This window comes from Idiotropiscis lumnitzeri, chromosome 5 (assembly GCF_059441095.1).
Source record: "Idiotropiscis lumnitzeri isolate Australia: NSW breed Sydney's pygmy pipehorse chromosome 5, RoL_Ilum_1.0, whole genome shotgun sequence".
Lineage (NCBI taxonomy): Eukaryota > Metazoa > Chordata > Actinopteri > Syngnathiformes > Syngnathidae > Idiotropiscis > Idiotropiscis lumnitzeri.
The window spans coordinates 15,842,937-15,915,025 of record NC_142395.1 but is presented as its reverse complement, the minus strand read 5'-3'; the positions used below and the strand labels follow the sequence as shown (position 1 = coordinate 15,915,025).

Sequence of the window (72,089 nt, the reverse complement as noted above, 5' to 3'; positions counted from 1 at the left end):
CCTTTTTTTTTTAATTTCAACCTGTCAAACTGCAAATTAAAACTGCAACCTGAGGGCACGTCTTGCATTGTCTAGTCAGAGTTTCACTCTCTGTCTAGCTCAGACTAAGCAAGGACAGTGCAGGGATAAAACACATTAACTTAAATTATTTTAATCAAAATAACTTTTGTTGCGAAGTTTGTCCACTGGAGGGCGCACTGACGACCACTTAAATGACCACTTCCCACTTAAGTGACATTCTGAAACTGGCTCTTACTCATGATTTGACAGCTGAAGGCGAAACGATGGCAAGATTCATGCCGTCACCTTTGCAATGTGAAGAAGACAGTTCCGTGATAACCATTACCTCCTTTAGAAATAGTTAAAGAGGCTGACTCTTGCAAATACCACTCAAAACGTTCAAAAGAAGTTCTGAACCGTTTGAATATTTTTTTCCATTCACTGCCACACCTTGCACAATGTGTATTTTGATGTACACACTAAAAAGGCGGAGGGACAGTTGCACCTGTAATCAGAAAGTTCCCACTTTTTAGTTTGTATGACGTGATCCGTCAGTTGAAGTTGTCAGGATTTCCATATGGATTTGGAAATTTACTTGAATTTCAAATGATTTCAAGATAATAAGTTGTTTCAGAAAAGGTCATTAGACTATAGAGATCCACTATGATCTGTCAATTGCACGTGTAAAAGAAAACATTGATTCAAAAAAATTATTGAAATTGTACTCACTTTTTGGGAACATTTCAGATTTGTCATATGATTTCGAATCAGATTTGCAAGAGATAACACTCAACAAATGTAAATAATTTCCAAATATACTCCCAAAAAAGGGGGAAAATGGAAATGTCATAATTTAGGGATAAGACCATCTTAGTTCAGCCTGTTTAATTCACAATTGGGTGAACTTGGCCCCTGAACTAAAATAAGTTTACCATCCCTGAGCCCTCAAACGGTAACACATGATACATAAAAGCGGCGATACCGCCTCAAATTTACTGAGCGTCCAATCAGATTGCTACAAAATGTAAAAGCAATGAGGTCATCGTCAACGTTCATGTGTGGTGTCATGACTAAAATAATCCTATCAGCATTTGTCTGATGTGGCTCACGCAAGTCACGAGAAGCTGCTTATTGATGTGAGACGGAAGGACTCACCACAATGCAACAAACTAAAAAAACTAACCAAAAAAGACTAAAAAAAATGCCACAGAAGTCTGTCTTGTCTGTATGTCTATCATCTGTAGATCTACAAAAAAAGAGTGCATAAGCCATGTGTGAAAATATTCATGAAATCTGCCATTTTGGTTTCAAGTCTTCAAACTTAGTAACACCCCTTTGGGAAAATGTTTAAAATTCTGCCTCAAAAGCCAGTTTCACTTTGCAACATGAAATTTGGTAAGAATTTCTACCATGAGTAGAACCACAAAAAAATTCTCAAGACGTTGAAAATACAAAGGAAGTCTACAATTTTTCATTTCAAGTCCTGCTGAAATTCACAACATATTCTGCATTTGTGTATATATAAATTTCCCCTGAAGTCAGTTTGCCTTATCAAAATGAAATTTGGGAGTTCACTTGCATTCGTTCCAGCTCTCGGCCATGTTCCAGCTCATCTGCTTGTTGTGAGTATCCTGATGCTTCCCCTGTTCCTTACACCGGCTAACTGGCTACCAGTAGCGGACCCGCCTCACTTCCTGCTGAGGAAACATGTGATCACTTTAATCTGTTTAAGAAGCTTCTACAAGTCATTCCTCAACTATGCCTCTGCTATGTGAACCTACTGTCCAGCTGTGTGGCCTCGACTGCTACATACGCACTCATGCATGCATACACACAGTTGTGTGCCAATTTTGAGTGTCGCAAAAACTCTCAAACAATGTTCACAAGGTTAAATCCATGCAAGTGAGCACTTCTCTTTTGCCGAAAAATCCATCTAGTTCACAGTTGTGGCATATCTGAGACGGCAAGATTATTGCGCATATATGATTTAGGCTACCCACATTAAAAAAAAAAATTACCCTCAAATGTGTGCAATTAATTTGGTGCACAGGAAAATGGTGGTATTTAAAAAATATATATATTCATAAAAAAACACGATTTATTTCTTGATTTTTTTTATCAAATGAAACCTTTTTCCTTTAAGTCTGAAAATAAATTCTCTCAAATTATATATTTTATTTTTTTCTGATATTTGTCAAAAATGTGCTTTTTATTTCTTGAAAATTACTTTTTTCCCCTCAAAAAACTCTCGCCAAAATTATAATACAATGATATTTTTCTCTCTCAAATTATTCCTTTTGAAAATTACATTTAAAAAGGTCCCTGAAAACACTTGTTTTTTTCCTCCAATTTTTTTTCTTAAAGATTTACTAATTTCTTTCCACTTCATATTGCTTTTTTCCAACATAATAAAAGCCTCTTTTTTTCCCTCGTGAATCCAGGTCTGGTTTCCTCTGAAATCACAAACTACTGTTTGCTTTTGGCTATGTTCCTGGCAACATCCAACCAGAAAGTGAATCCGGTGTAGCCGCACACTTGTGACAGCATCTTAATCCTGATTTGTTGGATTTGTTTTTTAAAGAGCCCAGCTCGTTCCTCGCTGCCTTCTCGTGTTGCATGAGTACGATGAGTGAGAGCCGAGTGGCACATTGCATGACTCCAAAGCCGCCAGATCCTCGCCTGCTCTACACGCACACGCGAACGCACGCTCACGCACACGCACACGTCGGAGTGGTGGTCGTGCGTTGTTCTTTGTTCTGCTAGTTTAAGAGCCTTGTGTGTCTTTTGCAGTGGGTGCCGCCTTCGCGTGACTTGAGCAGGCAGATTTAGGATTGTCCGCAAGTCCGAGACCCTCCCCTCCCTCTGGACCAGGCCTCCGCTTCTCACGCAAGCAGCGCCGCACGCACGCACACACACGCACACGCACGTTCATTCGCGTACTCTCGCTCAGCCCGCATGCAGTGACCCGTGACCCGCTGACCTTTGGCCATAATTAGCACGTTATGTTTTGATGGACTTGACTGTTTTTTTTTGTTTGTTTTTTTACAAGCATTGTCAGTCAATGTAATCCAATTCAGCTATTTGGCTCTTTTGATGCATGGCATATAATTGTATTTATTTATTTATTTGCATTCACATGATTTTGCCTATTTACTTGATTTTTTTTTAACAGCTGTCATCACCGATTTTGTCTCATTATGCTTCCTGTATTATTGCAAGTATAAAAATGATAAAAAGCTTTTTTCATTATATTATTATTTTATTAAGTATTTGTATTTGTTTTTTTCACTCCATACTAATTTCCTCTTCAGATCAAGACAATATCATAAAGATGAATTTACTTTGTGACTATCTTACTTGTATTTACTTGTCTATTAATTAATGTACTAATTTATTAAATTAAATTATTTATTTTACATATGCATTTAATTCTGCGCATAATAATAATGCACATAATTTATTTATTAATCTATTTTTACCCATTGGTTCATTTATTTTTTATGTATTTATTTACTTATTTATTCAATTCAATTATTTATTTTCATTTTATTTGATTTTTAATGTTTTATATATTATATAATTTGTTTATGTATCTTTACCCATTTATTTATTTAATTAAATTATATTTTACATATGCATTGAATTTTTTATGTTTTGTATTTTATATAATAATATAATATAATATAATTAATGTATTTAATTATTCATTCACGTAGTATTTATTTATTGTTGCATGGTCCAGTTCAAGCCTTATTAAAAAAAAAAAAGGATTTGCACATAAGCCAATAAGAACAAGCTATGTATTTAGCTATTAATATTAATACAATGGCACGAAAAAGAAGCAAAGCAGATTAAAATATAAGAATTCACAGTTTTTGCTTTGTTTTTTTTGTTTTCTTTTTGTGCTTTATTTATTTGTTTCGCAACACTTGTTGTTGCACAATCTTGGCATGGAGAGCTTTTTTTTTTTTTCTTTTTTTTTGCACAAAAATGGCCACATGTGCAACTAATCCTTTCAAACATGACCATTAATCATTAACTGTTTCATCTAACTTTTTTTTACATTGAACATCACCAATTGAGCGGAGTCACCTAAACTTAGCAAGGAATGGCGGGAGGGGGGGGGGGAATCGCAACACTATAAGAATGAAGGCACCGTTTTATGAGAGTGAAATCCAAATATCACGGGGGGAAAGGTAAGAGAGTAAAGTTGTAATGTTAGCAAGTATTCACGTTAATATTTAGAAATATATTTTTTTTAATCGAAACATTCCAACTTTATTCTTCTAACCGAGGATGTCATTAGTTCTTTACATCTAGGTTAGGTGTTACTTTATCAATGCCACAACTTAATTCTACTTACATTGTGACTGTGATCGTACACCATGAAAACTGAACTTTTTTTTTCGCCGCAACATTGTATCTTTAATGCAATAAAAATCACCTTACAAAAAGATATTTCTGATAAATGCTCAACTACAGGAAACTTTATGTTAAATAAAATGTTATATTTACAAACAATACATTTCTGATGACCTAATAGCACGTGAAGCACATTTACTTACTTCAAATATTTGTTTCCTTGCTGCATAAAAACCTTTGTGAAAAACTAACGTATTAAACTGGTGTACCCTTGCACTTGGATAGCCCTAACCGACCCCCACCTCATCCTCCCCCCCTCCCCTCCAGGCATCGCTACCTCAAAGGGGAGGTGAAGGTTTGATCGCTCCGCTCGCACGCAACTGGTCAATGTTTAACTCCGGCTAACAGGTACTAGCACGCAATGGCATTCGACCTGAGTGCTTTATCAGGAATTAGCGCTGCCTGGGTGGTAGATGTCACTGATGCCCTTTCCCACCCGGACAACCACCCCCTTGCCCCCCCAATGCTCGCTATTACACGCCACGTGCATGATTGCTTTCAGTCAGTGACCCCCAACCCAGCTGTACTGAAAACAGTACAACTAAAATCACGTATTAAACATGTGAACACAAAAACAGCAGAGGCTTGACATTCGTCAAATGAGCAAGTGAGGAATGAACACGACTTTAACAAGCCGGCATCACATAAAGAGTCATTAGCGATATCATTGTAGCTTTAGCGGCAGGGACATTAGACTGGCAGTTAAGTTTCTTACCACGTTTTTCTCTTCATCTTTTAATCTTATAACATGATGACTGGAGACTTTGCAACTTTTTTTCCTGCAGCGTTATGACGTTAATCTTGTAACAACGCGTCTCTCCCCCCATTACAATACGACTTCATGCTCATAATATTATGGGCTCTATATTTTCAACGGCGCCCAAGCACTAAAATTGGCGCGTCCTGATTGGCTGAATTTATTCGACGAAACTTTGTGCCACGTGTAAGTATTGGCAAAGGTTGTGCAACTCAATTTTGGTCAAAGTGATCGAGGGGCTGTCGGACGGATTGTGAGCTCTCCAGAAATGTGTTATGGACGTATTTCATTTATAAATATGACAACAGAGCGCAAATCACTGAACGCATTATTGAATTCTTATCATATTATTTGTAGATTTTTAAACTTTATATCATCCTTTCGCTGTCAGTTTCTTATAGACACATTTTGCACCTGCTCGGACTCCCACAAATCAGTTTCTCCTTCTGATTTTGAAGAAAGGAAAGGATTTGATTCTACTTGGGGTGAATCGTCAGCGTTCACGCTCACAACGTCGCAAAAAGCCCGAAAAATCCTCAGCGAAAATACCAAAACAAGGTCTAACGCGCCCCTGCGCAGATTTATACTGCGCCTCGCACCAGACTTGAGAAAATAGAGTACCCATAACTTTATTGTGGTAAGATTACGGCTTTAGTCTCACAACATTACACAACCTTTTGATCAAAACCAGATTTATTTTTTATTCTCACACACAATTTTATTGTCTTAACATTACAACCCGAAGCTCACAACATTTGATTTGAATTTTTCTGTTATTGCAACTTTAATCTTGTAATGTAAAAAAGTATGACTTCTTTTGTGTTATTATGGTAAAGTTTGGTCAATTTACTGTTGCTCTAACCCAACTGACGGAACTTATGACTCAATTCCAGTAACATCGCAATTGTTTTCTGAAAACATTACAAGTTTCTGGTCACAACATTACAACTTTATTTTTGTGACATGACACATTTTTTTTTTTAGTCAGGCTATCTCTTTATTCTTGCAACTTTATGATTTTTTTTTTTCAGGTTGTTATCATAGACTGTTTATAGTCATGGAAATCAGACCAGTAACGACCGCATTATGACTTTATCAAGAAAATAAGAACAGACCATAATAAAGCACTGAATGTCTGTGGCTTTGTTGCACGCCGCTTTGCGCACGCATTAGAGAGCTTTCCGAACATGCAATCACACACGCCCGCACGCACTCACACGCGCACACACACACCTCTTCAGCGCAGTTAGACTCATTCATGGCAGACAGAAGGAGGGGTGATTACATCACGGGCTGCAACCAATAGAGACGAGGAGCACGCTATAAAGCAGAAGCCCGTTCTCTCTTTTGGGGACACAAGGAGTGTAAACTCGGGGCCGAGTGCGACTTTGACATCTTTTCATACGTCTTGGATTGCATTGCTCATCTGTTTGCTTGAAGGTAAGCTCACTTTGTGCACACCAGGCTGCACAAGTGTCCAACACCTGCTATAATTGAGATTGGTACATTTGCAGATGTTTTACTGTCACTCAACTCTTAAAATTATTTGTTTATTTTCAATGCGGCGCACCCAGGGTAAAATAACGTGCAGTCCTCATTCGTTCTCCACAGAAGGCAACGGACATGTTGCGCATCCTGCTTGCCCTAACAGTCCTGAACTTCTTCTATTTCCAGGTGCTTTGATTTAGCAGTCAGAAAATAATAAGGACGTTGCCATGGTGCTCATGATACTGCCATTGGTGGGGGCCGTGTCCGTGTCGGAAGGCCTTGTAGCCGTGACCACGCTGTGTTTGGTCTACCTGTTGCTCAAGTCCTTCCGCAGCAACATTCCTGAGGGACTGCGGCGGCTCCCGGGGCCCAGGCCTCTGCCGATCATCGGCAACGTGCTACAAGTGGGCAACAGGCCTTACCTGAGCCTCACCGGCATGAGCAAGCGCTACGGCCCCGTGTTTAAGATCCAGATCGGTATGCGTCCCATTGTGGTGCTGAGCGGCAACGAAACGGTGCGACAGGCGCTCATCAAACAAGGAGAGGACTTCTCGGGCAGGCCTGACCTGTATACCTTCCGCTTCATCAATGACGGGGAGAGTCTGGCCTTCAGCACGGACCAAGCAGGTGTGTGGCGGGCGCGCCGGAAGCTGGCCTACAGCGCCCTGCGCTCCTTCGCCACCCTGAATAGCAAGTCATCACAGTACTCGTGCATGCTGGAGGAGCACATCTGCAAGGAGGGCGAGTATCTGGTCGAGCAGCTCAATAAAGTCATGAAGTCCGACGGCAGCTTTGACCCCTTTCGCCACATCGTCGTCTCCGTGGCCAACGTCATCTGTGGAATGTGCTTCGGCCGTCGCTACGACCATGACGACCAAGAGCTTCTGGGGCTGGTGAACCTCAGTGACGAGTTCAGCCAAGTGGTGGGAAGCGGCAACCCCGCCGACTTCATCCCGGCTCTCCAATACCTGCCGAGCGCCACCATGAAGGCGTTTGTGAGCCTCAACGCCCGCTTCACCGACTTTGTGAAGAAGATTGTGGTTGACCACTATGCCACCTTCAACAAGGTACTGCCCACCCATCTTAAAGCACATTTTCTTCCATTTTGTCATGCAATCGTTTTTCAGACTTCTCCTATATCACATTATGCATTTTTTTTCATGGGTTTTTACAGTAAACATTCCAAGTACATACGGTAATGCCCTCGCATGAGGAAAAGGAGAGCGACAGTCGTCGAGTTACTTTTCAGCTGTTTTCTTAATTCCGTGGGAAAAGATAAACACAATAGGTTCACTCACTCAGAAGTTGCAGTTGGCCACATCCTACCCAGTCGCTAGCTTTGGTGACATCACATGTCACCTGACTGGGCCCCACACTAAAAAGCCCTTCGATTCATTTGATGCTTTTTCTGTGTGTTCAAATACATTTACACTGTGTTTTAATATGTTTCAATGTGTTGAAAGCACAATTGGTTGGGTAAATATGTGTACAAGAACTGGTCTGATGATTCTGGACTACATCGCTAGCAGGCTCACTGTGTTGATCAACGTTGTCCAATTGATCCGCTTTCAGGACAACATTCGGGACATCACAGACTCCCTCATCGACCACTGCGAGGATAGGAAGCTTGACGAGAACTCCAATGTCCAGGTGTCAGACGGCAAGGTCGTAGGGATCGTCAACGACCTCTTTGGCGCCGGTTGGTTGGAGTTCTTCTTTTCTTTCTACTTTGCCCTTAAGCAAAATCAGTTGGGCATTCCACTTGGTGAGCTTGCTAGGATATTTGAGATATTTGAAATCTCTGGTGGCTAAATTGTTGAGGCTACTGGAGATCTTGGGTGTCAAAGCTATCAGAGATCGCCGGTGTCTAAAGGATTGGAGGTCACTGGTGACTGGAGTGCTACTGGAGATTTTTGGGGGCTAGGATCTAAAATGTCAATGCTATTGGAGATCATTGGACGATAGTGTGTCGAAGCTACAGAGATTTTAAGGTGGATAAGGCGTAGTTAAGTCACATCCTAGGCACTGGAGATTTCCAGTTCCCTCGCCACCAGAGCCCTTCAGTCACTTCAACAGTCTAGTCCAGGGGTCTTCAGTCCTATTCCTCTCTCTCTCTCTGGTTATATGAGATCTCTGTTTTGTTCTCTAGGCTATTGGAGATCTCTGGTGGTTCCAGTGATTTAGTCTCTTCTGAATAAATAAAATGAAGTTTGATTCTCCTCTAGGTTTTGACACCATCTCGACCGCCCTGTCCTGGTCAGTCATGTACTTGGTGGCTTATCCAGAGATTCAGGAGAGACTTCATCAGGAGCTGAGTAAGTCCCTGAAAGTGAAATTTCCCGTCCGGCATCCGTGCTGACTATTTACCAAATCTTTTCATTTGCAGAAAACAAAGTGGGACTTCATCGCTCTCCTGTTTTATCCGACAAAGCCAACCTGCCCCTCCTGGAGGCCTTCATCCTGGAAATCTTTCGTCACTCGTCATTCCTGCCCTTCACCATCCCCCACTGGTAAAGTTCATTTCTTTGCAGTTGTATGATGCTGTCGCAGGGGCAGCGTGACATTTGATGCATGAACTTGCTGTCTTTCCAGCACCACAAAGGACACATCTCTGAACGGCTTCTTTATTCCCAAAGACACCTGCGTCTTCATCAATCAGTGGCAAATCAATCAAGACCCGTGAGTAGGACGCTAACTCTTTAACCGCCTGGCTCGCTGTGAAGGAACACTGAGCGTGATGTTTTACCTGCATCTTTCAGTGAGATCTGGAAGGATCCGTCATCTTTCAACCCGGAGCGCTTCCTGAGTGATGACGGCACTGATCTCAATAAGCAGGAGGGCGAGAAGGTGATGATTTTCGGCCTGGGCAAGCGCCGCTGCATCGGCGAGGTCATCGCACGGCACGAGGTTTTCCTCTTCCTGGCCATCATTGTGCAGAGGCTGCGTTTCCACACCATGCCCGACGAGCCCGTGGACATGACGCCCGAGTACGGCCTCACCATGAAGCACAAACGCTGCCAGCTGAGAGCTACCATGCGACCGCTTGACCTACAGTGAAGACTGAGCCGTGTGATGTCTATGAACAATATTCACAGCTGCCATAACTGCCACAGAGATGTACAATGCGTTATACTGCATTTGAGTTCGCATTTCCCAGCGTGTCCACCTTAAATAATCGTTCACATCCGACAAAAAAGCAGTGAATAGGTGTGTTTTTCTTGTGAATAGTGGAGGATAGATTTCCCCCAAAAAATTGATTGAAGAGGTGAATCCTGGAGTATCGGATTTCAAATAAGCAGGGGAACACTCTACTTCCTTGGTTGTGTACTACTTTCCTATCTTGGCAGCATCTTCAGGTGTTACAGAAAGAACACCAAAAAACGCAAATGGGTGAATTTCTGAATTGCGAACCACAACTGTGCTGGGTTTTACTCTCCTCCTCTCTCTGTGATTTGTCTTTCTGTTTAAGTCCCAGCCCAGTCCCGCTGTTCTGCCATTGGCCGGCTTTTCAGTGACTCATGGACCAAATCAACATCCTTAATAATAGCAACAACACTGATTGGTCACAATGCCACTTTACAATTCCTCAACAGTAATACTGTAATCTAACAAATGACTTTTTTAAGTTACATATACTGTATGTAGTAATATATTTGGCATTTTTGTGTAACACTATGGACGCATGGCTAACAAAGAGGGCCATATTGTCGGAATGTAATGTACAGGACGTCAAATTGAAGTCAAGCAGCTAACGACGTTGAAGACATATTATTTGCCAATGTTGTGGCTTTGAGTCCCGCTGCTATCCTGTGACTCTGAATGAAATACATATGAGCTTATACGGTTTATATTTTGTAACCCAATATAATGTGGATTTAAGGACACTGAAGCTATGTTTGTATCCTAAAATGTGATTTTTGTGTTTCTATCAAGTATTTTGTAAAGTAATTTTATGTGCCTAATATTTGTATATATTTGAGGGGAAATTATTGTGCTGTGTGCGTGTGTGCGTGCAGACGCGTGTGGGCGTGTGTGCACGTGTGTATTTGATTTGCCAAGATACCAAAAAGTGAAAAAAAAAAGACTTTTTTTTTTTAATACAACAGTAAGCTAGACAATTTTGCATTTCTATCGTTATGATTACCTATGTGAAAGTGAACATGTGACGGTCAACACAATAAAGATTTGTTCAATGAAAACTAAAAAAACTTTTCTTTTTAGAGTTTTAATAATAGGAATGTAAATGTTTTAAATTATTATTATTGTTTATTTTTACAAGTAAAAAATACATTAATTAAAACAGAATTTCTATTTAAGGGAATACCCTCTGGAAGGCACATGACTCGCTATACAGTAAATTTGTCTCTTTGATGATTTACAGTAACAAAATATTCGGCACGTTAGAAATCGTAACAGTGAGATAGTGTCAAAGTCATTATTTTAGTTTTTTTTTTAGGTGCAACTTTCTGTAAAAAGTTTAAGAATGCTTGTTTATATTTTGTACATAGTTGTGAACTTGACTGTGTGTATGAGTCATATTTTCATATGTTATTCACTTCCTTATTTTTGTTTGAACAGCTTGGATAATAAACAGTTTTAAATGTGCTAAATGTGGGTAAGTAAAAGTTAAAATAATTAATAAAATAACCAATGCACAAAAAAAAAAAAACACCCCACTCCATCCTTCATTTTACCACAGTAAATATTGGTATTATTCAATTTGACCAAAATATATTGAACCATAATGGAAGTAACTTTCATTTTATATGGGAGAAATTTTATCTTTCTTCAGCAACTCTGCTGACTTGGTACCACATCCGTTTCATAGTTCAGAGGTCATGGGTTTGTATCCGGGCTCCAGACTTCCTGTGAGGCGTTTGCATGTTCTCCCCGTACTTGAGTGAGTTTTCTCTGGAAACATCCCACATTCCAAAGAATATTCACGTCAAGTCAGTAAAAATTGCCCACCAGTGAATTTGAGTGTGTTGTTTATTCTGTATGTGCCCTTTGCTTGAGTTCAATTGCAAACCTAATGTGGATGCGGTACAGAAAATGGATGGATGGACTGCTATACGGGCGGCACAGTGGACGACCAGTTAACACAATGGCCTCGCAGTGTAGAGGTCGTGGGTTAGATTCCGGCTCCGGCCTTCCTGTGTGTACTTTGCATGTTTTTCCCGTGCCTGCGTGGGTTTCCCCTGGGTACTCCGGTTTCTTCCCACATCCCAAAAACATACATGGCAGGTTGATTGGACACTCTAAATTGCCCCTAGGTATGAGTGTGAGCGTGGATGGATGTTTGTGTATGTGTGCCCTGCGATTGGCTGGCAACCAATTCAGGGTGTACCCCACCGACTGCCCGAGATGGGCTCCAGCACCCTCCACCCCCCACCCACCACCCCACCCGCGACCCAAGTGAGGAGAAGCGGAACAGATAATGGAAGGATGGATGGGCTCCTATGCATTTTATTTTTCATTAAACATCGCATTTGTTTATCTTGAGAATAAACTTTGGTAAACAATATTGCAGGCCGCCTATTTTCAGGAAACATCCTTTTTAATTACAAGCGTGTGGAACATGTTTGTTTCTAAAAACAATGTGTGCACATGTTGATTAATGTTGTGTCTTGCGCTGTGGCAATAAGGAACAAGGGGGCAGTGAGGCCACGGACAGCCCGACTGGTGTTGAGTCTATTCACCGCATGTTGAGGTTATCCGGGTTGTGAACAGGAATACTGCATGCACCAAAAAGCACAAATATGGGGGTCAGCAGCATTCCACTTCCTGAGGTGACGTCCAGATGAGACAGTCGGCAATTGTTGTCATAATATATATATATATATATATATATAGAGAGAGAGAGAGAGAGAGAGAGAGAGAATAACTGTACTGGTCTGTTCGAAGTGACAGTTTAACATTAAATATCCATCAAAACAAGAAATCCCTTTTTTTTTTTTTTTAAATCACGGGATAAATCCACTTGTGCTCTTATTGGTCGATCTCGTCCCGGGAACCAATCACGAGCCTTTTTCCATGGTTAAGTAGTCCTGAGCCACAAAACGTGAAGTGTGAAGTGGCAAGGGAACACATATTTTTGTTTCATGAAGAATTTTTTTGGGATGAAATCATGTCATAGACATGTAATCAGGACAGATGGAAGTAAATGAAGAGGTTTCTTTAATATTCGTCACTGTCATAAAGTAATAGTCACATTTGAATTATTAATTTATTTATTTTTTGCTGACTCATTATGAAAGAGAATTTCCTACTTTGGCATCATAGGAGTTTTACACTTCGTGACAGTGATTTATTTTTGGGCTTGATGAACATAACGGAAGGAAATGTGACACGCCGTCATCTCTTACGGTTGCGCAACTCGTTTTTTCTCATTCTCAGAAAGAATGACGAGCCAGAAACGCAGCAATGACTTGCAGATTTTGCCGGCGATGCAAGTAAAATCGAGCTCTTAGTACGACTGCAAATTTAATCATGATTTTTTTTCCACAACATGCGAAGGATGTGACTAATGAAGAGCAGGACAAAGTGAATGGAAACCAGCCAGAGTAAAACAATGTGAAGCGGGCAATGCGACGCTGACAAATTCTTACCAGTTGACTGGCTATTGTTCTTTGTGTTTTTACAAACAACAATTTGATATCGCGACAAAACAAGGGCCTGTATGATCGTTTGTTTTGACTTGATTAAAGCAAAGCAAGCGATGGTTTGTATCTTGCCAATTGCCTCGGAGCTTTAGCTGAAATAAATATGTATGGTTCTTTTTTTAAAACTGAAACCACCATTCTCAGTTGCTGATTTCTTAAAAGCATTTTAATCAATAAAAATAAAGAAAACACACTTTATACCGTCGTGCTGTGTATAGAATGCATGGCTCGGCATTCCGCGATAAGCGTAGATAAGCGTTTTACAAGGGTCAGCAGGAAGTGAGTGTGCGCAAGTCATCAGTTCAACTCACTTTCACACACAATGGAGGAGGTCACTTGTGTTGCCCGCTGATATTTATAAGCATGCATGTTTTGAAGGAGTTGTCGGGTTAAGAGGTTAGAGGTTATGGTTTGACTGATTGCTTTGTGTTAGGGTCTTGGTCAGGATAGTTCAATAGAAGAGGAAGGTTTTCGTTTTAGGTTTGGGTTAAAAGTTAGTGTTGAGGCACATAAAATGCAAGAGGTGAGCCAAAATCTATTGTTACCCTTCAGACTGTTCATCCTTAGCTATCGTATTTTCCAGACTGTAAGCCGCTACTTTTTTCCTAGCTTTTGAACGATGTGGCTAATACAGCGGTGCACCTTTTCTGTGGATTTTTCTTTCACCGGTAGGGCGCTCTACAGTAAAAAAAAATAATAATAAATACATATATATATATATATATATATATATATATATATATATATATATATATATATATATATATACATACATATATATATATATAAAATGTATATATTTTTGTTTTTGGGGGTTGACTTCCCCTTGACTTTTTTTAAAAGTTAGTGTTAGACAATGTGTAGCAAATATTTTATTTAACTCCGAGTGTATTTATTAAAAGGCTACAGAGTTATGCGCTTTGTGTTAGAGGAATCCTTTGCTTTTCATTGGCAATGCTTAACTCCGATCACTCTATATTGTTAAAATGCTTGAGCACCAAGAAATGTCCTGCCGTGTTAACCACAGCGCACCACCCCCCTTCTCACCCCCGATTCCCATAGCGTGCTAGCGCCTCGTCGCAAAGTTCCTCTTTACAATATGTGTGTGACTAAGATCAATAAACATTCCTCCCTCCCTCTGGCTGTCTGCTAGTTAAGAGAAGTCCAATGCCTTTCATGCCTCTGTGTTCTCCTCCTCTCCCAATCTGCTCAGCACAGGAAACCGGCACCCCGCCCTCGCACCCTGACCGGACAGGAAGCCGTGTTGTCCCAGAGTGCTTGGAAACAGCCAGTGCGATATCAATTGTGGAAGTTTATCTTGGGGAGTTTTTATTTTAATCTGCCGCTCTCAGGCGTGTGGCTGGGTAACGGTGGCCAAATTGCAGAGGGCCAACGTGCCTCGGGGCCCGGGCGGGGTCGCCGCCTTTACACGCGATGCCATACCATCCTGAGAAGTCCCGCCAAAGCCCACCCACCCCTCACTTTTCTCAGCCACAAACCAGGGAAAACAGGGTGGGCCCTTCAGGAATGTTTCTGTGATATCTTCCATTGATCTGTGTGGGAGAACATGACGGGAGCTCTCCAGAGTTCAAGTGTGAATGGTGTTCTCCAGTCCAAGTGAGTGCCATGAAAGCTAAACTGCCTTCAGTAGTAGGTGCAGTTTTTATTAGATTTTTTTTTAATAGATGCACTGTTTGGACACATATTGGGCCACCTGCATATTAAACTTACACCGAAACATTAAACCACCTTGTGAGGGCCTGCTAGCGATTTTACTCAGCTGTATACTCCATAAGGTGAGTGATGATGACAAAAATTAAAGGATTTGAACACCACAAACATCAAATAAAAAACTGCAAGTAAAATATTTTTATCTAATATTGAAAATAATGTTAAATAATATTTGTAATAATTAAAATCAAAATGATGTGTCATTACAGTTTTTCAAATATGAAAATAACATTAGTTCTGCCATAGTCCTTGTGGATAAAAAGAATGTATCGTCAGATATTTTAAGTTTTTCAATTTGAAGCCAAAGTAGTGGATTGATGTTTCATTGTGTTTCAGAAAAATATTTACAAGAGTCAATTTATGCTATATTTATACATTTTTTTTCAATGTTTTATAACATGATTTTCATTGCATTTTAGATAACAAAAAATGCAATTCATATGGCCCATTTCACAACAGCTGGAGCTGTAACAAAGCGTTTTTCCATATGCAGTAATAAATTAATTGTGACAAAAGCCACACATTTTTTTCATTAGACAGCAATGTTATGCTCATCCAAAAAATATGCGGCCAAATTCTGTTTGTTTTTAAAGCAAAAAAAAAAAAAAAAAGAAATCACCAAAAATGACTCTATATTATTTTCACTAACCAGCTTTTTATTGATGCTGCTTTAAATCTCCAATGTTGTCTTCTTCTTTTTTTTACTCAAAAACACAAATGTTGTAAGATTTGGAGATACAACTTTTCATTGGGCAGTGACATTTTTTTGAGTTTGTATTCTTTTTTTTATATATATTTCAGTACCCACACTTGAATGAACGAAGTTCCAGAAAGTGTCCGAGCTCCGCTTTTGTGATTTTTACCGCGCTTTGTCTAAACTGAAGCTGCCAGTTTGTCGACGTGTTTGACTTGGACCGCCGCCTGCTTCCTTTTGCAAGTGCCGATGCACGGCATGACAAAAGATTTCCGAGCCAATGATGACAGTTTTCTTGAGCTAATACATCGTTGGCCGCTCCGTTCACAGGTGAGCGTGCCAACACGCCATCCTTTTCCCTCTTAATCGCCACACTCGTCTGTGTTTGGAAACCCATTTGGGTCATTTTTTACAAAAATGACTGTCCCGCCCTAAAAAAGTTGTTATGGTTTTAGGTTAGTTGAGTGCTTCCTTTTTTTTTCTTTTCTCACCCTTGCGTGACATTCCCCAGCGTCTTAGCTGTCACAGTGACAAGTAGCGTGCGACTTACCTCCCCAGCTCCTGGTTAGCGTGAGAGCTAAGGGCTGAAGGCCAGGTTTTTCCAGTTTTTCTTTTCTTTTTTTTCCCCCTCACTTCATTTCACTTTGTTTGCATGCTTACATTTATGTAAACTTTACCAAGTAGTAGGTCACATGGATTGGTATGGCCGTGGCAATCGTGGTGGAGTCAGAAGCTAATTTCGTATTGTTCCGTGTCTTTCAACTCGTAACGGGCGATTTGGTTTTTATGTCTTTACAATAAACTGGCTTCAAAACCATCTCATCACTAATAATATTAATATGTATTATTATTCCTTCCAGATAATGTGAAAATAAGTGCCGCTTATCAACACCGCACACCATCAAGATTTTTGTTCTCATAACTTTGTATACAGGTGAGGCAAGGCAACTTCAGCAAGGTCCATCTTAAGGTCCAAAAAATTTCTTAACTGGTCTGAATTCTGAATACCTGAGCCCTGAGCAACAGTGATGTCATTTGCAGTCAACAGAAAGTGAAAATAGATGTTCCAAGAGGTGGCTAAAAATGGGAGGATTTTGCTGCTTGAATCATATTTCACAAACCCAATATTACACAGAATGTCGTGTTGTGAAGACAAAGAATACAAAGAATCTTTGGAAGTTGATTTTTTTGCCTTAATAAAATATTTATTTTGCCTTTTTAAAGTATTTCTCAGTTTTCTATCCCCACGATATCAGAAATGGTAGCGAGTATCAAGTATTTCCTGGATGTTGATATCGATTTTGCACCTTTTGTATCGTGACAACCCTAATGCTGTTAGTGTTAGCAATGCAAGACAACAAAATGCAAGCTGCAAAAAATACAATCACTCACCCAAAAAAAATTAAAAAAAGAAAAGAAATGGGAAACTGTCTTAATTCTTGTGTAAGTACTGTTTTTATCTTTTTTTTAAATATTTTATACTTTTATATAAATTAACACTTTTTTTACACATATTGTACTGTATAACAGTTAATAATGTTATGTTAATGTGATGCAAAACATTGCCTGTAGAGTTCATCAAGTTTTTATGATGATTTATGACGCCTATTATTTCTGTTTCCATCATTTCCTATGAAAAGAGTTTATTTTAAAACCGAACAAGAATGGTCTCCACTGAATGTGTATGCAACTCCACGACGACAACATGTTACTGTTTAGCGTGGGGGTGACTTTTGACACTCTCAAGGAACATGCGTGCCTTACATAACCTAACACACATATACGCGATAAGTGTGTTGCACGCCACTGCAGGTCCAAGGTTTGCAAGATGCATGTCAATGTGAACAAGGTGACGAGGTGGGAAGCGCAGAAACGGATTGCATAATTTACCCGCCAGAATTTAGACTGCCAACACTCGCAACTTGGATTCATCTTTTGAACGACTCTATGAAGCAAACTCAGAAAACAAAACACATCAAAACGTTCATTGCAGTGCCATTAAATAATTCAAAACAAGTATTTTTTTTTTTTTTTTGTAATGATTTAGAGCAGCATGTCGACTGGTCCTAATCCCAAACCACTTCAGTAGACGGCCAACTTGACTGAACTTCAACTTCAAAAACATTTCTTTCACTTAAACACGCAGACATAAACAGTGGATGCAAAAAGTCACATGTCATATTTATCCGATATCAAAAAGGAGACCAAGATAAATTGTTTCAAAACTTTTTTCCAACACATGACTGATCGCAAGTGTGTCAAGACTCATTTGTGTTGCGGGCCACATCGAAATTATGATTTCCCTCAAATGGCTGTTATGCCTGTCAACCCATATAAATATATGATCTATTATACTATTATACACAACAAATTCATGGTGAACTAGTTTTGGAACCAATAGTCATTAATCCTTTTTTTTTGTGGAAGAAATATTTTTTTTCCAGGCCAGTTCCGTTAGTTGAGTCAAATTATTAAATACTTGTGTTAGATGCCTGTGAATATTCGTATTCATCCAGGAGGCCATACGTGTAATCATACACATTTTACAATTGGGAACCAAACAGCCGATTGCTGGGTAAAATATTTCATTTCCGGTATGCAGAAGTGTCAAATCCAGGCCCAGAAAAATTAAATAATCTCATTTACCTTTTGGTTGAGTAGAAGCACCTGTGGCGAAAGCCAAATTGTGACAGTGTTTTTATGTAAATATAAAAGATCAAATGCTGAAAAATAAAACGATATGTTTGAGGTTTTGATAAACTTAATCAGCATTGAGTCATCTCCTCTAGTTGTAGCATTTCTTTTAAACAAAAAACAGTTAGAGCAACAGTACGTAGTCCAGCTTCATGAAAGTGTGATTACAAATTTTGTGTATCAGGTTACATTTTTTCTAAACTTCCCTTCCCTTCAAGATGATGTATCTATTCACTATTTATTTTATTAAGATTCCAGCCCGACAGCGCGGCAGTAAATTCCTTCTTCTTCGAAGTGCTGTTTTTGTATGGCGGCGCTTTAATTACAGAGTAAACAGGATGAGGAGTAAGGTGACAGCCCTGGGAAGCCGTGATTGCATGCGCACAAGATTGGCACTGATACAGCGTCACCACCAGAAGCAGTAGAAACGGTTCTACAGATGGAGAGCAAAGGTAACGGGAGGCTGGCACTTCAAGATATGCACTAATATGAAAAACATTTTGGGAGCCTTCTGTTAATAGGAAAGAGACAGACAAATGAGCACAAATGAGAAAAGTAATACATTCAACTGTACTGAAAATAATCTCGTGAAAATCAGACTTTTTTTTTTTGGGGGGTGGTCCAAGAGAATTGGATTTTAACACCAACATTCAGACTTGAGTCCAATTTAGCCAATCCGCATAAACTGATGAAGCCTTCAAGGCAACCAGAACAGTCCGGTTGTGATCGATTCAATGCCCTATGAATGAAATGACCTGAATAAGACATGGGCAACATAAACGATGAAGGGGGCCACAATTTTTTATCAGCGCTACCTGGTGGCTGCATCGGACTGCACATTTCCTAACCATACTAATGACAAAAATGCCCCACTATGTACGGGCAAAATACGGGCAAGTCTGTTTTTTTTGGGGGTTTTTTTTATTCATTGAACCAATGTACATCACAATTTTTCAACATTGTTCATGCTTTTCCCTTACAAAGACATTCCAACATTAGGTGCGAAAACTTTTTTTTCCCACAAAACTCAACAATTTTAACATTACACCATGTTTGTCCCACATTGCCATTCAAATTCCCAGAATGAATAGCCAGCCGCACTCAACGGGATGATAACAGGTCCTGTTCAGTCTGCTTTGTATTTTTTGACAACTGCATTACAGTCTTTGCTTCTAGTGGAGACGAAGCGCTGAAAATTAGTAAGAAATGTCTGCCATCTAGTGGTGTACAGTGTCATTGCCACTTAATACTGATCAGGTGTGGTAGTGGATGTTTGTCACCAATCCGTTATCTAAAGCAATGATCACAAATAAGACATGATATAATAAACACGTTGAATAGTCAACTATTTGGTTCAAACCCGAATGGTGGCACATGTATTATTTATTTATTTTTTATTTTTAAGTCCCACATTAGATTGTAAGCAATGAGACCCAGCCCAGTTGTCACAAAATAACACCAGGGAAGATGTCAAACTGTTCCCTGATGATAACTCTACATTGTCTTCTGGATATTGGCTCCACTGGCAGCACCATTTGGAATGCATGCCTGCCAAAGTCCAACTTGGCCAACGTCCAACCATCATGTGTGAGCTGTCAGTTCTCGTCATGCTTGAGGGATCGCGTCCAAGCACAAGTTTATTTTAGCTCCACTGCATACTCACGACTACACGATGAGGAGCTCGCTGACGGATGACTTCATTTCTGAACATTTTGAACGTTGGGTTCTGTGCAAAAATCAACTCAAACAACAACTAAGCAACGGCTTTGAGTTGACATTTTGGCAAATTTCTTGAAAAGGAACGTAATTTCCCCCGGCTCGTTGAATGCAGTGTTGTTGTCCAACAACTATTTCATACTTAGTGGCGATGACATCATCTAATCATGCAATGGTGGTGATGCCACGCTGCTGTGTGAAAGTTCACACAGTTGTGGCAATATTTTGCCTTTTATGCGTTTTGCGTAAAGGCTTGCTTCCCGATTTCCTGCTAGTGCTCCGATGCATCCTTATTTTGCACGTTTTCTGTGTAAACAGGCTCCAAACATTTTTTTTTATCTTTCTACAAGTAATTACTCTGAAGAAAGTATGTTGAAGTTCTACAGTACATCTCGACTGAGATACAAGCTTTGTATGGTGGGAAGGATACGTTTAGTCGGGGTTGTCAAGAGAAATCACGGAGAGTCTCGTCCTTTGTAAATGTTACGTTTGCACTTGCAGTGCATACTTTCAAAATCAAATTTTCAGGGTGGTCGTCCAATACACGCAACAGGGCTCCATCTCTGTAAACGTGACTATTTTGTGGCATTGTGTGAAAAGAAGCCGAAAGATGACAGCACTTGAATGCTCTATTTTGTTGTCGGCATGTAAACAAAAGAGCCAAAGCGATGTCGTGTGAACGGCCTCTCAGAGGCTCACCTGTCGAAATACTTGAGCAGCAATTAGCGCACACGATCGCGACTCGCACTTCCTGCCAGCCCCGCACTCCAGGCAGCCGCTCGCATGACAAGAAGCACTTGACTCTTCCTGCCGCGCCCTCAGCCGTATTTACGGGGGGGGGCGGGGCGGGGCAAAACAATAGTGTCAGGGAACAGGGTCAAGATGAGGGGCCACGTGTGCTCATGTAATTGTCTCGTTCGTGTTTGCGTGAGGATCGCGAGCGTGATGCACACACAACTGGCGAGGCCATCAGGTTCTTGGCAAGTGAGCTGAGAGGTCCGCGGGGGGCCATTATGGACTTAACAGGCTCCCGGCAGCTTTATTTATCAAAGACATCCTGAGCCGGGCAGTTCCCTGCGGCTTGACTTTCATTACCCTGCTAATGTGCCACTAGCAAGGCAGCACGGGGGATTAGCGAGGGGTCTCTTTAAAAGGTCGTCAGTTTGCACAGAAACAAAATGGTGTCATTCATAAAAGATATGCATCATGTAATCTATCTTTTGAACTCAGGAGGTGGATAACGGCTTCTTAAAACCACATTAGCAATTGCGTTCAAAGTTCTTTTAATGACTAAATTCAAAAGGGAAGGTTGATTCATTTTTTAAGCAATCAATAGCCTGCAGACACTCACAAAATTTGGAACTTGACTTGGGGTGATGGCTGCAAAAGAGACATTATACTCCACAGGGGTGCTTTAGTGCCGTGAAGTTTTGAAGTAAATCTCCAGTTTGAGCACTTGAGAATAAAAACAAAACCAAAACCACTGTAATACGGTGTGTTGAATTTATTCAGTTTAATTTCGTCGACTGGTTCCATGAAATAAAATCAACTCGATTCAGACATATTACTTTCAGTAGATTGTAGAAACCCGGATGATATTTTTGTGTGCAACCACTTGAAAAAAAATAAAGAATTCAAATTAAATTCAACACACCATTTTTTTCCCAGTGTAGTTGGACAATCGATCTGAGCTAAAAGGCCAAAACTACTATTTTCCGAAGTTATTCATTTGAAAAAAATATATATTATCACCACATCAGCAAGCTCTGACAAGTCGGATTATGACCCTTATCATTTGAATCCTGTACATTGGAGGAGGGAGACATCTATAACATACTCGATATCGGCCCTCGAGTTGAGCACCCCTGGAACTAAAGCATCACGTGGCATTCTATAAATTTTCACTTATCACCGATTCACCGGGCCCGAGGTCTGTGTGCCATTCTCGTTGTCTTTATAAAGTATCCCAATAAAAAAAGCTAAATTGGGTTCAATAATCATGAGATAAATCCCTTAAAAGCCTTTGCTGCTCTGTAGCTTGAACCTTTGTTGCCTCATCCGACAGTAGCGGGGGTCAAGTGCTGTGGTCAAGGATACTTGAGGACATCTCGGGGGAGGCAGTTTGAGCCCTCACTGTTTTGGCAGCTGGAGTGCGGGATATACTGTAAGTCATTCATGAGCCTGCTTGCTCTCTGACATGCAAGCGGTTAACGTCTTGGCATTAGCATCAAGCCTTATTTGGCTATTTGTGTCCGGACACGCAAAAGAGTATTCGGATAGCACAGGTTGCCGCGGCTGTCAGCATTCCCGCCGCCATTGCGTGACTGCTCAAGCACCACAAACGCTCCCTGAGTAATAGCGGACAGGAACTCCACTATTTAGTTTCAAAAGATAATTCTCTTCCATAAATTTTCAAGCTGATTTAAGTTGACAATACACCGGATCCTTTACTTTGTCTCAGCTCCTCAAAGTCTTGATTTGGACTTCACTCCACAAAGTCCTGCTCTTGACCTGGTCACGGCTCCTCAAATTATTCGTTTTGACTTGGTCTCAAGTCCTAAATATCTGAACTTGGTCTTGATCACACAACTTTCAGTTTTGGACTCGTTTTTCCCACTTCTATTGAGCCAAGGCATCCATTTCATGACACTCCATCTCATAAAAATGTCACAAAAAGTATTTAAATGTAACACAAATCTGACTGAGACAGGTGAATAATGGGGTTTATTGTACATTCTGCCATCTAATGGACGAGTGTTTATTTGTTCTGCTGGAATATTGTTCAAACCTGAAAACACATATAGTGTATACAGTGTAAATGATAAATAATTTCAGAAAAAAATAAGTGTCAAAGTCTTGTTTTTGAAAGGTTGTCTGACGTTGTGCAGCCTCTTGGGGGGAGTGGTCAGAAGTGGCTTGACGGTGCAGGTGGGGTGCCTCAATTGGGCCTGCCTTGTGTTTGTTACGTTTTGTTAAGGCCACTAAGCTTGCCTTTTGTTGTACCGAAAGCAGTGACAAACCGAACAAGGAATAGTGTGTTCTCCTGGATGAGAACAAGATCTGCTCATGAGGAGGAAGGAAGCTTTTTCAAATGGAAATCTGTTCCTTGTCTTGCATGTGTAGAGCTGAAAAGCTGAGTGGGTGTCTACCTGTTTCTTTTCTTGGAGGTCAGGTTCTTGGGTCATTTCCTCTGCATGGCGTGATATGACAGCCTTTTAGGTCTAAATTACGCATTAAGTCTCTTGGCAAGTTTATATCTGGAATTTTTATCAACATAATTGGAATTGAGGGATGCTCATCAATATGGTTAGGCTTATATCTGAACTTGGACAAGTCTGAATTGGTTTACTTGAGCCATGAAGTGTAAATTAATCCCAATCACAGTGTATATAAAACATGATTGATCATTTATCAGGTGACATTAGGTTAACTCCCAAAAATATCTCACGGAAATGGTATGTGATCATCCTTACATCCACAGATGGTACTTTTATTGTGTCAAACCACCTGTTGAAGTCAGTCATCAACCTTCTATGGCAGGATCGGTTTCAAGCAAGTTGACATAATCTAGCTCTTAATTTAGCTTGGTCTTTTTCTAGAATTTGTTTTATAATGCCAGGGTCTTGGTCTTGACTTGGTATGAACTTCTCAGTGTTGGTTCTGACTTGGCCTTGAGTTCTCAAATGAATGGTCGTGATTAGGTCTCTGAACAGCTCCACATTGTGGTTGTGTCTTGGTCTCCACCGGTACAAGTCTAGTCTTCATGTAGTCTTCAAAGTCATAAAATAATCTTGCTCCCACTGAGTCGTCCTCTCATCCACAGACCAGACATTTTATTGATGACAGAGTATATTGCTAATTGCTAGTTATTAGCAGAAGCAGTGTCAAATAAGTGGGCATTTCCACAAGTAGAGGACAGCAACAAACAAAAATAATACAAATACTGTATTATTACTGCACTTACATCATAAACGCTCGTCAGATTCTGAGTGGGACTGTACTCACACATAAACTAACCATCGTAGAAAAATGCTGCCCTCTAGTGGACTAACCATAACCTAACCCCATTCCTGATTTTAGGAAGTTATTGACTGCAAATGCTTTTGAGTGCAATCAAAAAACAATTAAAACAATTGTAAAAAAAAAAAACGGGGGGAAATGTATATATATTTAAGATTGTTAGCCTTATAGTAGGATTGCCCAAGTCTTTTTTTACATTGACTGAAAACAAGAAAACACAAAATCAACAAACTAGAAGAGTCCAGTTGCATCATAATCTGGATGAATGAGAAGATACACATATTTTATTTTTATTTTAAAAAACGTTTTTGCAACATTTGCATTTTTATTGCTGTTATGACTGTAATGTATAAATAGGGTGTTCATGCAGCGCTTCATCTTAGTGAATAGACCCTCAAACTTTTATAACTAACATTGCTCACCACTGGCAAACCATGGCATGGAGGCCCGTCATCTGTTTTGTAGCCGACCTCAATTTATATAAAGATTAGATGACTCTTGTTTTGATTCTGAATGTGGAGATGAGCTCAGACCAAGTGTGGATGCTCAGACCAGGTGTGGATTTATTTTTGTAGGATACAGGGCAGTACACCACCTAAGCGCCTTTAACAGTTAAAAATACTGTAACTCAAATAATAAATTTAACTCAAGTTGAAATGACATGAATTAATGCTATATAAGGTCATTGGTATAAAATAAAGTAATATTAATAAATAAAGTAATTAAAAATAAATACTTGTTTTTCTTACATAAAAATAAATACAATAAATTTATAAATGAATGACTGTTTATTTATTTATTTATTACAGGATGGGAATGAGCCTCCATAAATTCGTCACCAAGGAGGGACAAGAGACATTTTCAATGCTGCTGATATTTTTAAATATATCTAGAATCCCTTTAAGAGGGGCTCGCAGGAAATGTTCTTCATTTCTGGAATGACCCATATCCCTCCCTGACAGCGAGGCTACAAGTCGACCATCGGTTGATTGTCGCCTGTTGTGTTGGCCGCCATTTTGGCCGCTGGGTTGTGCTCGCCGACCGTGAAGACCAGCCAGCTGCCACTCGCCCATCTGCGCATGCGCGGAGACCATTTCCTCTCGGAAAGCAGAAGGCCCCTCTCTCTTGTTGCCTTGCCGCACACACATACGGATACGCACACATATATTATACAAATAAACACACATGATCGACAGGGCGCAAACTAGCGTCAAGTCCACGCAGCTTTTTTGGGATTGTCGACAATTCAAACCGCAGCAGCCGAACCTGGATGCTCCCCGCCTCAGTCACCCCCATGGACCACCGTCGCTAGTTTGTCGCAGCCCGCTTGGTCGACGCTTTTTCTCGGGGTGAGTTAGCCTCTTATGAGCCTGTCTGTCTCCGCGAGTGTCTGTTTACGTCTCCATTTGCTTGATTTCGCTGGTCTTGGCGTTGACGGCTAGCGGGATAACCAGACAACCCCCAGCTTCCGTTTAGTTTGCAGAAAATATTGCAATTGTGGTGGTTTACTGTGTTGTGGTTTACTGTTTTATTAGCCGCACATTGCTAACGCGTAACCAGCGCCAGCACTTTACCGTTAGCCGCTAGCCCAACACAAAATGTAATTGTATTAACGGAGACGCGCGCTCTCACTCTACACAACATATTATTTTCTTAAAATAATGCCTTTAAATGAGGCGACTTTTTCGTTGGCGTTTACTAACAACGCCCACTGCTAGTTTTGAAAAGGAGGACACCCACCAAGATGCGCTCCTGATTCCATTATCGGACGCTTTGCTGGCGGATGGCTTTTGTGGTCAACCCCCAAAGTGCATTTCTCGCGTTATTTGTTGCATTCGTTTGAAAACATCATTCATTTTGGGTAACAACTTGCGGATGCACATTTTTTTGGATAATGCATTGTGTGTATTACAATAACTGACGGATACAGTGAATAATATTTTATTTTTCAGCGTAGTATTTTTGCATTCGAGAGCATCCGAGTCCTAACCGATGACGGATACCTTGAACTGCCCACCTTGTTTAATTGCTGAAATTCTACTCCCAAAGTAACAGTTCCATATCTCCTGATGTGTGCAAATTATCTTATTTTTAATTTTATCTCAAACATGCCATCTCGCATATAGATTATATTCGATGCTATTGAATGTTTAAAGAACTCCTCCGACTGCAGCTTTTTGGGCCTTGTTTGCCAGTCGCTTCCCTTCCTGCCTGCGCTTTCAAGCCATGATATGCACATACCTTTGCAAGCTGGGGCACGACCACCATGGGCTTCAGCAGCCTTCTAAGCTTCAACCACAAGCAAGGAGCGGCCGATGTGCCTCGCTCAACTCGTTTTTGTAGTCTTGACTCACACGATTGTGGAAGGAAATCATCATCAATGTGCTGTGGAACATAACATGCATCTAACACTTTTTGGAGCCACGGCTAGTCCCAGAGGCTAATGTAGCAGTCTATATCTTTACTTCGTGCGCTTTCTTGTCAAAAGACAAAAATGGAAGATCCAAATTGAAAGTCCTGTCATCGCAAAAAGCTGCTCTCTGGTGGAGAATCATTAATCACTACACCCAGTATGGGTGTACGTAAGTGGTGCGCAGGTGCGCTCATAGCTTGACCAGCGCACCACATTTAAGTATGTCACTGTGCATTTGTGTGCCAAGCAGATAGCATTGTCTTTTTTTATTTTATGGACAAGTAGACGGGGCTCGATTAGTGTGTCTTTTGTGAACGACTGTTCAAACAAATTTACTTAACTGATAGGTTTCTCTAATTTCAGCTGAGCTTGGCTATGAGTGCACAACATGAACCGCAAGTCTTCCATTTGATGCACACGTTGCATACGTATCCTCCTGCTAATGCCGGTGGCTGACGCGCAAATGTTAAAACTTGTCGGCGTGTTCCTCGAAATGAGCGTTTTCTCATTGTAGATTGCGAGGCAGAATTGACACACATAAAACTGAGAATCTCAGATTTGATAGTTTTTCCATGGAAACCGGAGACAAAAACCTTCGCTGGGATGAATGTACATGTGAGAAGTTGAGGTTGAAAAACTTTGAAAGGTGGCGACCCCTAACGGGACAAACTGAAAGGTAAAAAAGAAGAAGCCAGTAGTAATATTTTCTTAAAGGTTTAAATAATACAGTATAAAGATGCTAAATAGTAATTGAAAGTCATCGCTTTCTATCATGAATACACATGGCCAGTGCCCATTCTGCCAGGCGGACCAGCCCATAAAAATGATGTCATGCAGAACTGTGCATCTATTGCAATGCTGATATCCATGCAAACGAAACCACTGGCCTTGTGGAGTCAGGTGGGTGTGTCAGGGTTGGCACTTGTGTGCACATAGATACACACCTACATAAGTCCTGTGTGAGAATTTACCTTTTCTTTTGTTAAGGCTGACCCGCAGTTTTCTTTGGCTGTGTCACACTACTTTTGCCAGGTCGTCACATTTGCACCATGTAGAGACATTTTATTCGCTGCATCTGATGACTCTTCTACTTGAATTCTTCTTTGCTATGCTGCCAACTTGATTGACGTGCGAGCAAGTGGGGCATTCAAAAGTCTTCGCCAGAACACATTTGAAGGGGAAATGTGTACGCCCGCGAGGTCATCTTTATGAATGTTTGTTTGGCGGTTTCGATTCAAGCTTTGTTTTCTGCTCTGCTACGCCGCACAGATCTCATTGGCATGCAGAGTGGAGGCTTCTTGCAAACAAGGTGCATCCACTCGCTGTCTATCACGCTTCGGTTGCCTGGTCACCTTAGAAATGTGGAGTACGTACGGCTACAAGTCTGTAAAACGGGATTGGCGTTCTCAAAGGCGTCTCACATAAGGGTAACTAAAGCCTTTAATATGCATGCTTGGCCAATAGTTGGCAATGTCACTTTGGAAAGGCACGCTATGGTGATGTGTGTCGTCTCAGGTCACGCCATCTTTGAATACCTTTTGTCTACAATTATGTGTGACGTCGTTGCTGGCCGAAGAAAACCTTGTACAGTGGACCATTGCATTTTCACGGTTTGGCATTGACAAATGAACACTCTCAGATTATTTATTTATTTGTTATCAGCACCCATTCTCTGTTACAGAAAATATTAACCGATATTCATTTTCAGGACAAAAAAAAATGGTCAAAACGCAGAATATCTGTGCCAATACCGCTTGGCCGATAATATATCTATACAATACAATACTTTATTTTTATAGCGCATTTAATAATAATAATAATAATATTCCCTTTATTAGTCCCACAATGGGGAAATTCGAGATTCGAACCCAGGCCTCCTGGGGAGACTGGGTCCTGAACGCGGCGCCTTAGACCACTCGGCCATCCTGGCAGCCAATTCAATTTCATAACAGTTTCAACTAGGGCTGGGCGATAAACCGAAAATTTACCGTTACCGAAATTTATTACAATGACCGAAATCATTTTGCCCATGTCGGTAAATTCGGTGTTAAAAAAAAAGAAAAGCCTTTTCTGTCTGCGGCAATGTTCATGCCCCTTTAAGACCGCAACAGCGCCTCTAGTCACGTGACTCTACCAGTCTGCTCGGGAAAGAAAACAGACGTCGCTGTTGTAGCTGGGATTCAAATCCAGAAGCTTTTTTACCACCCACAACACAACCCTGCTGTGCTGAAAGTTCAAAGTGAGAAGCAAGGTTCGACAAGTGACAACAGCCCATTAACGGAGGCAACACCATACGAGAGAACGTCTCAGAGGTGGACGCGATAGCCTAGCACATGGCTAAAGATAAAGCTCCTCTAGTTACAGTGGCGCGCACAGGATTTAAACGCTTCATGAAAGCCGTATTTCCCGATATGGACTACATCGGGCCGGGAGCTTAGACATGTCAAGCATTTTGCATCTACATCCGACTTGTGGTCGGGTCGCAACATGGATCCCTGATTGAGCCTGAATGTGCATTACATAGATGACAAGTGGCGACTGCGCACCAGAGTACTCGAGACGGCACATTTCCCCCGATAATGCACACTTGTTTATTTGGCTTACATTGACATTTTCTTTCATTTTATTTCGCATTTTTTTATTTGGCATTATTTACATCATGACAGCATCTTGGCGCAATCTATTTGCAGAAAAGGATTTAGCAAGAGGTACCCTTTTTCTTTGTGACATTGTTAAAGTCATGCAAAGCAAGCTATTTGGAATATTTATACAAATGATTTTTGTACTTTTATTTTTCATTGAAAGTAATGTGTACCAGTTGGTCAATAAAAAACATTTATGTTGATTTTAGTCCACTGGGGAAATTTATCGTGCATTTATCGTTATCGAGGTAAAATTGCTCAATTTCTCGCGATATTGATTTGAGGTCATATCGCCCAGCCCTAGTTTCAACTGTACTGAATTGCTTTACGCAGAGTAAAACTCCAAGTAGAAATAATTCAATAACAAAAACATTAAAGGTAAAATCCCTAAATATTACTAACCAAATTTCTAATATGAATGACTGTATTTACGTGCAGTCAATAACCCTTTAAATCCCAAATATTGGCAATATTCAGGTTTTTTTTAAAAGCATGTAAATGTGCAGAAAAACCCCAAATATGTTCTTATTTGGGTTTTTAAAAAAAAAAACACTGTTTTGGTATAGTTCTAAATTTATCAATTAACTCCAAAATTGGCAAAATCATATGAAAATATATAATAAATATGGCCATTTGGGTTTTGAAAAAATGGCCATACCTACCTAAAAGTTTTTCAAGTGGGTTTGTTCAATAAAAAAATTGGGAAATATTGACTGAGTCTCACCGTTAGTGCTTTTTAGAGGTAAGATGAAAAACGCAAACGCAGTGAGACAAGGAAAACACCGCCGTCACTCAAAATACGTGATCATGAGTGTGTCACACTGAGTGACCATCTTTTTAGAGCCATTCAGCAGCTGATAGGCACATACCTACTGATAATGGAAAAGAATGCCCGGCTCTCAATACGTGCTTTAATTTATCCCAGAATTGCGTTGCAGTCAGGACTCTGAGGCGGCCATAAAGTAAAGACAAAAGGTGTCTATACAGAGTGATATGGGTCGCCGTGCCGAGTACATCTTTCACCGTCTGAGCTGTCCTGTTGCTCCTAAGTGCTGCTGTAGCACTAAGGCCTGCCCAAAATGATAAATCCCATCTCTGGTGGTGATTAAAGGCGCAGCGAACGCAGCATCGAGAACAGGCCAGAGGCACAGAGGGTGGGGAAAAAATAAAGTGAACGCGTTCTTTGTGTTGAGGTCAGCAGACTTTGGCTGGGCTTCAAATGGGCGTTGAGTGCACCCACAGAGGATCCATTACCCTCCTGCTGAGCACCTAAGCCGGACTGGGCTCTGCTCCACGTGGCTCTCAGGGAAACCGTGTAAAGCGCATAGTTGATGAAAGTGAAGATTTTTCCGTGGCTTGATTAGCCGACTCTGCCTTTCAGTTATCAGTCTGGGTGTGACGTGAATAGAGGGACATTTACAATGACAACAGACGGAAGACGGTATGTCTGTGACTGCATGGAAAGAGCTTTCTTAAGGTTAGCACACCAGGATTGGCTCACTGTGATTAAAAAAAAATATTAAATTGCTTCATGCTGTTAGCATTTCAAACGGAAAAATTTAATACTTATATTGTACAATACAAATGCCCAGTTCTGATTAAATGCCTTAATCGGATTTTTATATTTTTTTTTTTTTTAACTTCACATAGAAGTGACACACCTCTGATGGGGCTGTTGTCATTGATATACACAAAAGACAGACAATCGGCGTGTGCAGTTGCCCAAATCGTATATAAATTAGCCGTCCACACCAGGCAGTGATGACACAGAAGTGAACAAAATTACAGTACATAAATACTACCAAATATTTAATGTTACAGTGAATTTAGCTGCAAATTTGAAAATCATTGTATTCTTTCTTTCCATTTTACTCAATGTCCGGAATTGGGTGTTGTAGTTTATGCTACAAAGAACTTTTCATCCAGATCTGATCCCGATTTGATCCTTGCGCCTTTTTTTTTTTTTTTTTTGCTAACTAACTAACTAATGTGTATGCCAGCGATCCAGTTTCACTTAAACCCCTTTGGCAGCCATTTTAATTTTAACCTCTCGTTTTCAGATACACATTTGTTTGTGGTTCTTATTTGCAGCTCTGGTTGGAGGCTATTTCTGGAAGTTCATGTCCCTTCTGGAAATTCTCCAACAAGTGTGGATGTGCTTTTTGTGATTGTTGCAGGTATCCTGCTGAAAATGTTCATAGTTAAGTTTTTTTGTCTGCGCCGTCCAATGTGGTGGGTGTGTGGCGTCAAAGTTTGTGTGGGGTGGGTGTGACGACCTGCTCGCAGCTTTATTTGCATTTTGCTCCTCTAGATACTGAATAAATTGACCCTTTTGTTAAGCTTCTAGTTGTATTTAACATGTGTACAATTTGACATATCTGAAATGCGGAGCCTTGACCGCTGCTGTTCCAAAGTGCTTTTCGACACTTCAGTGTCACAATGTCGCGCTCTCCGCTAATCAGTGGCAGCGCCACCCCCCTACTCAAGACCCTCATCTCTATCCCCCCCCCCTCATTGTGCTGTAGAATGGTGGCATTGTGGCAGCCATCTTGGGTGCAAACACGCCTCGGCCTCTCTCCATCTGTGCCAGCGTCTGGTCACTCCCCTGTGAGGGCTTCTTCGCCCACGCCTGCTGGCGAGCTGACCACCGGTCATGTTTAGCAGAGCTTCAGGCCGCAGTCTTTCGCTGCGCCCACTGGCCCCAGAGAATCCCGACTATAGACCGTTTCACACAAGGTCGATGGGATTGGAGCCAGGAGTATAATTGTACGTGTACTTTCATTTCTCAGGACGCACCCATGTTTATCCCACCACCTCCTAAATTGCCTTTCAAAACCAGTCGTTTTCTCTGTATGATACGTCTCGATTTGTTTATATCCACACATCCATGCTCAAAAATAAACCCGCATAATAATTTAATAGATTATGATTTATTGTACCCAGACGTCATAACATCACATGTGCTGGCTTTTGAACTTTGCACTTATTAGCAATCATCATTGTCCTTTTCATCGTTCTCCATTCACGATTCCCAAAAACAATTTGAAATTTGGACCAATGCCGACTGCAGCACACTTTTCCACTTTATCTCAGTCTATCGCAGAGCGGTCGGCGGCGGTTGCTGATGGCTTTCCTTTTGCATGCTAGTCATTTAACTGACATTTGGTAACTGGCAATACTTTTCTCAAGTGTTCCTGATTCCATGTGGTAATATCCTTCACGGTTTTTAATGTCATGCCGTCTGAGAGATCATAGGTCATGAGTGCTCTGTGTAGGTTTTCGATTTTGCCGCTGTCATGCAACGTTCTCGCGGGTTCTCTGAATCTTGTGATATGGTGAAAAGCCTTAAATTCTTGCAAATTGTATGCCAAGAAATGTTGATCTTAAAGATTTTGGTCTATTGACTCTCACAGTTGTTCACAAAGCGGTGAACATCGCCGTAGCCTTGCTTGTGAACAACTAAGCCTTTCAGGTATGCTCCTTTTTTTCCTCCTCATGACACTCACCTGTTTCCGACTCACCTCTTCACCTGCGAAATGTCCCAAAGAGGTCTTTTTGAACATTCCTCAACTTTCCCTGTCTTTTAATATTTAAATATCTTGTCATTGAAGTGTATTCAATAGAATATACAATAGTTTGAAAATGATTTGCATGTGTTCCCTTTTTATTTGCATTTTGCCCAGCGCACCAACTTCATTGGAATTAGTGTTTGCAATTGTTAGCCTGAACTCGAAGCGAAGAGTTAACCATAGCAGGTAGGGAAGCGGACAAACCAAATTTGCTAATTTGCATCATTCATCGTTTCCTTTTTTGTCTTTGTCATGTTGGTGTGGCCTGCAAGGTTCAATGAAGGGGGTATTTTTAGAAATCACCTGTTTATTGATTAATTTGCTCAATTGATCCTCTGCACAGCAGTATCCGGATCCAGCTATCCCAAGCATGCATAAGGCTTGTTGTTTATCTGGAGCAGTTGCATGATATCACCCCACTTGTGTGCACTCGAGCTAGTTTGGGTTTGATTGCTTGTTATAAACATAAGGAACAATTTTTTTTAAGAATGGGGAAGCATTCAAGCACTTCCTCATTTGTGTGAAGTCATGCCGAGGAGTAGACTTTCCACCGATCTGATTTTATCTCAGTTTTGTGATCGGCCGTAATGTTGACAGTACATCGGCAGTGTTTCCCAAAAGGGCTTTCTCTAGTACACTAACCAGAAAATTGGAAAATCACTTAATTTAAAAGATGGCAGTGTATCGAATCAAATTGTTCCATTTCCAAATATAACAAAATACATGTTGAATGTCTTTTATTGGGGAAAAGCACACTCCAAATGTTTATAGTGTATGTATACAAAGCACAAGCCAAGCATGAAGTCAAAGGAATTGTCTGTGCACCTCAGAGTCACGATTGCTTCTAGGAACATATCTGGGAAAGTGTACAGAAATGAATTTCATGTATTAATAGTGCTACGGTTAAATAAGGTGAGCACTTCTCTGTTGGGGAATTAATGCAGTCACGAGTAGTATTGTTGTTTTGCTACCACCAAGTTCTTCCAGCCTCTCTCCATGTCATGCCACTTTTTTATGGTCTTTGCATATGATTAAAGTTATTAAAAGAAACAAATTAGGTGTTAGTTCTGATTTTGTTTTGCCAGCACCACTAATCCTTTGTTTTGTTTTGCTTGCCATCCCTTTATACAGTTCTAATTCATGCTTAGCAAACACCCACCCCTCTTTTTTATACAGAGACGGAAAATCATCCAACCCCGGCTATGATTTTGCAAAAACATACTTCAAATCTCCCAAATGCATGTGGGAATGTTCACGCCTGATTAAACCAAGGGATTTTATTTATTTATTTTTACATTACCGAAACCTGGCATTCAAACAGGACCGTGTAGACTATTCATATCTACTGGAGGCATGTTACTATCGGCCCCACATCGGAACCTCTGATTGGATGACAATCATTTTCCCATCCCGCCACTCTGCTTTAATTTGTCTGCAAATTTGTATGAATTTTAGCTTCAATTTCTCCACTTTCGCTGAGTGTACAAATATGCGGTATCATGCGCTGTCATGACGTCATGCCAATACTGTAACCCCAACGTGTAGCTGGATCACTTTATGGCAACAAAGCCCAAATTGGTCTTTTTTATCTATTTTTGGCCTAAGTCCATCTTGGTCAGGCCCAGATGGGAAGCCAATCCATAGCCTGCGACAGTAGGCGCGAGAATGCCAACACATGGTGGATTCCACAGCCACGTCTTCATGACCATGTACATCTGGGACTCCTGTTTGCTGAGAAAAGTTCATACTGTCTGGACTCTGTGATAGAATAAGCCTTTGCCTTTTTAATCCCCTGACATGATCATGCTCCATTGAAACTATCATAAAACACTGGATGTTTTAGACAGTTCTCTCCCAGATAATTAGGTTACATTTTCTAAACGTAGCCTGTGGAAAGAAACTGCTGGCCTCATTAGCATCATCTCAAGGGGGTTCTACTATTGAAGAGGTTTTTCTCTTTCATCTATTGCACATTATCGGAGCCAGACACATCTATTTTGTTTTTATGTCAAGGTCCCCTGAAACTGTTTTTGTTAGTTAGTAATAATTAGTCAGCCACAAACGATAAAGAACCAAAGTCCTCTGCTTGACATATTGAATGGTGGAATAGATTCACTTCCTGGTTACATGCGAATATACCCACACAGTACTTCACTTCCTGTTTTCAAAGTACAAGTATATGTGTGTGTGCGCATTTTTTGTGTGTTGTGTGGACCTCAGAGTGGTGAGTGCACCACACTGAGCTCTGATGCTCGCCTGCGCACAAAGATGAATAATTTAGAGTCCTGGCATAACGCGACCTAAGTTCCATTATTCATGGCTGGCATCGAATCCGACGCATGACTGCCGATAATATGCGCTCTCGGCAGATGCCACAATGCCAGCCAGCCATCATTCCTAAAAATCCAATCTCCAGTTTTAGTAAAAGTAATTCACATGAAGACGTCCGGTCTGGTGGCCCTGTTACTATGCAACCCCTCCATTTATTGTCTCACAAAACATCTTTCAAATATGCATTTAAAGAATTAATAGTTGTCAGAAGGATCCAGTCATGGCGATTCTTCATAAGATAAGAACGCTGAGATGGGTGCTAGAAAGTGCAATGAGGCAGTTGGCTACTTGCGTTCGAGCCGCATGGGTTGTCTATTAATATTAGCAGATCTGTTCATTTGGCGCATGCAATGGACACGTCACCAAACACAAATAACCCTAGCACCATGTCAACAACTTTGCCACAAATTCAGGTATGTATCGCCTTTGTGTGTATACAATAAAACTCAATGCAGACAGTGCCGCCTGTTACTGGCAGTTACATTAAAGTGTCAGTTAACCCCCGCAGTCTTTTGTCTTACGTTTTAAGCCATAGTTTTTTTTTAATTAGGGAATAGAAATTGCCGATCGCTTTGTAATTGAAACATCAGTTGAACAACTTGCTTTCATGCTAAACGTGCATATCAAATAAGGTTGTCTACAATCATTACATGTCTCACTTGGTGTCCTTCCGGTGGAATCTGTCTTCTGAGCCAAATATGATCCCTCCTCTCCTCGAAACAGATGAACCATCTCTTTATTCACGTTTCCCTATTTCTGCCCATGTGCCTCTCCTCCTCCTCCGAGTCACGACGTGGGTGTTTCTCCATGGTGTCATTGGTGCTGAATACGTCTCTTTATTAAAAGAGATTTGGGGCTGACATATTGTGCTCGTACCCCGCTGTGTCTGCTGCTAATGACGTTCTTTGTGTCTCTATGTGCATGCGTTTTGGCTCCCTCCTCATCCCTGCGGCCTCAATGGAAGACTTGTCATGTGTTGCTCCCAAAGTAGATCAGGCAGCAGTCAAAAACACGTAACACACACACACACACCCCCACACACGCACGCATTACCCGTCACCTCCAAGATACTACCCAATGACTTTTTGACAGAATGCATCCAAGTGCGCTTGTGTCCCCAGGGTAGAATATGTGAGGTGAGAGTTTTTATGCCTTCAATGGATACAGCCCAGATTGTGTGTAGGTACATGTTGCGAATAATGGACACAATGAATTTGACAATTGCCATTCATCCATGCTAGAAACACTTGGGCTCAGCATAATTCAATATCAATAAATCTCGCAATATAAATGTGATCAGTATCAATGGAAATTGTACTTGATATAATATTGATTAAATTAAATCAGAGAGCAAATCACATCCCCCAAATTCTGTGTGCTGTTGGCAAAACCAATGCTTGAACCACTTTGTCTCTGAGGTATTTGCCATTTGGAGACGTTGTTGGCAGAAAAACATAAATTAGAATTAGAATTAGAAATAAAGATTGTATACTTAAATAGGGGTGTGCGAAATTAAAAAAAGATTAACTCAACTATTGGGATTTTATATACTTGGATTTAATAAATTGATGTCAAATTTCAAAATCGATTTTCACGATTTTTCGAAAAGTAAAGGTGTAGCTACCACTTTCCTCCAGGAGATGGCAGCACTGAGCCGATTTTGTTTTGGTGAGTCAACGGGGCTCAAACATTTAGCAAAATCACTCTACGTCATTTGAATGAGCCAGTACCAAACCACGAAACCAGAAAAATAGCAATAACTGTCGAATTGAATCACAAATTGCAGTATAATCAATAATCGTTATATAAATCTAGTCATCACACAAGTATTGTGATTTGAATCAAATTGATATATAAGTGAATCGTCCCACTCCTCATACTTAAGTATTGTTTTAGTCATAAGTCATATCGACTTAATATTCAATTGTGTCGCCAATTACCAACTACCCAAAATATGGAGGAAAGCCAAAGTTGTCGCATTGCTGAAGCCTGAAAAGGACCCAAAGCTTCCGACAAGCTATAGACCCATTTCCCTCCTTTGCGTTCTATATAAAGTGTATGAGCGCCTTCTCCTTGGCCGTATCAGCCCCACGGTAGAAGAACATCTCACCGCGGACCAGAGTGGCTTCCGCGCTGGCCGCTCATGTTGTGGACAGGTGCTCAACCTGACACAATATGTCGAAGACGGCTTCGAGCGTGGCAACATAACAGGGGCAGTGTTTGTCGACCTCACTGCAGCGTACGACACAGTAAACCATAGGGCCTTACTTTACAAGCTGACCCAAATGGTTAAAAATACATGTGTCGTCAACATCATCCGCTCCCTGCTTTCAAACCGTCGCTTTTTCGTCGAAATGGACGGGAAACGTAGTCGTTGGAGAGACCAAAAGAACGGTCTCCCCCAGGGTTCTGTCCTTGCTCCGTTACTCTTCAACGTCTACACCAATGACCAACCGACGTTCCACAACATCCGCCGTTTCATCTATGCCGATGATCTTTGCTTGGCTACGCAGGCAAACGACTTCGCCACCATAGAGAAACGACTGTCGGATGCCCTCAAATCACTAACAGCCTACTACAGGGCTTGGTTCTTAAACCCAAACCCAGGCAAGACCCAGACCTGTTTTTTCCACCTCAGGAACAAAGACGCCAAGAGGGAGATGTACATCCAATGGGAGGGCGTTACGCTCAAGAAAACACCTAACCCGGTGTATCTTGGCGTTACGCTCGACCGTACCCTCTCGTTCAAAGAGCACGTGGCGAAGCTTCGCAAGAAGGTTTCGACGCGAAACAACCTGCTCGGGACACTGGCCAATTCGACCTGGGGTACTGACCCGGACACTCTCCGCTCGACAGCGATGGCACTATGCTACTCGACTGCAGAGTACTGCGCAGCAGTATGGGCCCGCTCTGTGCATGCCGCAAAGGTCGACGTAGAGCTCAACAAGGCCTGCCGAGTCGTCACGGGCAGCCTGAGAGCCACGCCCTTACCAGCACTCTATAGATTGACTGGCATCGCACCGCCCAACATCCGCCGCCTTGCAATCTCTAAGGCAGAGAGGGATAGGCAGCAAAAAGATCCACGCCATCCACTACATGGACACCAGGAGGAGCAGAGGCGCCTCGTGTCTAGGAAGAGCTTCGTCACTATCGACGGACTCGGCGCGACGACAGCCCCAAGCTTCCGACTCAGAACCTGGAGACGTACCGATAGCGACAACCCAAACGAGGCTCTACCCGACATCTGCGAGAGCCTGTCTGCGGGAAAAGACCTCCCAAGACGTCACTGGGCCACGCTCAACCGCGCACGAGCCAAGGTTGGCAAGACTGGGGATAACCTAGTCAAGTGGGGCCTCAAGAACAGCGCTGACTGCCCGTGCGGAAACCCCAACCAAACGATGGCCCACATTCTCCAGGATTGTCGCCTGAGCAGCCCGTGCACAGACAATGACCTTAAGCTAGCAAATAACACCGCTCGTCAATGGCTATCAGTATGGAGCGATAAGATATGATGATGATGAATATTCAATTAAGTTGTCAAATATCACATGCTTTCCTAATATCATGTAGGCTTAATCCACTGCATGGGCCCCATGAACCCCATTCTCAGACCTGCCCATTGTGATGCTAATCGAGTAGTTTGTCCATTTACGTGCTGCTTCCACCAGTTCGCACCCACTTTTTTTCTATGCCAGTTAAAAATTTTGCCTTGAGCAAGGGCAAAAGAACCATGCATGAAGGTCTCATAGAATCAGAAAATAAAATGGCCGTTACCTCAAATGGATACTGCTCCCTGATTGGTCGCTTGCTGTGTCATTCCCTTGAAACAAATAAATGGCCCTAAAATCGTCGCTTGTCCCATGGTGAGCTGTCGGTGGACAAAAACGGTTCTTGATAATAAATGTGAGACATAAAGTAAGATCTGGTTGGTGCCGGTCAGGTACTTCTCTCTTGCAGCCTTTTTTGGTGTTTTTGTTTTTGGTATTTGCTGCATTTTTGTTTGACATTTGTTTAGTGGGTTTGTAAGTTTTCTAGCTGCATCCTTTCTGTGATAGCATTTTTAACTTTTCATGTTTTTCTGCTGCATATGTTTGATTTGTGTGTTTTTGGTTCTGCCTCATTTCTGTGTTTGCAGCATTTGACTATTTGTGGCACGTTTGCCCCTGGCAGCCAATGTAGGGGGGCTCGCTGCCTTTGCATGCTGCACTTGGTTTTCTTGGTGTTCACCGCAGGTCGATGGCATTCCGGTGCAAGCTATTGGATTGCGCCGCTTGACGTCACAGCAATGCCATTCCCAAATTTAGCATTTGTTTTCTCAATGTGCGCCCACCTTTCATGCCTCTACTCAACACAATTCCGCGCTCCGCTGTCACGCCTTTGCTCCATCAACAACGAATGAGTTGGTCAATGGCGCCCTGGAAAGTACAGAATGAAAAAGCCTTCAAGTGTATGCAAATGCAGTGCAGCCTATGAAGAAATAACACGCCTCAGAAATATAATAAATAAACAATACACACACTCTTTAATTCAATTCAACAGCTCCATAATGTATATGCTGATGAAAGTGAGTGGAGGCTGCCTCCGCCTACGTGGATTGAGATGATATAAATAGCCCGAGCTGTAGAGTGTGTCTGTGTGTTTGTGTCTGTCCGCACTGAGACTCCGAAGCACAGAGCTCAAGCTCAAACAATAAGCAGTCGCCATCGCCCAGCATCACCCTTCCTCCCCCTCTGCGGCCCAGCCGTCGCTGGCCCTTTCGCCTCCCCGCGCCCCCTCTTCCTTTCTTTCTTCCACTTCCTGCTTGCCTGCTTTTGTTGTCCGAGTCCGAGCAGCCCACTGCTTCATGACGACACGCCGTCTGTCTGTCAGCCCACCTGTCTGCTTGTCCTCTTCTCAGTCACGCTCGTTTTTTTTTTGTTTTTTTTTCATTTACTTAGACGAAGATAGGAGGCGACCGCTTGGGGATTAAACGCAACAGAAAGGATGTAAGCTACTTCCTGTTTCTTCTCTTTTGCCCCAGCGGAATGTTTTTACTTTGTATCACTGTTCTGACTTTCCATACCATATTTACAGTGTACCCTTGCTATTTGAGTCAGCCAAACCGGATGCAAACAGCAAATAATTCACAAATAATGGATAGCCCCAAAATAGTTATAATTGGCCTTATTAATAATTTAAATCATACGTGTACCACAATCTGTGAGATATAGTAGCGTACATACGACATAAAAAGGTCACATAAAGATCAGCCATCCAAACTTAAATTCACATTTGTGGACAATTTAGTCTTTAATGAACCTAAAAATCATGTTTTTGGACTGTGGCAAGAACAAAAGTGCTCAAACAAAAAAAAAAGCAAGAATGAGGAATATAAACAAACACCACACTAGAAGTCCAGAGTGGAGATTTGATAAGATAGATGTGCTAACCACTCGCCCACAAAGATATTCAATTTTTTTTTTTTTAAATGCATTTCGACTCTTTCTCTTTATTTCGAGCAGCGCACACCGTACGCTAGGTTGAGCAACTAATCGTTAGGAGCTCCACCACTGCCAATAGCAATCCCGATTCCCAACCTTTTCCGTGAATCATTTTTCATTTGTTTTTCAGCCCGCTTTCTCCGTCAATCCCACAAGGTGCCCTGCTTGGCTGGAAGACCCCAAAATGGAATATTTCATCACACCATTTGTTGTTAAGCCGTTCAGCAAGTGGCAGGTGGCTAGCTCCTCCTCTGTTCTGTTTCTGCAGAAGGAGCATGTGGGCATCACTATCAGGAGTTCCAAAAAGAGCACAAAAATACATCGATAGGCACATATGGTTAGGTGCGGGGTTTTCTTTTTTTTTCCTCCTCACTGATAGTTTATATTGTGCATAAAATATTGTGAGTAGGTGAGTTTGCTCTCGGCAGTTCTCAAATCAATACTATTTTCCCATTTTTCAGGGAAGGGAAGACTGTGTTTAGTTAATTATTAAGATTGCGATTCATCACGCTACTTTTTTCTCAGCCATGTCTTAGCAGCCATGTTATGTACTTAAGCAACGTGTCAAAACATGGTAGAATTTTATTTAAAAAAACAAACAAAACATTCTGTGAGCAATTTTGAGTCCCCTTTGACCAGTAAATTCACCCAAAAAATGGTGATTAAAGTTCCTGACATTCTACTGCCCACATCGCTCTTCTCACGAGTAATGTTTCATTTGGAATATTTAAGTGGAATTTATTAAGGCATGTGACTTCGTTAAAAAACATCGTGGTCATTTTGAGGCTTCCACTTGGATAACACTTGGCAATTTTGGTCAATGAGCTCATTTTTGGGTAATTTGAGCTGAAACTTGTCAGCTCATCGAAAAAGACTTGCAGTTGATTGAGATGCATTCAAGTGTCACTTCAGTTGCAGAGAATGCATAGAAACTGTACGTTTGCGTGCATACCAGCTCATATTTACATATTCCTCTTCAGCTACAGTCACGCTGTGTTGAGACATGAGATAACTGTGTAAAGAAGCCCTGGCGGTCGTTTTACCCGTTTGCATTTGGAAAAACGCAGCATCCAGCGGGCTTGTATGGCATTTCACTGACCCCACACGGGATTTGCGAGGAATGTTGTTGACCGGTGATATACATAATGGTGTCCTTGTGCTGAGTGAAGCTAAGTTGTGGCTGTTGTTTAATTGAGTCTTAAAAAATTAGATTTCCCTCCGGCAATGTGTGACTTGTTTTTTTTTTTTCATAAGTATCTGGGCCAAACGGCATATAAATAGGAAGCCTGTCTAAAATCTGTTTACCGGTATTCCGTTGGCTGTTTCCTTGCTGAAGCTCATCGCGGTGGAAGAGCCGCAGTATAAATAAAGTGTGCTTTGCATCGCCCCAGATGCTTGAGGTTTTGTGGCTCTGGCTTTCGAAGCTGACAATAACTTTCTCAGTAATGCTTGAGCCCTCTCTGGTGATTCCTGTTTATGCTTTGATTTACACCTACGGTAAAAAGCTGACAGAGAGGCAATTGCGGGGGGAAAAAAAAAACTTGGCCCCGTTATTCTTTGGATGTAAATATGCTATCGTATTTTTAGGCCGGGTCACTGCAGGGCTAAGTGCCTAATTCTGATATAATGTCTTTATCCGATTTTTTTTTTTCAGCTAATCAATTTTGGGAAATTTCATGAAAATGGTTTGGTTTTAGTCCCTCTGTGGCTTGGTATTAAATAGTTTTTATTGAATAATCTGATTTTATTTGTCAGAAAGGGGGTTGCTTCATGCAGGCTCTTCGTCTTGGTTGTGCTTGAACTTTGGCCAATGCTAAATCATAAACGATACAAGAGCAGTAAACAAGTCACTCCACTCACCAGTAACGCCAACTTCCTCACTCCTTTTCCAAAGGAAAAAAAATATTTTCAACTTATCTATATGGAAACAAATTGATACAATTTAATGCTTGATGGTGGTGGTGGTGGGGGATAACTGACAATGCTTGGCTGGAAGAGACCTGGTGTTTAGGGGGTTCAGTGCAGATATACAGTAGCTCAGCATCAGTTGTGCAGAATAAATTACAACGTAGCCATAGGAACATGCTCACTACATCAATCCACCGGCTTGCTGTTGTGTAGTTTGAGCACAAAGGCTCACACATGTTTAGTGCACACCATTCTATCTCAGGCGGGGCTTATGAAACAGCCTCGGACAACACAGTGTCGCACTTTGGGAAGTGCTCCTTCAGTAAAGACTGCTGTTGCATCACTCATTGCCATGACAACGTCAAAGTGAGCCGAGACAAATTTAGATGCAAAGAGGGAAATGATTGCCATTCATGTTTGCCATCCACAGTTGTCCGCGTAAAGCCTGACACAAATGTTTGTTTGTGCATCAACATCCCGTGTATATGCCTATCTCTTATATGCCTAAATGTAACTGCACATCTTCGTGATCAAATCGAAGCCATTCCTTTTTTTTCCAGTGGTCATTGGCTCTTCAGCCTTCGGGTAGAGTTTTACAACCTTTGTTAGTTAATGATACGCTCTTCATTATCTATTACTGTGTCTATTGATTCTTTTGGCAGTTTGAATTAAAATTGTTCCCCAGTATAGAGGCTCATATATTTTATTTTTAAAATTTTTCCAACACCAGTGACACTGGCCTGAAGAAGTTCAACGTGACTCCGGTTGAGAACCGCTGCATTCTGGCAGCGTTCTTTTTTTCTCAACTGCAGTTATACAGGGCATGCACCACAGTTGCATAAGATCCACATTGGTGTGTCAGACGGCGTTAGGAGATGGGCCCTGAAATGACTCACACTTTCATAATGAAAGAACTTCTTAATGGTGGCGCATCTCTCTCCATGAACTCCACATGGCCCTGAGATGGCAATCAGAGCATCCTTGCGCAGAAGAGATTTTGGCAAATGTATGAGTGTAATTAGCGTGTTGGTGTAGGAGTTAATCAAGCATGTGGCTCCTCGTGTTTAGCATCCATCATGCAGTTAATACAAACAAATGTTGATGGATTCCGTTGCTGTGCCTTGGTGCAAAAAGATTATTCCGCTGCGCTTCAGCGACACGGAAACACATTGTGTCCCTCAAGTTGTTTTAAAAGTCCATTTGTTGATTTCAGTCAGGCATGCGATAACGTGATGATATTCAAAAGAAAATGCATTTTTTATTCAAAACAGCGAGAAAAATTAAGTAAAACAATTTTAACAAAAACATTAACATGAGCCCTGTCATTAACCAAGGGCTGCAATTCGACTCTTTAAGTAATCAATGAAAATCTCAAATTTAAAACTGTTATGTGCTTTAAATGTGCTCTTCCTGCTATGCTCACCTTGACCTCTTATGAGAAGTGAGGTGCACGCATCCAGACAAAGCAACGCCATCAGATAAAAGACCAGGAAAATATGATCGCAAATGAACTGATTTAATAGAACTTATTTTTCATTAAAAAAAGAAAGATATATGCGTGTTTTCAAAGGTCTGTGTTATATTCGGGAGTTTTTTTTTCTTTTTTTTTTTTTTTTACCTTGCAGTATATTTAACAATGTACAGTGCATTTTTTTCTGTCGTCATGCACCCCTACTCGTGTGCGTGCGCAACGAACGAATCAGAAGTGGCATGTTGCGCTTATATTTGTGTGACTATATTTTTGGAGGATCTATCACAAAATACCAATTTTTGTGCTCTTAAATTATAAAACAACTATATTTGTCAGATGCGTAAAACTTGCATTTGTACGTTTTTGTGTGATGGCCCATGACTTATCGTATGGTATGATTTTGAAATGTAATGTGTTAAAACAAATCATGAATATGATTTCCATGCATGTGTGAGGGGCATTTTAAAAAGTGTGTCCTCCAAGAAAGAGGAATTTCCTGAATAGGACTTGACAAAGTTGAGCATGATGCTCGAGCAGCGTGTCGCTTGATGTGCTCGAATGGCTCTTAAGGCATTCCTCAGAGCGGAGACGGTTAAGAATAGCACTCTTTGGCCGTGCAAGGCTGTTGTGAATGAGTGGGTGACTCGAGAGGGGTTGGCCTGGGCGAAGCTGTTATCTGCAATTGAATGCAACCGGGCTAGTTCCTGTGTCGACACAGGATGTGGTGGCGGGAGCGCCGCTGTCGATCTCTCGGGAACGCGTCATGCTCACCGAAGCCTGACAAACTACTCTTTTAAAAGAGTATTACTTTCCTTTGCGGGGTACGGACGTTCTCGTTGGCCCCTCCTTCGCTTCATGTAGAGCAATGGAAAATATGAGTCGATGACTTCCTCCTTCTCGCTTGCCTCGTAACTTCCTGTTCGCCTGACTGGTCGCAAAAGCAAGATGCTTTCAGGGGTCATCAATTTTATTTATTTATTTTATTTTATTTATTTTTTTTATATTAAGAGCAACTTCTCTGGTATTGATTACAGCACCCGAGAACCCATTCAGAAGCTTCTCTTGGTAGATTAGAAACTACCCCAGCACCACTTTCTCCGACCAATATGAAATTAGGTGGGCTTGTTTATCATAACAGAATGCACAAAATACCCGAAATGGAGGAGTTAGTTGGCCATGTTTGTTGGAAGCCAAGCAATTTTGGAGGAGTCATGCCCAAATTTGCACCATTCAGAAGAATTTATCTTAATAACTTGGATGATTCTCAACTACTGAACTTTTTGGCCTAGGCCATCTAATCTGGGAAGAGTATACTGTCAGAGTTCAATGATCATTTGATGTTTTTAATTTTATTTATTTATTTATTTTTGACCACACATCTAACACTTGGCTTTTGTTCATGTTGCAGCTCTGATGGTACCAGCTGAACAGTGAGCGCTACCTGCCTGAGGACACCTGCTGCCCACTTCCTCTCATCATGTCTGGGATTCATGTGAGTCAAGACTACGTCACACCTGTCCTGACAAAAGCAAAGTCCATGAAACATTTAAACATTTTTTTAAACCAATAGTTTTAGGCTTGTGTGTGCTATGCAACTGTGCTTGAGAATTACATTGATTCCCTCACCTCAATGCCAAAACTGCCATTGAGTCAAAAGGCAAAAATAAGAACATTTAATTAAATAACATCTTAATTAAAATAAATAAACTTTTTTTTTACTTCAATATTCAAATATTTGTTGTATTTTTTTTGTTAGTGAAAAACCTGTCAACGTTTGTATTTAAAAAAAAAAAAAAAAGGTAAAAACTTCACATTTCTTCGCTGCCACACACAATATTTTAGCTCCCTATAATATGTTTTATTTTGGCTTTAAATCTGGAAACTGACTTGACCACTCTATGACCTTGGTGTACGTGTTCTTGAGCCACCTCTTTGTTGCACAGGAAGTATGTTTTGGGTGTTTTTTTTTGCTTGCTTGTTGGTCAGCAGCGGTTAGACACATTAAGCCATGAAACAGGTTTGTACGTTGGTACTGATGCCAACTTCTGTTTCGTATTGCAGGCACCGTGGTCGACAGGCTCCGAGTGCGTAGCCAAGTACAACTTCCAGACGGCCAACGAACAGGACCTCCCCTTCTGCAAAGGAGATGTGCTGACCATCATTGGAGTCACCAGGGTAACCAGGCCTTTGGAATCTCAGACTATAACATTTGATAGAGTCAGCTGAGGGAAATGTTTCTGTCTTCAGGATCCTAACTGGTACAAAGCGAGGAACATCGTGGGCAGAGAGGGAACCATTCCGGCAAACTATGTCCAGAAGAGGGAAGGGGTCAAATCAGGAGGGAAACTCAGTCTCATGCCGTAAGTGCCCAAGCAACAATGGTAGCGCATAAAATGGAAATACAAGATCCTTACAGCTGCTGATGTGAACCTGAAAAGTGAACAAGTTAATGTTTCAGCCTCTCTGAAAAGAAAATGGGTCAAAATGGGTCATATTATGTAGTTGACTTATTAATAGCACGTATACAAAGAGTTGGTTGCCCTTTCACCACCACCAGCCAAGTGTTGAATTACATAATGAAGATTTTTTTTTGAGCTTCCAAAGTATATCTGTGAGCAAGCCATTCTGAATGTTGTATATATGTGTATATATATATATGCATGTACAGTAATACCCCGGTTATCGCGGTTAATGGGGACAGAGACCACCCGCGAAAACTGAAAATCCGCGAAGTAGCGGCACCCCTTCAAAAATGCTTAAAAAAACCTATACAGGTATACAGTATACCCCCCTGTATACAGTACACCATATAGAATACGGGTAGAGAGAGAGAGAGAGTGAAATTCATGTAATAACAAAAAAAAAACTAATTATTATTAAAACTTATTATTGTTTTATTCCCCAGCCATTATATTTGTATTTATTCAATTACTTCTTTTTCTATTTATTTAATTACTTCAACTTTTACCTGCTGGTACGCCGTCCGGTGTGCCCTGTGAAATGAAAGGTGGCATTCTTCATTTATTTATTTATTCATTTATTCATTCATAACTGACAGCCTCGCGCTCCGCTCGTGCCCGGGCGGAAGAGGTGCTCCTCTTCGGCTTAATTGTCACGCACGCCGGACCTGCTCCCCCGAAGCGTGTCTCCGTTCGGTTGAACTCGGTTTCATTTCACCCTGCTCGTGCCCCGGGCGGAAGGTGCTCTTCTTTGGCTTAACTGCCACGCACGCCAGCCGGAGCTCTGGTACGGTCCGAACCGCGCAAAACGTCGCCCCCGATCGTGCCCGGGGGAACGTGCTCTTCTTCGTCCACTCTCCTCTTCGCCCACGCTCTTCTTCGGCGCACGCCGGCCGTCTATCCGCTCCAGCGCCCCGTCGTGCCGCTCGGCGAAACTACAATGCCCCCGCGGAGCGAATGGAGAGCCCCGATCGTGCCCGGGCAAAAAAGTTTTTAATTTTTGAATATTTTTTAGACCCGCGAAGCACTGAACCCGCGAAAGGTGAACCGCGAAGTAGCGAGGTATTACTGTGTATATATATATATATATGTCCAATCAGTTAATCTGAGCTACAGGTTTCGCACAAATTAGCATCCGATAACATACACGTATTTGTGATGTGGTGACTTGTTGTAATTCAGCAGCTTATTGATGAAGTGATGATTCCGCCAGTGCAAATGCAAGCCATGATTTGGTTTCATCTTTTTTTTCTTCAAATGGTGGCCGCTTCACGCACCACATGCACAGGCTTCGACGGGAAGAGAGAGAAGCCATTCTCTAAAAGGGGGAACATAAGGCAAGAAATTTATTCAAATGAGTGATAAGGCCGAAAAGGACGCACTCACAGTATTTTTACTCCACACCAGACACCGTGTCTCATTTGCCGATCTATAAAACGATCCACTAACTCGAAAATGCTGCACTCCATCCAGACCGCCACTCCTTTGACCCCTTTGTATCCGTCATGAGCGTCACTGACGGCAGAATTCAACTTTTGGGTCATTGGGTCATTCAGTGCTGGAATGGGTAGTTGCATAACAAACATTAGTGATTGACCACGCACGCAACAGTTCTTTTTTTCTTTCTGAAAAGTAGTACAAGGGAACAAATGCCTCAAAAGTCAAACAAAACGTGGGCGGTTGAAACGTATATCATGTGCTGAGTGAAGGAGGACATACACAGGAGGGGTTGCCCACCAGCATTCGCGATATGGAAAATTGACTCTACAACAAACCTATCAAGTCAGTGAGAGAGACGAGTTTATCATCATCGTATTCATGACCCATGCTCACCCGGAAATTTTCTTCTCACTACTGGGCCTACTGTGTGTTAATGAATCAAAATTCACTGTAAATCTACATAGACCAGATTTGTATCCCGATAATGTCACCGTTTAGGCGCATCTCGCTGGATGCAAGGAGGTTTAAAGTGGCCAAAGATGGAACCAAAACTTTCGGGATTTTCTTAATTTCTAATCTATTTTCAAAAGGTTGGAATTACTGGAAAGCTTGCAATACACCGAAACCGACGACGTACGTGTTTTAATTTGTGTTCTAATTTCCTGCTAATGTAGATTACACCATATGGAAAGCGCTTTGTTACAGCTCCTGCTGTTGTGAAATGTGCTATATAAATAAAGGTGTATTGTATTGTATTACTCCCACCAGGCGGCAGTGATGATAAGCCTGACTAACTTTCATACAAATATAAAACTAAGTTAACTTTTCAAGAAATTAAATTTGCAATACATAAATAAAATAAATTATTGTAAAACCCACTCACCATTAGTCCTGTGAGCTTGGTGTATTGGACACAGATGAATTGGCTTCATATTGTTTCCTATTAGTGTTGCTTCCTCCACGGCGAGTTGTTGATTCACTCATGAATGTCCGATATTTTTGAAAATGCACTCTTTGCCCCCTCTCATCCGGGTTACGTAATGGCTTCAGCTGTGGCCCTGTCCCCACTCTGAAGAGGCAAGAGTTGTGGCAGCACTCTAATTCGTAGGGGCGTTGCTTCGAAGGGAAAAACCTTTTTGAATATGATATCTTTTGTGACACCAGCGCTGCAACTTTTCTGACACTTTGTGTTTGATTGTGATAGATTTAATAGCTTATATCACTACATATTGGCCAAAAGAAATTAAACCTCAAAGGCACACACACCAAAAAAAAAAAAAAAACTAATCCATATTTCTGTGGACTATACTGTAGACGTCGGCTGAGGATTATTGCTGTTTAAGAATCTGCCGTTCACTGGAGAGGCAGCCTGCCCTGATCTCATCAAATTGAAACGTATTAAGCTGCTTTGCCACAAAGCCTTCCGCTGTCTGCAGGCGTAGGCCAACGAGGAGAGATGGATGCGAGCGGCCACAAGAAACGGGCTAAATCAATTAGTACCTTTTAAATTGCTACCAGTTGACCAATCAAGACTCATGGTCGGACTTTGTTAGGACCAATGCTGGTTTTTGCCCAGGAAGATGACTCTAATCCAGATAGCCCCTAAGGACCGCATGAATGGCACGCAGGTCTGTTTGAAAATAGGTCACCAGTGATGGGACATCTGGATTTTTTTTTTAGGACTGTTGTAGTTATCATTGGAAAATGCAGACCGTGGCTGAGCGCTATAGAAATAAACTTTGCATTAATCAATAAAGATAAAGATGCCTTTATTAGTCCCATAATGGGGAAATTTGCTGTGTTACAGCAGAAAAGATAAAGGTCACACAGAGACGGTGGCGTAATGCCGTTAATGTATGACATTAGCAGCAAACGTTGGCAATACCAAAGAAGTCGCTCTCAGTCTGGTTAAGGTTGGTGACCCTTCTGTTCAAATCAATGACAAATTCCAATTCAGATGGACTGCGATTGTGCAAAGATAGACGGTCCTGAAAATTTCACCCAACTGTGACATCACACTTTGAGTCATTTACGTAGTCCTGCATACATGTGACAATTCAGTAGAATAACAACTTAAAATGCAAAAAAATGTCAATTAAAAACACTACTTGTATAGTCACAGATGTCTGGAATTACGTCGCTGAATTAGACGAGGGTCGAGCCTTCTTATAAAGTGACCAAGACACTTTTTAAACCACAGAAAAGGCTTGCACAACTTCAGCAGGGGAATTATCTCGTTTGGCTGAAGTGCCACGGAAAGTGTGTTCAAAAACATTCTCAGAAGTTACTTGCAGTTCCGCTGGTGTTACGCATTTCAAGTCACTTGTTGAGGAAGCATTGTGCTGTATCACGATGCTTACACTGAAGATGCTTGGTCATTCTGCTAGTGTTTTCCTTTTAAGGATGGGGCAAGTTGCATTTAACTCATTCAATCCATAAGATGTATTTATACGTGTTCAAAATTGTCGTCCCCGCCTCCCAAAGACGTATTTATACGTCTTAGCCTTTTGCGTCAGAGGTCCATGTTTTTAAATCTTTAGAACACAATATTCCTAGGCCTTGCAAAATCAGTCAAAAGCCCAAAAAAACCACTGTGATTGAGGTGTTTCCTCTTGCGAAAACGGCTGGGATTAAATGAGTTAAATTTCGGTCACATGTCAACCGTTTTCACTCCCCCGTCACTGTGAAACTGAAATTTAGCCACCCCTGAGAGTTGAATGAAGCCGCGTCTTCAAATTTTAGTTGCGCCACGTTTTGCATTTTCCACCTCTCGATTCAAGTCAGGCTGTGTTTCACACGCGACCCCAGTGTCGATAAGCCGTATGGAAAATGGATGGAAAGATTTTTCTGTCTTTGAGTGTGTGTTCATGTCTGCTGAATGCGTGACATAATATCTGTTGCACAAATTGAATTGACACATGGAGACAGCCTGTTGAAGATGTGTTGACTCCAACAGTGAAAATGCAATCCATGCTTTTACAGTCTTTATGGGCTCTTTTTCTTAACACGCTAGTAGGAGCACTATGCCCTGTCGCCATGGTAACGAAGGCCTTACTCTGCATCGATCCCGTAGTAGAGATGAGTAGTATTTCATTTGGGCGACAGATCCGCCCCCTCAAAACTGACAATCTTGTCTCTCAATGTCGAGAATGAAAAATATATTTCCAGCACCTAATCTTGTGTCATCCCCTCTGGTTTCCTCTCAGTTGGTTCCACGGAAAGATCACTCGCGAGCAGGCCGAGCGGCTGCTCTACCCTCCTGAGACAGGCCTATTTCTGGTACGCGAGAGCACCAACTACCCGGGCGACTACACATTGTGCGTCAGCTGCGACGGCAAGGTGGAGCATTACCGCATCATTTACCACAACGGCAAGCTCAGCATCGACGAGGAGGAGTATTTCGACAACCTCATGCAGCTGGTGGAGGTGAGCGGGGAATGGGGAATAATGAAATGAAGCTAGGAAGACTTGTTTTCCAAATTTCCGACTTCTGAAGTGGATTCGTAGTTTGAATTATTGAGAAGATTACACCCGGTTGTCTTTTGTCGTTTTTTTTTTTTTTTTTTTTTTTAATGTATAAGGACCAAAAAAAAACAAGCACTTTATACCTAGCGTTACGTTTCAGCAGTTGAGCAATTCAGGCCAAAGCCACAAGCAAACTCATCTCCTAGGAGCAACTTTATTTGGTGGCTCTTTTTTATTGGCTGCTGATTGATCATGTCGCTTTTATGTGACAAACGTTGAGGACTACACCTCCCAGATGACTGAGCGACCTTCCCTTGAAATAAATCAACCCAAAAGGCTCATGTGTTAAATGAATTGCCAAAGACGAAAATGGCCGCTTTTCGCTGTAATTCTAGTTAGATATGGAGTTAAATTTGAGAGTAAAATATTCAGCCGGTAATTTACTTTTAAGATTTTATATTTTACTCTCTATATTTGACTGTTTACTGGAACTTTTAAGAGTAAAATGTACTCTATGAAATTCACTGTGTAGTCTACTTACCCAATATGTTAAACTATTAAATGAACAAAAAATGCAAATGTGCTTCTATGTAATAATGCCGTTACATAACTTTGCGCATGCAACAGAAAAAGACACATACACACCCACACCCACACCGGCATTCCCAATGGGGCTTGACTAAACATCTCGCTTTCTTCAAAAAGCTTGTCTGATCTGTTATCTGCAATTCTGGCAGGCGGGTAGACTTTCATCCCGTCAGATAACGAGAAGCGCGAGAACTCAAAGCTATGGTGCTTTTAATTGGGCTGGAAAAGGAAATGTACAGTACTGCCTTCTAGGTAAAGTCCAAATGTTTTTGCCTTCATAAACAGTAAAAGCAGTGTTCTCAGTATCATTAGCAAACAATGCGCCACTCTTCAACACTCTCGCAATGCGCACATAAACACTGGACTCAAACAGCAAGCAGCATATGGCTGCCATTTCTAACATGTCACAGGCTGGCTCCAAGTCTGTAGCAAAAAAAGGAGGGGACGCAGACAATAACATTGGTCAATTGAAGGATTTATTGTAAACACCACGTCACTTTAAACAATAAACGGGAGTATGATAATGACGTGTCCTGCGTATCGACACGTCAGCGCATGCATCGTGTTAATCAGAGCGAAGCATCTGTGCTTGTGCGCATATCGCTTGGACAAAGGTACATGAACGATGCAGGCTCTGTGTTGCTCAACCGTTACGTGTTGCTGAGGTGCCGAACTTAAGGAAGCGCATCTGTCAGTGGGTTGCGTCTCTGCCATCACACATCTTGTCACAATCAGTTCTTCCCTTCAAGTTGATGTGACAGGGATCCCAAAAGAAAAGAAAGGGCTCGACCTTCTGAGACCATTTTGATCTTGTATCGGCAAAGATTGTTTTCATTTTAAGGTTAGTTTCACTTTCCCTGCCATCTAAAGGCTACAAGCCAGACAACTGAAAGTGTTAGACATTTAGCTCAACGCTCAAGGCGCTGCACCATCCCGTTGTTAGCAAGCTGGCGGCCCATGTGAGGTGTAAAACAGTCAAATGATTCTGACATGAAAATCATTTGGAAGTGTGCATCTGTCCACAAAACCTGATTCGGTACGATTTTCGATATGTGGGATTCAAGGACGGTTTGATTTGAAAGTGGAATAATTCCATCCAAGATTTTAAACTTTCAAAGTTTTTTGTTACACTGTACTCTAGTATCATTAATGGAATTATTTTGTTCATTTTTTCTTCATTTTTGATAATTAAACTTCCCTGCATTGGATTGAGCAATTTTGAAATATCTTGCGAGCCGTGATTTGGTTTGCTAAACCAGAGTTGAGTTTTGCAGAAAATGTCGAAATAAATAATTGATATTCAATCAGTTGAATCTCTATCGACTATCTCTGCTGTTTTTAGGTACACCAGCCACATCAATACCATGTTTTTCAAAACTAGAGAAATTGCTGAATAAAAAAATTATCACTTGACTGCCAGAATCAGAATCGCAATGCCCTTTATGGTCATTATACTCAGTGTACAAAAAAAACTATCTTTTTAAATAAAAACGTACATAGAAAAAATAATTTTAAAAACTCGGTGCCTCAAATACAAAAGCAGCATCAGTTCTCAATCACGACACTTTGACTCTGATTTCACATTGACATATATATTTCAGACATGTTTACACAGGTTCAGATAATGGATGGATGCATGACAGAGAAAGATAACACACAATACAAATGTAACTAAACAATTTGGGATATTGGTTGCTTGTAATGCAATGTTGTACAGTAAGTTCGAGCAGGCGTCCTGAGCAACAGAGACACGCCATCAGTGCAGCATGTGTGCAAAGTGCATGGATGAACTTCGCATTTCGCGGTTGTCCTCAGTGCATCTCATAAGATGAGCCAGTACTTAAGTGAGCCAGGTGGCTACAATCAAGAGGACTACCCGTCCTTGCCTGCCTGATGAATCCGCACCAGCCGGGACCATGACAGTAACCACAAACAAACATAGCAGGACAGTCCTTTTTATTTTGGGACAAAATATTGCCCAATACCAGCTCCAACGAAGAGAGAACCGTTGATGCTCCCTGGAATGAGATCTTATGAGGTGCACTGACAACTCCTGCCAAATGCACCAAAATGTAAAATGTAAGAAATCAGCCCTGCTGCGGATTTTTCTGTTACATGTTTTTTGTTTGTGTTATAAAGTTTAAAAGGCATGTTTGAATGGGTTTCAAGTTTATTTTCCTCAACATATTTTCATGCCGCTGCGCTAACTGGTTCATCGCGTGCACAAAATGTCGTCAGGGCCGGATAATGAACAGGATGTCGAGACCTACCAAAATAACATGAGCAACACACTCGCTAAGGCCATCATACAAAAAGTAAAGGAAAAAAAAGCCATTAGGATCCTAAACCCTTGATGCTGGCCGTAATAAATGAATCTTGTGAGACTCACCTGATATCCAACAAACAATGTTTTAGCTCTATGGTGGACTTTTCATCATAGCTGTCACTATCTTCATATTTCCCTTTCTAGCTTTGTGTCATTATCGCCCATTGCTGGATTTCTGCCTCCCTTGTGTAAACCTCGACTCTCTGTTATGCCGCCTTCCCAGCTTTCTCTAGTCTATGTATAGCCTCTTCCAGAGTGCATTCCTCACCGCGTCTTCCCTCCTCACTAGCCGAGGATTCCTCACATTCTTAGTGTGTGTATTTTCCTGCTCGGCCAGACGACACAATCATCTTGTCGCAACACACCTCAATGCAGACTGACAAAAGAAGGCACCCGCTTTGATGGCATATAACGGTTTGCTCTTTAGCGGGCACACAGTGATCACGCCTCACGCCTTCCTCCTAAATGCTATTTCATCTTCATGCATCTGTATGCCTTACATAATGCATTGTTCACCCGCTTGCTCACGCACCGGAATTTCCTATGCTACGACATCACCACCTGGTGGTTGTAGTTGCCAACGCACCCCCTCGTTCCATTGGTCATGCTGCAGTGTTGGAATTTGCTATGGTCTGCCATGCGCTTGGCACGCCTTCCCAAAAAAAGTATTTCCACCTCCCACAGGCTGCGCATCCACATCACTGTTGTCATGTCACCCGTTCAACGCTAACGCTCTGCATTGCAACGCGCTTCGGCCATGATGTCATCACCGGCCAATAGAAGAGAGTGTACAGTACCACGCCATTTATTTTTTTTACATAGCGCGTGTCATTTGATGCAGACGATATGGAGCCTGTATACATGATAAAGCATAGAGAGACTTTATGGAAATTTAAAATGAAACATTAATAAACATGCTCCGACTTATTAAGGCACACTTATTCCTCAGCCTTTGCTTGCATTTTCTTGCTACGTGCTTCAATTTGTTACCCCCGACTGAACTTTACTGTGAAACTGACACAAAAAGGAGAGAGGGAGAGTGAAACATCTATTTATTTAATTATTTATTTTAATTGCACCAAGAGTGTGCTGCGATTTAGTGGGAGAACGCCCACAAAAAAAAAAAAAACATCCTAGAGGAGATATACGTTTTGTTTACGATTGATAAAGATTGGTAGAGAATTACTGCATGTGTCACACTTGACTGTTTGACGTTTCTGGCCCCTTTAGGGACAATGAAAAAAAAAAAGTGAAAAGCAACAAATCTCGCCACAGTTTGGAGCGTTATCGGCTATTTGTGAAGACTCAACAGAGTCCCTCCAGAGCAAATATTCACGATTCCTCTCCCGGGCTGCAATTTAATGGCATGTGTTCATTTGATTATACTTGGGTGGAGAACTTCTGTCAGTGTGGCATTTATGAAAATAACTCACAAACTCGTTTTCAAGAATAGGCGGCTGAAGGAATATTAGCATAGTAGTTGTGTAGTTCCATCCTGGCTGGCACCTGAGATAAATTAATATTTCTATAGAAGCGATTGAAACATCACTTTTTGCATCCATTTTCTGTGCCATCTTCCCTCACCTGCGGCACGGTTTTGCTGGAGATGTCGTCTTTAAAATCGACAATACACGTGTAAATGGTTAAAATGCAGTCAATGAGTTTATGGCCAGAAATTTTACATTTTATTTTATTTTTTTCAGTGAGGTAAAAGAAGGTGATGGCACCCTGATCACTTAAAAAAAAAAAAAAGATGGCAGGTGACTGACATCCTGAGAAGTGTTTCTTGTGACAGGCACACAGAAGCAAGGCAACTTGTTTTGGGTGCTCAAAGAAAGCGTGAGATGAAAGTCAAAGCTGTCGTGATTTATCTTTGTCGCTGTAATGATGCGTCTTTCAGGTTCCCCCTCAACAGGGGAAACCTCAGAGACATCAGACGCACATTAGAAGTCTGTTGTATCGGGTGTCCCCAGCTGACGATGTACACACTTTTAAAAGCTGATCAATTGATGTTATTTGTTTTGTTTTTTTACCTGGATAATAATGAAAGCCGTCTTTGTTTTATACAATTGCCGCTACTGTGCATGACAAAAGCTTCTTTCACACAGATCCCCAACAATTGGTGCATCAGAGCCATAGCATTAGATCAAGCATGTATCCGGTTTTACTTTTTTTGCACACAGTCAAGGCAAGGCAGTTTTTTTTTTTCAGTATTTCCAGCACATTTCATACTCAAGGCAATTCAATGTTCTTCACAAAAGCAAAGACGCAACACATGCAAGCATTTACAAACAGAGCAGTTAACGACATTGAGAAGCAAAACAGAGAAAATAAAAGTATCTTACCAAAATGACAAAGAGAGCGTACATTGACATTTAAACGTGAACAGAAAACTGAACGGTAACTCTTAGTGCTCTCCTTACACAGGCGCAATATCGATTGTAAAAAGAGCGTTGTTTACAAAACGACTTGGAATCCGATATTAGCCTAATTCACACGGGCGTCCCGCAAAAACTTGCCACTCATTCCGTTCTCATGTGTTCCCCGGCAGCACTACACCAAAGATGCCGACGGCCTGTGCACCAGCCTCATCAAGCCCAAGTTGATGGAAGGCACCGTGGCGGCGCAGGACGAGTTTTCCAGAAGTAAGGACATTCATGACTCATTTAACCAATTGTTGTGTCCGTGTGTACTACGGAAGAAGTTCATTAAGTCAAGGCTGTAATCGCATCGAACAACACCGGCTTTTTTTACAGTGCCTTGAAAAAGTATTCATAACCTTTGAAATTTTGTGACCTTTCAATTCCAAATTTACTGTGTGTATAAATACTAGGGATAGGCCGGTTATCGGTGCCAATATTCAGCAGTTTGACGAAATCCGATGGCCGATAATAAATGAATTTAAAATTGTCGACTTCAAAGAGATTTATTTAAAAAAAAAAATCTGTTAATTTTATTTGAGATTCTCCTGACCCTAGGGACACTCTGCACCTTTTGTTTTTGTTTGAAATCAATACGAAGATAAGTGAAATAGTAACATTTCTGTCATTTTGAAATTGTGGTGAACTTTATTTACTGTACATAACCATATTGAGCTGCTGTTTTGGTTTTCATTGAACTTTTTAAGACATACTGATGAAGAAACTCTGCACTTTTTTGGAGAATTTTACAAGATGTAAATTGTCCAAAATGTGTAATATATGTTTTAAAAAAAAAAACGGATATTGGCTCCATTTATTATTTGTCCTCCTCATACCAGCCTTAAAAAAACATATCGGTCTATTTCTAATAAATAGAATTGTTTTGTGTAGGCCTTAGTGGTTTGTTAAAGGATATTGTTAAATAATATTATCATGAAGAACAAGGACCTCGCCAGACAAGTCAGGGGTAAACAAGAGAAGTTTAAAACAAGGTTAGGGTATTTAAAAAAAAAAAAAAAAATCCCTGTTTTGATAACCTGAAGGAGCACCATTCAATGCGTCATCGAAAAATGAGGGAAATGTTTGACAACTGCTAACCTGCGATCATTGTGATCTTTTGTTGTTGTTGTTTTTTTTCATTCTTTTCTTCTGTTTTTCTTTTTTTTAATGTATTTGTTTATTTTCCTCACGCTTACATGCTCAAAGTAAAATCAGTTCAAGTGAAACTTGTCTGTTATCCCTCAGGCGGCTGGGCCCTGAACAGGAAGGAGCTGAAACTCCTGCAAACCATCGGCAAAGGAGAGTTTGGAGGTGAGTCGCATAGCAGAGACATCTTAACGCTTGATACCCGTTAAGAATTCAAGTTGGCGTTTCAAGCCTGGGTTATGGTTTAAATTTTGGAGAAAGGATTTCAATTCAGGGTTTCAGTTCATTGTTTCCAGTAAGAGTTGTAAGCCAGAGCTTCAAACACGGACAGTGAGAGGATCAGGATCACCCGAGTGCTCAAAGTTTGTCTTCCTCTGTCTTGTCAGATGTGATGGTGGGCGACTACCGAGGGACCAAAGTGGCGGTGAAGTGTATCAAAAACGACGCCACAGCGCAGGCTTTCATCGCAGAGGCCTCCGTCATGACGTGAGCCACTTTTGCCGCTTATTTGCAATTCTCCGATGAAGTTGAATCCTTTCAAGATCAACCTGTCGTTTGTTTCTCTTTGTACACAGGCAACTGAGACACAACAACCTGGTGCAGTTGCTGGGCGTCATCGTGGAGGAGAGGGGAAGTCTCTACATCGTCACCGAGTACATGGCCAAGGTCAGTCAAACCACAAACAATCTGAGTTGTGTTCACTTGGCGGCAGATTTCCGTGAAAGGTCCCAAAATATCCAGTATGTACAGATTCCGTTTTTCATTGGTTTGTTTGGGTACCATGACTAAAGACTCTGAAGCTAATTTAGCACTGCGCCAGTTTATAGGAGTTGCAATATTTTGCGGGGTGACAAACATTCTTTGACGAAGCAGGGGGTGCTGATGCATCTTGCTATTCAAAAACTAATTGCCAAGTGCGGGGCGCATTTCATATCCTGTATAAATCTCCTCAATGATCTCAAAGTCCTCGTTTCCTCCTCCGTGCAACAGGGCAGCCTGGTGGACTACCTGCGCTCCCGAGGACGGACTGTGCTCGGTGGTGACTGCTTATTGAAGTTCTCGCTGTGAGTTATCTGTAACTCTTTGTTGTTAAATTGAAGAAAAAAAAGCATTTTTAAAAAAGTACAACATGAAGGCTTCGCTGCGCTGTATTTGTTTACAAAGTAAAGTGTGGCTAAAGCACAAGGACACTTCCTGTCCCTGACCTAATATGTTTTGTGCAACGTTGTACATCTCTGACCCTTTACCACATACAGTAGACAAGCGAGTCATGTCAGGTTGTTGTGGTCGTGGTCCAATCACCTCTTTACTAAAAGCAAAAAAAAAACTTGTGCTCCCCTGCAGTGATGTGTGCGAGGCCATGGAGTACCTGGAAGCCAACAACTTTGTCCACAGAGACCTGGCGGCCCGCAACGTGCTGGTGTCGGACGACAACATCGCCAAGGTCAGCGACTTTGGCCTGACCAAGGAGGCCTCCTCCATACAGGACACCGCCAAGCTCCCCGTCAAATGGACCTCCCCTGAGGCTCTGAGAGAGAAGGTGAAAATAATTTTCAGTCAGTGTTTAAGTGACAGTCAGCTAGCTTGGTTTAGCATCAAGCTGACTTGCTCTGGTACCCCCCCCCCCTTTTATTTATTTATTTTTTTATTTATTTTTTTATTTTTTTGTCCCCTGCAGAGGTTTTCCACCAAGTCAGACGTCTGGAGTTATGGAATCCTCCTCTGGGAGATCTACTCCTTCGGCCGCGTGCCTTACCCTCGAATTGTGAGTACCTGAATGCAAATTCAGCAACGATTTTACATCATCCTTTTGCCCACAAAAATCTCACAAGCAGGTTTGTCTTTTAAGGCTTCCTGAAAATTTCTCACATGAATCTATACTAGCGGCTTCAACTCAACCTGGATGACATCCTGGGTCATTTGAGGCATGGCTTCTTACACGTTTTGTGTGTCTATTTGCGATGTCACACTCGTCGCTATTTAATAGTTGCACACAATCTTAATAAGTGGGTGCATCGTAAGTGTCAGCCAAATCCATTCAGTAGTTCCTGGGAAATAGCGTTATTAGTGAAATTTCAAATTCCCTGTTACCATGGAAACCATTGTTGATATTCACTTTATGGGGTCCATATGTCAAAATGTTTAAAGCTTTGTTTCATCATTTTCCTTTTGAGAAAAAAAAAGTAAAACATTTTTGTCCATTTCTGCTACTTAGGGCCTTTAAATAAGCAGCTTCACGATAAGTCCACAGTCTAATTCAACGTGGCCAAGTACATGAATATGTGAATTTTTGTAGAAATAATGATTCTAGACTGTTAACTCGAAGTGTTTTTTTTTTTACCACATAAAAAAAAAAAATTTTTAAATTCTTCGTGCATTGTACTGAAGTCCAAGTGGCCTTTACAAACAGACTTTGCATTTTGGCCGATTTTCATTTTGGAAAATCCTGTCACATTGCTTCTTGAGCCTTTTTTTGGGTCTTGTCATGAGCGACACGCCTATCAAATTGCATGTTGCTCAATGAAACTGATTTCCGGGGCTGAATTTTCACACAATTCTGGCGGAACCCAATTTCAGGGGGGTGAGTTCCCCCCTCTCTCCCCAATGAAATCACCAACACGCCACATCACAAAGTAACTATTTTTAAGTGGAGAAAATCCATCTGTTTTGGGTAAATGTTGTAATTGTATGTTGGATAGTCTTTTTTTTTTTTTTTTAATCATACCTCTATGTTAAGCGCTTTGTTACAGCTGCAGCTGTTGTGAAATGCATTATACAAATAATGTTGAATTTTAATTTTATTCAGTTTCATTTGCATCTGTGTTTCTGGACCGTGAAGCCTTGGCCTGCAGATGGCAGCATTGTTCACTTTTGCACATCTTCTCTCCTGTCTGGCAGCCACTGAAAGAGGTAGTGCCCCGTGTGGAGAAGGGCTATAAGATGGACGCCCCTGACGGCTGCCCGCCCGTGGTGTACGACCTGATGAAGCAGTGCTGGACCCTCGACGCGGCGGTGCGGCCGTCCTTCCGCATGCTGAGGGAGAAGCTGCAGCATATCCGGGCCAAGGAGCTCTACCTGTGAAGCGGTGGGCGGGAGGGTGGATGACGATGATAGGGGTGGGGAGTTTGGTGGGGGTGGGATTTAAAAACCAAGGGACCACAGCGAGCTTTCCTCCCGCCATCCCTTGATGCCCACCAGCTTCCTTTAAAGGACCCACTTCCTATTGGTGTTGTAAAGCTTTTGCCCAGTTGGCCACTCTTTTCTTTCGTCTTGCTCCTCCTCTTCCTCTCCACCTCTGTTGAACATGGCATTAAGTGGAGGGGAGGCTGGCCTTTTCCTCCACCTTTGTCAGGTGCTCGCTCTACCACGCCGCCCCTTCAATCCCTCCGTGCATGTCCCACTGCCGCCTCAGTCTCTCGCCCTCCTCCCTCTGCTGGCCGTGGTGTCAGGTGTGGGGCCTTCGCTCTGTACCAAAGTGCCTCCAGTCCTCCAGAGCTCCACCAATGCACCGCCGCTGTCTTTTTTTTTTTCTTTTTTTTTTTTTTTTTTTTTGAATTGCTTTCTTTTTTCAGGGAGGTTATCAAACCAGTTTTCTAGTGCCGTATCGCTTTCTCCCAATTTTTATTTCCACGTCAAAACATTTTTCTGGGGTCCAGGAGCCATGATTGGCGGAAAATGGAGGAGGGGGCAGGACGAGAACATGGAGCAGCCTCTGGACGGTTCATCATATGTGGGCTTGTTTTTTTATATCAAATATATTTAAAGGATTTAAAAAAAAAAAAGGACTGACTGGGGCAGAGAATTTACAAAAAAGGTAAAAGTGAGATGGGGCGGTGATGAATGATGGTGCATGGTGTGTGTGTGTGTGAGAGAGATTGTGAGACTGCTTGTGAGAGCACATGTGTTTGTGTGTGTGTGAGTGGCCTTCTGTTAAACTGTCAGTGCTTTCAATGTTCATTGTTTTATTATGCTATCATGAATAAATCATTCCATCTGAGTAGACACGAAAGCACCACTATCTTTGATTTGTGTTGTAAAAAATATTCACAATGTGCTTCACTTTTGCCACGTTTATTACTGCCTTAGTTCAGAATTATACACGCAACATTGCATAATGACAACAAGATTTTTTTTTTCTTAAACCTGATTTGAAAAAAATCATATTTATGGCCTTTGCCTTTCATGGTCTCTGGTGTTGCATTTGAGCCTAAAAAAATCAATTTTGAATGCTCTAACAACAATTGAACCATATTTTCTTGATCCCCTGTATAATGTCATCGCGATGGCACGCTGTAAGCGTCGACCTCCTCGAGGTAGTCCATAGTCGTGTCTGATGATTCCCAGCAGTCTTTGCGACAGCGGCGCAGTTACATAACGTCTCACCGCCTACGGTCATGACTCTTCTGGCCTGTCGTGTGCTGCCGCCGTTCGGGAACGACCGCCCGCATCCGGTCATACGTGACCTCGCTGCACACCAGTGTGAAGGTATGTTAGCCATGTTGCTTTTTCACACACATTCTCAAATAGGAACTTCTTGTCTACAAAATAGCATAATTTCATTTTTACACTGCGTCTGCATATATGTTTTTTTGTTTATTCAGTAGTGCTGTCAAGCGATTACATTTTTAACTAATTAATTGAGAAAAAATCCGTAAATAATTGCGATTTATCAACATTTTAACAATTTTTTTATGAAGCTTGTAACATGTGTTAACTTGAATAATATATTGTAATTAATGTAAATTCACCAAATATTAAGTGTATTTTAAATCAACTACTGTTCTTATAGCTTTCTTTGATCCTTGAATACCATCTAAAAAGTCATCTCCACTGGCATTTTCCTTAGAAACAATTCTCAAAATGTGCTAGAGATGTATGGTTAATATGGTACAGTGTTTGAATTTGACTTTGCAAGATATGCAAATGAGGTAACTAAAAAAAAAAAAAAACGCAATTAAAATTTTAACTCAAAGTAAAATCTTGAGTTAACTGTTTCATTTTGACAGCCCATATATAATTTTTTTTTTTTATGTAGCAAACCTAAACTACTATTACAGTACCAAGATTGGGTTGTGAGAGGCAGAATTAATGTCTCATGGCTCCCAGACTTCCGCTAGCTACAACGGACAGAGTAGTAAGACAAATCACTCTCGACAACACCACGTAATAATCACTCAGGATAATCTTTCGTCATCCTTCAATCGGTTCTTTGCTAAATCGCGTAAGAGGGAATATCTTCAAATTTGTCAGTATGTGGGTATGCTGTCATGGTTTAATGACCTGCGGTCCTGACACTCATAAACACCGCTCATCCTTCTGCGAGTTTAAAGTCATCAAATGTTGAAATAATCCTGATGAGCACTCTTGTGAGGAGGATGTGTGCTAATCACCTTTGAATAAGAACATGTGCACCTGAATTTCTTAACGCAACACATCACAAAACGTGATTAATCTGATTACAACAACTTTTTATTTATTTTTCTTAAATCTGTGGCGTGACCGACACCGGACTTGACTCGGTTCTGTCGGTGCTGCTGTGACAGAATGAGGATGATGGCCAAGGCCTGAGTGCTACGGGCTCTGTTTCCCAGTAACCCTTTGCATGAGATTTAGTCACGTGACTCATCGGCCTGTGAGGCCCGAAATCGGATCATTCTGCATTAATTACTTCTTTTTTTCCCCCCCATATTTGCAACTACGCAGGTTGACTTCCTCCCACGCAGAAGGATTTGTTAAGCGGCTCTAGGGAAGCCGCGGGATATGAATGTTGATTGAGGGGAGTAGGTTGACGCCGTCAGGAAGCAGCCTGAAATAATGTTTTAACGCCTAAACTGAACTCTTTGTTTTTTATTATTCTAAATTTAGAACCACCACAACACCCTCCCCCCAAAAAAGGTCCGTTTTGACTTCCTGCTGCCTTTCTTGTTGAGCTGTGTTGTTGAACCTAAACAAGAAATTGCTTGCGTTCTTCAGTGGAGCGTCGCCCATCAGTTTTGTTGAGAAGGTTCTCATTTAAAAACAATCAGACAAGATTTTTAGGACATCAGCCATTTGAAAATCATGCTCGCAAATGATGATTAGCCAAACTTATTCATTTAAAAAATTTGCCGAGTAGATGCCATTGGAAATGTAATAGGCTAACATCAAATGGGCAGACAAGGTTGTTTCCTCCTCCCTCTCGCTTGTCTGTCGGTTCTTTGAAGAGTAAGTGCTTTTGCTTTACTTTTTAATCAATTTTATTATAGGCAGAATATCTATCTCCTCAAAGTCCCGAGCGTCTGGGTTTGAATCAGAGTTGTCTAAAGGGTTTAAGACCCAGTTCACATTGTCTCATGTTTTCCAAAGTTGCCATAGTCCATGTCTAGGTCAGCGGCAGACTAATTTGCACCGCGCTTAATGTAGATATATTTTGACGATGGATATATTTAGCCGCTGCGCAGCGAAACCAACAAATGCACAATGACAGACATCATCTGGAGCGCAATTTTTAATTTCCAGTGTGCATGCGCACCTGCGCACCCCTGATTATATGTGTGAAGAGGATGTACAGCTCATTGACTGTCTTCATCGTAACAGTTGACTGAAGTCCTTTCTGACTGTTGACTGTGATGTCTGCTGTAGTGCACGTGCCCCGCGCTGTGATGTAACTTGCCGGCTGGCCGGCGGCGGGCATGTTGGCCGCCTTTTGACTTTGGCAAATATCAAGGTCCTCCCCCGAGTCGCGTCGGAACATGTTTTTTTCTGCGCCGCTTGTCACCATGAATTTGCATTGCGCTCTCCACATTTCACCTCTTCTTCCCTCCCCCGAGCATACTGCTTGTAATGCATGCATGGAGACAGGGGAAGAGCAAGCGGCCCCTCCGAGTCGCTGTGTCCCGTACCCTGAACTGCAGCATCCGCGGAAGAGGATGCTCTTATTATTGAATGTATAAGCTGTATTTTTGTGGTATTACATGAAAAATAGGCAACACATTCAATTTTGGTGAAGAGCCATAAAAAGGTGGTGATTTGATTATTTAGTGTAAGTGTCTGCCAGCATTTTTTTTTGTTGTTGGTTAAAAGGCAGGTCAACATAAGGCCAGAAGTGTGTAATTAGCATTGCTAGCATAAAAATCTGTTTCTATCAACACACCACAAGGTGCGTTACAAAAGTTCCAGGACAAGTTTCACAGAAGATGCCCAAACCCGAATTAGTATTCGACATTACATCATGTTTTCCTCCTGACTGTGGGCAAATAATCAACCAGTATGTTTACGAAGAGTGTTCTAGCCAGCTAGCAGCCATCAGCTGAAACATGCTAGCTAAGAGAGAGACCGCGTTACATGAATCTTTTGACCTCAATCGTGCTAATAAATGCGCAATACAATACACGAGTTGTACATCTACTTCTTTCACCAGATTTTTTTACTCAATTATCTAGCTTCTTCGATCGGCAAATACAGTTTGACTTACAGTATTAATTAGTATGACATTAGCCTAATTAAGCGAAAACCGTTAAATAATATGAAAGAATACCACTCTTAAATGGTCATCCCTAACCATTAGTAATGAAGATGTACTTCATGTAAAGCCTGAATAGATTCTCTTGTCTCTATTTTAGGCCGAATCCATCCCAGGCTGGCTATGTGATTTACACACCAAATGGCAGCAAACATCACCTGCCAACATTTTCTATTTTGTTCATTGAAGTTAGCAAGAGAGGCCTGGTCGCCATTTGGCGACACTGCTGTGCAAAGTTTGTTGGCCGGCCCTCAAGGACGATGAGTCTCTGCTACACATGAGGTGCAACGTGACGGCGAGGCGCGTCCGCTCGTCTCACGTCTTATTGTGGTGGCGACGGCTTTTGGCAGGCTGCCTGAGCAGATGATGTCTTTATGCACCTCCGACGGGAAGAAGCGCTCCACTTGGCAGAGCTTTTGATGCCACACTGCAAAGAGGAAGTGTGAATTGGCTCTGAAAATGAATTTCAAGTAGCTGTCAGAGTATTCGTGTAGAGGCAGTCGGTGCAAGTGTGGTTGGCGATTCCGAGGATGTCTGATTTTCAATACCTGCCGAAACAATTGCTAAAACACACAAATTAAGTTGTCACTATTAGTTTTCTGTGAATATTCGGTTTGACCAAAGTGCTGACCAAAACGCACGCATTAAGTTTGTCGGAAGCTCAAACTTCTTTTTGATATTTACAACATGTTTGTTTTATTAGACTCCAAATTTTGGGGTATTTTTAAAAACTATCAGCCTATCCCAGCTGTCTTTGGGCAGTAGGTGGGTACACCTTGAACTGGTTGCCAGCCAATTGCAGAGACTACTAAAAGCCTTTCATAATTCCAGAAACTTGCCCGCTTGAGTCGTTGAAGGGTAAACTGTCTTCAGTGTTTATGAAAACACGAACTTTTAGCTCATTAAATGACACGTTGCCCTGAACCCACTGGGCCGAGCGTCGCCCTCACCTTGAGAATTCGAAAATATACGAAGACGAGCTTGTGTGTCCAGTGAGGAGGCCATGTCGTGACGAAAGTGAATGCGTCCTCTCTCTGTCTCTCTCTCGGCGTGACCCATCTCTGTGTTGGATGACTCGACGAGGGCCTGAGGAGGACATAACGTAAACACTTGTGACACATGAGGAGCGGCGGCCGAGCGTGAGTAATGTTGGAGGTTCACGAAATGTCGCCAAGACTGCGGATAAAAAGTGCACACTCGACCACTTGTCAAAAGGCCACATTTTTGTTGGATATTACCGGCTTCCTGCTTTGAAGGCTGGCTTCACTTCTTCTGCGCATTCTTGTCTTCTCACCTTTTTCTTCCTTCTCATAAGAATCCTCATTGATAATGCTTTAAAAAAGAAATTTGTGTGTCCGTGCGTGTTTGTCTACGGAAGTTCTTTACAAATTTAGTTTTAAAAACAACGGAGCTTGACTTCACTGTTTATGAAAATAGGGATGTTAGTTTTTTAAAAGGTTCTAAATTGTCTTGTCCTTTGCTTGCAATACTTTAAGGATAACATTGCCGGTGTTTACAATTTAGCGTATTTAACAAACTTATTTATGATATTAACAACAACAGTTCTTCTATTGAAGACTCTTAATTAATCCACTGCCCGCATAGTCAAAATGGATGTTGGACGTCTATTTTCGTCAATGGCAATGAGTGAGCTAATTATATTTGACGTTTAAAAAATAAAACGGTTAGGTTCATTGAGGACTGAATTCTCAGTCGTTGAAGACTAAATAGACATCATTGTTCCAACGAACCATTTTCCATGTTTTTGTGCATAAGTTATGCAGAAGCCTAAATTACACTGGTCAATATATTTTTACTGAAGGTTTTAATCAGAGATGCAACTAAAGCTTTCTTGAATATTTTTGGGCGCTGATTCAGAAAATAACTTAGTTTTTCCTCTAGCACACATGTGCCAAACTCAAGGCCCGGGGGCCAGATCTGGCCTGCAACCTCATTTTATGTGGCCCACAAAGGGCAAATCATCTGCATCAACTTCCTGTTTCTAGCATATTTTCTTCACTTTTAACAACACTGAGATATGAGATATTGCCATTTATTTGTTACCAATCCTCCCCTTTTAAAATAAATTGAAAAATTGTTGAACAATTACTTACTAGCTTCTGATTTCAAAACTGGCTTTCCAATCAATTTATATGGGTTCACAGTCGGCCCTCTGAGGAAAACCACAATTACGATGAGTTTGACACCCCTGCTCTAGCACATTAGGATTTCATAATAATAATAATAATAAAAGAATAAATATATCTATTAATATTTATTAATTAAGGGTTAGGTTCATCAACAGGTGATTTTATTCAGAATAATCAACTATTAATTACTTTGCATTGTAAAATCCAAATTGTGAGTTTTTATAGGTCAAATTTATGAACAAAAATTAAAATATCTTTAAACTCTGATGTGCTTTTATTGGTCAAATTTAGGAACAAAAATGAAAATATCTCAAAACTCTGATGTGCTAGAAAAAAAAGTTAAGTAATTTTTAGGGACACATAAAGCCATCTCAGATTAACATTTTCTCTTGCCCAGTGTTATCATCGGTGTTTAAAAACACAAACTTGAATGAATATTTTTAGTGGTTCCTCTGCATCTCAATTTTTTTGTGTGTTTTTCATAATTTTTCCAAATTTTCATCATTTTTCCTTGAAAGCAAAATAAATTTGTGGCACTGTATGCTTTTGATGGTACAGTATGTCATCTGTTCACGTGTGTGGCTGAGTTGTTTGTTGTGTAATTCATGCAGCATGCTGTAAATCCAGCGTGAAGTGTGAAGAGAATTTACCCAAGGGGATTAGCCGTTTACTTAAAAAAAAAATAAAACACCCCAAGTGAGCATCCAGTTTTTAAATAAAATCATATTCCTTGAATGGAAGCTCATAAAGACCCCTGGACCTTCCTCCGAGACCCAACGGTCCTGTGCACCAATGGGCCAGAAGTGCACACAAACGCGGATTGGTTTGGGCCCGGCAGCGTGGCACCGGGGGGCAGGGGGAGACCCAGATGAGCGCTCAGCGGCGCTAATGCTGGGGAAAAAAAACAAAAACAAAACAGAAACAACTGGCAGGGAATGCAATGCAAGGAATGTGGCTTGCTGACTTGTGTTTTTATTTGTTGAACAAAATTGCCTTATTAATTAATTTAAATACGTTTGTTTTCATTTGCACATTTTTATGTTGTGGAACCTTCTGTCCTGTGATGTAACAGCATGTCTGCAGCTTCCAGCTCCTTCATTAAGTCAATGCGTCATGCCACTGCACATGTGCTAGTGTGTTAGCCGTTAGCAAACACATCCCAGCCAGCGGTCAAACATGCTACTTTCACTTTCCTTTTTTTGTTTGTTTATTTGGTTCCCGCTTTAACGGATCACTGCTTTAATAGTGGCCGTGCTCTTGACCGTGCGTTCCCGTTTGGACTTTGTATCCACGGATGTTGACGCTTGAGTGGCAAAAGCAGCATTTAGCGTTGCGTTGCGTTGTATACAGTCGGCCTTGTTGCGTAATGGCGTGATTAATTTGGGGAAATGGTCGTCCTCATTACTTTGGCAGGCGGGGGTTGGGTGGGTGTTGGAACGCTCCGCAGACGCTTCATTAAGCACACCTGCACAAAGTAATGAGGACATTTTGGAAAGCCTTTTTGAGACTAAAAAGTTTTTACAAATATAGCACGGTCAACATTGATTTATCAATGTGTTGTGACTCACGTCTTTGATTTAGTATTTCTTTTTATTAAATTTTGTTTTTAAAATCATCCAGTATTTATCATTATTATGTAGATTTTTTGGAAATAAGATTTTTTTTCCTTCACTTCAACTGTCGATGGTCTGTATCATTATGGTAATTGTACTTGTCAGTGTCGCGAAAATGCAATGCACACTGTATTTTTTTTTTTTACTCCCCTGATTTTAGATTTTTTATAATCATGTGTTCCTTTTATCAGATTTGCAAGACAATTTGGGGTGGAAATGAGCAGCAATCATGACACCAGGATTTTATGTCTGCAGGGGCTTAAGGGGTGCTTGACAAATACATGGGAGGCGGGGCTGAGAATCTAATTTATGAAAATATTTTAAAATATCAAATAAAATGCTGGAGGAAATTTTTTCCACCTCCCGGGTGACGGCCGATCTCTCACGGCCACACGCCCGACACACTGAGGGGGGGATGATGCGGTGCGAATGAATGCGTGGGCAAACCTTTTGATTGGCGGCCCACAATGGGTTCTAAAATTTGACAGAGGGGCCGGACCAGGAGCAGAGGGATGGAGTGTTTTGGTAACCTCACTTCAAAGACACAAAAAAAACATTTAATTTTAAATGAAAGTGAACAAAAGGATTACTATAATATATATGTCTTTGAAAAACCACAGTATTTAGAAAATAAAACATTAACAAGGTTTATTCATTTAATTTTTTTGGACAGGCCGGATTAAAACATTTAACGGGCCGCATATGGCCCCCGGGCCGTAGTTTGCCCACGCCTGAATTCTAGATCTATAATATACTTACACATACCAGAGGTCAACAACTCCAGTCCTCGAGGGCCTCGAGGGCCTCGATCCTGCCTGTTTAAGATGTCGCCTACGTGCAACACACCTGATTCAAATGATCAGGATTGCGTATCAAAATTCCCTCAGAAGATGAATCAAGTATCTATCCATACCTTACTCATACTGTATATGTATTTAATTTACAATTTTAATAAATAATATATTGTTTAGAATTCATTCTAAATTGACTTGATAATGATTTAATTTTTAGCAAACACACACACAAGCCATTTCTTCCACAAGGAACAATATAAAGAGTTGGAGGTTGGAACTGAATGGATCAGCACCAACAAAAGACAATGTTTTAGCTCTGGAGGACGGATTTCATTAAGACGGTGGACGCTGAATAAATGACAGCGTGTGTGCTTTGTACATGGCAGCATGTGTGACCTCAGTCCAGTTCAATTGCTTTACGTAAGCGTGACACGCAGCTTTTTTTTTTTTTGTCTGTTCAGCGCTTGAGGGGCTTTTTGCGTCACGCGACCTCCACCATTCCATTCAAGTTGCACCAATGACGGCTCGGCTCACACGTACATTTACGATCGCAAGTTCTGAATCAGTCAAATGTGAGTCACGAGCACCACCAACTGCACAATATATATAGTTTTTTTTTTTAATGGTAAGAGGAAGCTGTTGTATTTTGTCAGATCTTTAGTGCAATAATATACTGTGAAAGCCTCCCAATCAATCAGAGCAGATGACAGACCTTTGTGTGATGTTCATTGTTTAAAAAAAAAAAAATTAAATAGGTGAAAAGCGCAATTATGGAACATCTCGATACTCCGTTTCGCATTAAAAGCATCGTAGATGGACCACTAGCTTTACACTGCACTGTCACAATTCTGACAAGAATATTACCGTAATATCTTTTGAATAATACGCCCCCCCCCCCAAAAAAAAAATAAATAAATAACGATACAATACATAACAGGTTCAATCCTGGTTAAAAACTATGCTCGTTGTTCACAATACAAACGATTAAAGGCACCATGTATAGAATTTAGCACCATCTAGTGGTGGCCTAATAGAATGACTTTAGCGCTTTCAAGCACGCGCCCTACGGTGCCTCATAGGGATCAACATCGCCAGCCTACCACCATTTTCTTCAGCAGAGGTGCAAGCAAAATGTCATCACAAACAACTTCGAGTATTTCTTCAAGTGAGGAATATTGAAAAATCAATGCATTTTTTGCACATTGTTTTTAAAATGAAGTTTTCCTAAATCTTTTTCTTTTGCACTGTTATTTTAGTAAATTACTTTTAATTTCTTTACTAAATATATAGAATCTCTTTTGTTTGTAACTGCTTTCAGCATTGTACTTTGAAATATGTGAAGGCACATTGCGTGTATGAAATGAACTATATAAATAAATCTGCATTGATTTGCCTTCCGACAGAAATTCTGCCTAAACCCCCCCCATAGAATACACAATGTAATGACATCATCAAGTGGCTGCAAAAATAATTCCACTGACGTACATGGAAAGCCAACATATATTTGCACATAAATTTCCCACCCTCCCACTAGCGAGAAGCAACAATCTGTGCTTTAGGTGACCCTACGCGATGCAAATAGCCAACAGCATGCCCTCAAATATGCGTGCACCGAACAGTTGTGGCCAATGCTAGTGGGTTAATGTGGCTAACTGAGCCACGGCGGCGATGGCGTGGCTCAGTGGTTGAGTGATGGTTTCCAAACCTAGAGGTTCAGGTTTCAATCCCCAGCAATTGTGACCAACTATCCTTGCGCAAAATACTGAAGGCCCAGTTGCTCCGGATGTTATATCATCAGTAGAACTGCAAGATACTTGTACATACTTTTCATCATCAAACCAGTGCTGAGAAGAACCTCAATGAGGGAAGTAATAAAGTTGAGTTGTAAGGCAACTAAGCTTTTAATTTAGCTGGCCTGCTGAGACCGCACGGGAAACGGGAAATGAAAAGTCCGTGACGATATATCAAATTATGCAGCGGGCCAGATCTGGTCCCTGGGCCTTGAGTTGGACACCAGTGGCTTAGCAACTGAAATGGTAAAACAAAGGAAATGTTTTGGTATCGTTGTAGTTCACTTTTATTAGTTTTTCAAATACTTCAGTCTGATAAGGTTTGATTAAAAACACGCTGATTGTAATTGTATTCTGTTGTTTTGGTGACCTATAACAACTGGGGGTTGCACAAAAGTG

General features: G+C 41.3%; 2 protein-coding genes across 2 annotated transcripts; both read left to right on the top strand.

Annotated features, from left to right (window-relative positions):
• The first annotated feature begins 6,521 nt into the window (after window positions 1-6,521).
• On the top strand, window positions 6,522-10,770 carry cyp1a (cytochrome P450, family 1, subfamily A). Its single transcript, XM_088295449.1, has 7 exons — window positions 6,522-6,619; window positions 6,854-7,734; window positions 8,240-8,366; window positions 8,893-8,982; window positions 9,054-9,177; window positions 9,260-9,346; window positions 9,427-10,770. Exons 2-7 carry the CDS (start codon window positions 6,895-6,897, stop codon window positions 9,722-9,724), a joined length of 1,566 nt encoding a protein of 521 aa, XP_088151575.1. The 5' UTR covers window positions 6,522-6,619; window positions 6,854-6,894; the 3' UTR covers window positions 9,725-10,770.
• Window positions 10,771-25,198: 14,428 nt separating this feature from the next.
• cskl (c-src tyrosine kinase-like) lies at window positions 25,199-60,936 on the top strand. The gene is made up of 13 exons (XM_088296663.1): window positions 25,199-25,533; window positions 45,407-45,490; window positions 46,060-46,173; window positions 46,246-46,358; window positions 51,104-51,323; window positions 56,828-56,921; window positions 57,942-58,007; window positions 58,229-58,328; window positions 58,418-58,508; window positions 58,833-58,906; window positions 59,187-59,382; window positions 59,521-59,607; window positions 60,741-60,936. The coding sequence occupies exons 2-13, from the start codon at window positions 45,476-45,478 to the stop codon at window positions 60,921-60,923; spliced, it is 1,353 nt and encodes a 450-aa protein (XP_088152789.1). The 5' UTR covers window positions 25,199-25,533; window positions 45,407-45,475; the 3' UTR covers window positions 60,924-60,936.
• The last annotated feature ends 11,153 nt before the right edge of the window (window positions 60,937-72,089 follow it).

Bases quoted from the DNA above. Each gene is read 5' to 3' on its own strand.
- cyp1a (XM_088295449.1), top strand. From the start codon at position 6,895: ATGGTGCTCATGATACTGCCATTGGTGGGGGCCGTGTCCGTGTCGGAA. The intron at 8,367-8,892 runs GTTGGTTGGAGT...ATTCTCCTCTAG, and splicing joins CAACGACCTCTTTGGCGCCG to GTTTTGACACCATCTCGACC. The intron at 9,178-9,259 runs GTAAAGTTCATT...CTGTCTTTCCAG, and splicing joins CCCTTCACCATCCCCCACTG to CACCACAAAGGACACATCTC.
- cskl (XM_088296663.1), top strand. The intron at 58,509-58,832 runs GTCAGTCAAACC...TCCGTGCAACAG, and splicing joins TCACCGAGTACATGGCCAAG to GGCAGCCTGGTGGACTACCT. The intron at 59,608-60,740 runs GTGAGTACCTGA...CCTGTCTGGCAG, and splicing joins GCGTGCCTTACCCTCGAATT to CCACTGAAAGAGGTAGTGCC.